Source organism: Neolamprologus brichardi, chromosome 17, assembly GCF_056152115.1.
Source record: "Neolamprologus brichardi isolate AB-2024 chromosome 17, ASM5615211v1, whole genome shotgun sequence".
Lineage (NCBI taxonomy): Eukaryota > Metazoa > Chordata > Actinopteri > Cichliformes > Cichlidae > Neolamprologus > Neolamprologus brichardi.
Window position 1 is genome coordinate 33,744,888 of NC_142120.1, and position 72,089 is coordinate 33,816,976.

Genomic DNA, 72,089 nt, shown 5'->3' on the forward strand with positions numbered 1-72,089 from the left:
CCCCAACACTGTATATAAAAAAGCCTCATCCTCTGGGTTCAGATCTGAAATTAGTGTGTGTTGATTAACCGAAAGTCATGCATTACTCATCTTTTTATTTAGTTTTCATTTCTGCATGCTGAGCTGCTGTGTGGTCATTCCTACAAAACATTATCCTCACTGTCCTCCTCCGATTGATCGACCAGTCACAGCTCAAATTGTCTCTCTATAAAAAACCCAAGCACCCTGTGCTAATGGATACTGGCTGGACATTTAAAAGTTTAGTTCTGGTTTAGTCCAAGATACTGACAGTGTTACAGGGGGGAATCTAAATTGATCCTATGATCGATTGTGGGACTTTAATTAAATATTTATTTTAGTATCACTGTTATAACCCCTAAGAACTCGACACTGCGACCTCATTAACCACGTGAAACAGCCACGCCTGCAGTCGTGCGTAAAGACTGCAACACTAACCGCTTACACGAGCCGAAAGAGGCTGACACGATGGAGCCGAGGTGAGTGCGGAGGACAGGTTAGAGTAGGTGGGGTTAATGATGTTTGAGGTACAGGACAAGTTGATGCCTCCTCATGCCGAACCCATGCGTAATAAGTGCGATCGTCGCCGGTGAGGAGGATGCTGGATCATGAGGCTGGAGCTGACATGCGACTGGTCCGTAAGATCAACACAGGCATGAAGATCCACGCCGGGGGTGAGCACATGGGCTGCAGCAAGGTGGAAGACAACCAGGACAACCAGGTCATCTGTTTGCAATGTCAAGATGAGGTGATGCGGGTTTGCCCGGGGAGTCCGCGCAGTCCTCGCCGCGCTATCGCGACGCGCCTCTCATCCGGATCCGCAGGTAACGGCAAGCAATGCAGCACACGAGGTTAGAAAGAAAGCGCGACGCATGCTGTCAGCTGCAAGCCTTAATAACAGTGTTTCTCCCGTTCATATCGTCAATTACTCCGATTTCAAGCTGAAATGTAGGTGTGGTGATCCACTGTGCTCAAAGTGAGTCCACGGGACGACCCAAGGCACACACTGTAGTGGAACACCTCGTAAATTCTCACAGAGCAGACAGCGAGAGCTGCACTACCACAACACATACTATTCCTTTTTTTATTTTAAATATAATTGCATGTTGTACAAGAGATACACTGCCTCAGAGTACGGGTGTTATTTTTTCAGTGAACATTTTGCTGTGGTGTAATTCATTCATCTGATGTTAAATTAATGATGTGGCTGGAAGCTGCTCAGAGGCTGATATGGTTTGTTCAGCGATGTGCTCACTCCAAAGCCCATAGCTTTGGAAATAAATGATACCTGCAGCTTTATCTCTACACCGGGACGGGAATGTGTGTGCTTAAAAATATTCCCAGTCGGTGATAAATGTCTACACTCTGCTGCATTTGCTCTTTTTTGATGCATCTGTAGGTGTTAGATAGGAAACTAAAGGAAATTAGAGTTTGTTTGTTTTTAAAGTTGACTTAGTGCTTAAATGAGAAAAAGCAGTTCAGGTGTTCATTTATCAGTCCCAGGCAAAAATGTTGGGTGGTATCTTTCAGGAGGTGACTGCAGTGCCAGAGAAAGTCTTCTGCACTGCTGAGGCAGATTAATGACTTAACCTCTGTCTCCCAGAGGAAAGTTGGTGTTCCACATCAGGCCTTCAGTTTCCACTGTCAGGTTTATCTTATTAATTGGAGCCTCGGTTAACAAAGCCCCTCAAAACGTCCTCCCACAAGTTTTTCAAACTACGCTAATCCAAATAAAGGCGCAGATAAGGTTGCTGAACTTTTTTTCTTTTCTTTTTTTTCCACTATCGCCAGTTTTGCTATTGCAGAGTTCTCCCATAGATTTAAATGACAGATTCTGTGAGTGCAAATTGTCTCTGTCTTGCAATATGGGTGGCTGTACCTCAGGCGGTAGAGCAGGTCATCTACTGATCGGAAGGTTGGTGGTTTGATTCCTGGCTTCCCCTAGTCTGCATGCCAAATATCCTTGGGTAACTTTGGGTAACCCAATTGGGTAATGATTTAATGATTTATGCTCTCCGATGCATCCATCGGTGTATGAATGTTACTTAGAAAGCACTTAGAACAGTGTGCTTGTGCGAATGGGTGAATGCCCAAGTTGTGTGAAGCGCTTTGAGTGCTCAGAAGAGTAGAAAAGCGCTATATAAGAACCAGTCCAATTACCATTTATGACAGTTACACTGTACTCTACTGGACTGAATTATTGTTGAATTTTGTATATTGTATGAAGAGAGTACTAAAAAATATAAAATGTGAGCACATCTATAACCTGCAAGAGTGGTTGGGTTAGGTTTGCCTTTTTATTACAACCAACCAATGTCTTAAATCATGTTACTGGTCACATGATGCTCAGTCACACAGAACATATACATTAAACTCATGGTGTTCATTTTGCCATGACGCAATTTGGCTGCGAGATCAAAACAGTAGGAAAACTTACTTCAAAAGAACATTTCTGTGGTAAACACTGAACAGCTAGCTGTTGGCTAGATAGCTGCCCTCTGGGAATTTGTCATTGTCGTTGCTGTTTGGATCCAGTTTGAATCAACACTTGATGTACTGAGTGCTTTTGTATTTTCTGTTTAACTGAATGTCCTCTTTAGTCTATTGTTTTGTTACCTTTTTGATGCAACTGATCCGATATTTTATTTATCGTATTGAACTCATCGTTTTACCTGTTTTGTATGCTATAATGCAGGAATTTCACAACATTTGGGATCAATAAAGTCCTTTTCATCTTATCATATCTTATTGTTACATAGCACCCCAACCTTTTGTAAATAGATACATAACTTAGCCAATAATTTTATTCTGCCTTGTTTACTTATATTGTATATTGTCAAATAAAATAGTATTTAGCAGTGTAAGTAGCTCATATGGTGATTTATGCTTTCTATTTAGCTAATTAATGAATAGCTAAAGGACTTAAAAACCATTCTGTTTTTTTCCATACTGAAAATGTTTTTTTTCCTTGGAATAATAGGATGAATGAAAGAGAGAATCAAATGAATCGTAAACTCTTGATTATTATTATTATTGGTATCAACAGAAGCTTTCACATTTAGTGCATCCCTAGATAGCATTTAACAGGCTTTCCATTATATATGTGGCTTTAATTGTATTAAATATTAATAATATTGTTTCAGATGTGCCACTTGGGTAAAACTTGTACTATTATAGCAGTTGCAGTTCAAAAAGAAACTGAAGTTAAATTAATGTAAAAGTTGTTAATCATTAATCTTTTTGGTCAGTGTCACAAAGATTGCAAAAAGTACTGAAAAATGCTTCACAGTTAAATCTTACTCCATTCAGTCTCGTATGAGTTTAATTATTTTCTCTTTGTTTTGCCCAGTCTGCCCTGCAGGGAAAAAAGGTGAAAATCACTTGCGGTATTCGAGGCATTATTTCTTAAACATTATCAGGCTCTTGGAGAGGTTTTCTCCCTGTAATCCACAGAGTTCTACCACAGTGAAAGCTTTTATTCCCTCTATATAAATTGGTAGACAAAGGCCATAAAGCTGTCAGGCTCATGCATTTTATTCCCCTACCTCTGCCAAGGTCAAGAGTTTCCTCCCCTTGTGTAGCTCAATGTGGATCAGGGCACTAACATTGCAGGATTATGGGTTTGATTCCTGTAACGCTGCTGGATCATGGATTTTCACAAGCCCCCAGGAAAAAGGGAAGCTCAAAAGCTTAGTGGGCACATTTGAAATTGCAAGATACATGTTTCTCTGGGACTCCATGGTACTGATGGTCACCTGTGCTAACAAAAAAAACCCTACCTTAGTTACACTGAATATTTGCCTTCACCTTCTACGTGATGTCTTCTCCATTCACAGATCGCGAACCCAGCAGTAGCAGCTACAATGTCTCCTCAGGAACCTTCTACAGTTGTGTCAGTCAGATCACCATCGGTGAGTGCACTGCTTTTGAGTTGTCTCATGGTTCCTTCAGCGTGAGGATTTGGTCAGGAGATTTGGTATGTCCTGCATGTAGTTAGTCTTGTCTCCATGTTTGTTTACATTCTGTCTCACCAGTCATGTCCCCGTGTCTGTGCAGTGCCTCTGTGCCCTTTTTCTGTAGTTTCTCATTTTTCTCTCTCAGTTGTGTCTCCATGTTTACTTTTTCTTTCGTCTATGTCAAGTTTTTATGTCTCTGCCTCTCAGTTTTACTTTTCTAACGTGTTCCCCAGGTGTGTCCTCTCTACCTTGATTCCTTCTTATTGTCTGAGTCTGAGTAGTAAAAAAAGTGAAGCGTCCATGTGGACAGTTTTATGTTTGTATCTAACATTTTCAGAAAACTGTAAGCACCCCGGGCAAAACCCATCCACAGAGCTATTTAATCTAAGCACTGGCTTTACACTAAAGGGAAGTTCATTTCCAAACTCTGCAAAACATCACTGGACTTTATTTAACTGGGAAAAGGCCAACACAACACTCTCCTTAATCAAACACAAATGTTTATATCAAGCTCGAACATTTTGCACTTAAGGGCCACTGACTGAATACATTCATAAAACCTGAATTCCAAAAAAAGTAAATATAAAAGAATGCAAAGATTTATTTACAAATACCCCAAAACTAGTATTTTATTAATAGAACTTAAAAAACATATCAAATGTTTAAACTGAGACATTTTACTTTTTCATGAAAAATATGATCTCATTCTGAATTTGATGACAGCAACATGTCTCTTAAAAGTTGGGGCAACAAAAGGCTGGAAAAGTAAGCCCTAAAAAGAAAAAGCTGCAGGAACATTTTGGTAATAATTAGGTTAATTGCCAACAGATCAATAGCATGCTTGGGTAAAAAAGAGCATCTTAGACAGGCAGAGTTTCACTTATCTGCAAAAAACAAGAGCTGTCTACAGATTGTGGAACAAATTCAGTGTTTTTAAGTATAAAATTCATTTTCTGTTTCATAATCTATACCATCAAACCCTAAAAAGATCCTGAAAGTGCTGTGCAAAAGAGATGAACACTGAATGCTGTCATCTTCATGTCCTCAGGTGGCGCTGCATTAAACACACGTACAGGCCTATCAAGGTCTGCCATCTTCTCTGCATCTCACACTAGAACAATCTCGATAATAATTTTTTTTTAAAAGGCAAAATTGACATGGGGAAATTTTTTTATCATCATAAATAAAAAAGGAAGACAGAATGCGCATATTTACTTTAAATGTTTTAGCAATATAACGGGTGTTATATTTTATTTTTATTATGTATCAGTGCAGTTTAGTCCCGTATGGATTGTTAGAGTTCTGACAGCAGAGGGCTTAGGGGAAATTTAACTTGGGATTTGCTAAGCAGTAAGAAAATTAAAGATTTCCGCTGACCGGGAAGTTTGTTTGTATGTCCAAGGTTCTTGATGGAAAATTGTACAATGGTGACAAAGCTGTTCAACATAATTTTCCTGTCTGTCACAAAACTGCAACTGCCTGCCATCTGGAATATTGAGGCCTTGGCTTTCGACATTTTTTCAATGAATATTAACACAGTGTGTGGTTGGCCTATAAGCTACTGTATAGGTTGTTGACAGCAAGGGGATTCAGACAGTGCTGCTGCTGCATGCAGGTGTTCCTCTCTTCTCTAGAAGCTAAATTTAAAAAAAAAACAAAAACCCAACTAACTAATGAACTGCTGAGGGGGAGCTTTGGACCGCTGAGACTCACTCTGTTGGTTTTCACAAAAGAAAGATCTATAGTCTTGTCCTACACTCTGACATCAAAAAGATTTACTGTGCTGCCTGTGATTTTAAAGCTCCGGCCTTTGTTTGAGAGGAAAATACAAGTCAGCATCACCGTAGGTTCTTAAAAGTTCTAATCGATTATAATCTCACATCAATTCCACCCTCCTTTATTGTTGTAGGAATCTACTGTGATAGTGCAGCTTATAGACAGAGCTAATATTCACCCTGAGGTAGGGATTCAGTGAAGGATGAAATAAAACATTAAATGCGTCATGCTGGAAATTTTAGAGCACTACTGCACTGAGGTTGGCTCTGCACTGGCCAGAACCAAAAACACAAGTTATCCTTTTTTTTTTTTACAGTTTGAAGTGTGAGATTTTGCCATCAGAGAGGATTCATGGTGTTTTGTAAAAATATCAGGTCATCACAAAATTCAAGTTCAGTACTTTGAGGAAAGATCCCCAGGTCTGCCATTCATCCCATCTCAGCCCTCTCTATAACTGATCGCTTTTCACCCTGACTTCAACTAAGCAGTGTGACACAGCTAAGAGCACTTTTCACTCGACACGTTGCAAGAATTAAGCTGATATAAAGCATATACAGTAAGTGGCCCAAAAAAAGTCTTTGTTGGCACTGAATAAAATCTGAGAAGAGAACCACATAAAGTGGCATTTTTAAAACCCAGCAGCCTACAAGAAGTCAGATAAAGGACAACAGAACAAAAAAATAAATAAATCAATGGATGGATTGATGAGGAGGGACAGGTATGTTTTTATACCACCAATGAAGTCCAGTGTTTTGACCAGTGAAGATGTTTATTGTCAGAGAAAGCAAGATGAACAGAGACAGTGCAGTCGGACGGACAGGGAGCGATGGTGATCAAGTGAGCTAGAAAGTGAATAAAGAGAAGAAATGGTGTTATGGTTTGTTCTAGATAAACAATTTAGGTTTGGGTAAAGACACAGGGTTGGGGTTCACGAAGGAAGCAGGAAGAATGAGTCAAGTAAAGTTTCACTTGTCTGACTCTTTTGTTTCACTTAATGCACCTAATAATCCGGTAAATACGGTTACTTCCGCCTTCCTTTAGTATGTCCAGAAGTCCAAAACATTTCGTCAACATTGTTGTGTTTGTTGGGGAGAAAACAGTACAGTGGTCCCTCATTTATCTTGGGAGTTTCGTTCTAAAATTAAGCCGCGATAGGTGAAATCCTCAAAGTAGTTAGCTTTATTTTTTACAACTATTATAGATGTTTTAAGGCTGTAGAACCCTTCACTACACACTTTATGCACTTTTCTCAGACAGGCATGAACATTTTCATACTTTTCTCTCCTGTTTAAACACTCTCAAAGTTCAAACCTTCGTAGAAAAATAAGTCCAGTATTATAGAACAAAACCAAAGATCAAACCCTGTTTTCGGGTCCAGAACATGGCAATAGAGCAGCTGCCAGACAATTCGACAATAATGAATCAATGGTACAGAAGTGGAGGAAGCAAGAAGAATGAGTTGAGTAAAGTTTTACTTATCTGTTTTGTTTCGCTTAAGGTGCCTAATAATCCAGAAAATATGGTAACTTCTACCTTCCTTTAGCATGTCCAGAAATCCAACTTTTTGAATGACGGTTAGCATCTTCCTCTGCCTTTTGGGTGCTACCGCAGGTGCCTTTGACGGTGCAAAAATTTTGTCGACATTGTTGTGTTTGTTTGGGAGAAAACTTACAAACATATAGTACAGTGCTTCAGAGTCACACTGCTAGCGATCAAAGATTTATGTAAATTATATAAATTTGATAAGTTGACAAATCATGCAAAATTGCATACAAAAAAATACGCGAAACAGCGGTGCTGTGAAAGGTGAGCCGGGTTATAGCGAGGGACCACTGTATTGCCAAAAGTCTCAGGTCACCAACTTTCTGCAGAGTCAGAATTTATGTGTTCAAACCTTTAGTGAAGGTTACAAATGATCTTCTTATGGCCTCTGACAGTGGACTCATCTCTGTGCTTGTCCTGCTAGACCTCAGTGCAGCGTTCGATACTGTTGACCATAATATTCTATTAGCGCAATTAGAGCACGGTGTAGGTATTACAGGTACTGCACTGCAGTGGTTTGTATCATATCTATCTAACAGACTCCCATTTGTGCATGTACATGGAGAGTCCTCTTCACACACTAAGGTCAATTATGATGTTCCACAGGGTTCAGTGCTAGGACCAATTCTGTTTACACTATACATGCTTCCCCTTGGCAGTATCATTAGAAGACATAGCATACATTTTCACTGCTATGCAGATGACACCCAGCTCTATCTGTCCATGAAGCCAGATAACACACACCAATTAGTTAAACTGCAGGAATGTCTTAAAGACATAAAGACCTGGATGGCCGCTAACTTTCTGCTTCTTAATTCAGATAAAACTGAGGTTATTGTACTCGGCCCTGAAAATCTTAGAAATATGGTATCTAACCAGATTCTTACTCTGGATGGCATTACCTTGGCCTCCAGTAACACTGTGAGGAACCTTGGAGTCATTTTTGACCAGGATATGTCCTTCAACGCACATATTAAACAAATATGTAAGACTGCTTTCTTCCATTTGTGCAACATCTCTAAAGTTAGAAATATCCTGTCTCAGAGTGACGCTGAAAAACTAGTTCATGCATTTATTACTTCCAGGCTGGACTACTGCAATTCATTATTATCAGGATGTCCAAAAAACTCGCTGAAAAGCCTTCAGCTAATCCAAAATGCTGCAGCAAGAGTCCTGACAGGGACTAGAAAGAGAGAGCAGATTTCTCCTGTTTTGGCTTCCCTTCATTGGCTTCCTGTTAAATCCAGAATTGAATTCAAAATCCTGCTCCTCACATACAAGGTCTTAAATAATCAGGCCCCATCTTATCTTAATGACCTTGTAGTACCATATCACCCTATTAGAGCACTTCGCTCCCGCTCTGCAGGCCTACTTGTTGTTCCTAGAGTATTTAAAAGTAGAATGGGAGGCAGAGCCTTCAGTTTTCAGGCCCCTCTTCTGTGGAACCAGCTTCCAGTTTGGATTCGGGAGACAGACACTATCTCTACTTTTAAGATTAGGCTTAAAACTTTCCTTTTTGCTAAAGCATATAGTTAGGGCTGGACCAGGTGACCCTGAATCCTCCCTTAGTTATGCTGCAATAGATGTAGGCTGCCGGGGGATTCCCATGATGCATTGAGTTTTTCCTTTCCAGTCACCTTTCTCACTCACTATGTGTTAATAGACCTCTCTGCATTGAATTGTACCTGCTATTAATCTCTGTCTTTATCCTGTTTTCCTTCTCTCACCCCAACCGGTCGCAGCAGATGGCCCCGCCCCTCCCTGAGCCTGGTTCTGCCGGAGGTTTCTTCCTGTTAAAAGGGAGTTTTTCCTTTCCACTGTCGCCAAAGTGCTTGCTCATAGGGGGTCATATCATTGTTGGTTTTTTCTCTGTATCTATTATTATACGATCTACCTCACAATATAAAGCACCTTGAGGCGCCTGTTGTTGTGATTTGGCGCTATATAAATAAAAATGAATTGAATTGAATTGAATGTGGCCTTCAGATTAGCTCAGGAACATATAGAGTGTATAGGACTATAGAGCTTCATTGAATGGGTTGCCATGGCTGAACAGCTGCAACCAAGTGCAATGGAAAGCATCCGGTTGAAACTACGCCACCACTGGACTCTAGGGCAGTGGAGATGTTTTCTCTGGAGTGATGAATGGCTTTGGCAGTTGTCAACGGCACCTGTCTGACACCACTGTGTCTCCAAGTGTCAAGTTTGGTGGATGGAGATTATGGTGTGGGGCTATTTTTCAGGAGTTGGGTGTGGCCCCTGAGTTCCAATGCAAGGAACTCAACTTAATGCTTCAACATATGAAGACATTTAATGCTCCCAACAGATCACCAGTCTTTTGCAGGTTGCAAAAAAACTTTTCTTTTTTTTAATGTTTATTTTATTTAACTTCCTTAAAGTTGGTACCTTGAAATAGTGTAAAAAGCAAAGAATGAACATTTTCATTCATTGTGTTTGACCCTGAATTGAATGTATGGATATTTTTTTACTATATGAAGATTTTTTAAAAGACAGCTAATGTTATCAAGAATAATACTGTACATAGATTTGCAAAGCTACAACTGTGTTTCTGACCTTTTACTTAGTTTTGTCCTTAAAATGATGAAAACCATTCATACAGTATTTAATATAACATATAACTTCAACTGTGCAGCACTTCTTAGGCTGTGTTGCTGCAGTTTCAGACACAGGCTCATTCACTGCTCAAATTAAAGCACCAGTAGTTTCCTGTAAACTCCAAGCTCAAACGTGTTAATGCATTGTGCCGCATGTGGCCCAGATAAATGCACCTGCATTTGTTTTCTTACCTCTGAGGGCATCAGGAAATGAGGGGGGGGGGGGGGGGGGGGGTGTATCTAGGGCTCTCTCTCCTCAGAGAGCCACAGGGGCACTTTTTTCTGATGACTGCGACATAGATAATGCTTAGAACACACTATGCCCGGGCAACATGAGTTTTGGAGGTCGTTCGGATACACGCCAGGTGTAGATTACAGCACCCACTCCACCCTTCCCATCATTGTGGGTGACTTTTATGAGATGATGGCATTGATGGCTCAAAGCACTTGTTAATATCAGTTTAAAATCCAGGAGCCACTTACAGATTATGGAGCACTGTACATTGACCACATAAATCATTCAGCAGGGATGTAAGCAGGTACAGGATACAAAAACTTCAAAGAACACTGTGTGCCTGTAAACAAATTCTAAAAGGCATTAATGGAGCCATACCTCCCCACATAAATCAATAGATTCCTTTTTAAGGCTTGAAGGCATCAACTAAACAAACGGTATAAGCTACAAGATTTTTGAAAAAATGTAAATTGGCAAAATTATACTAGTAGCAGTTTGTAAAGTAAAATTTACATTTAACACCCATCTTAAAGGCTAACCCACTTCTAAAGTTTAAAACAAAACTAGGCATATATAAACTGCTGAGGTGCTCTTTCTGTTTGTGGCCATCGAGTAGATGAGCTGCTCTGGAATATCTTAGAAAATTAGAGCAAACATGCTCCATATTATTTATTAAGTCCCTACAAGAAACAAAAGATTTAGTAGCCCAAATAACATATATAAAATAGTCTCCCTATGTCTTAGGGTCATTCTCACTGCCCTGCAGTGCGCATATGCCTGTGTCCACCTCACACTGTACATCAGTAACGGATACATCTCAGAGACTGCAGTGTAATTTATCCATCCATCCCTGCTATTTTCATCACCTTCAGTAATATGAGCTGCACATGACACATTGTTTCATATCTTCACTATCCCTTATTTCAAATCATACACTGAAATGAGATCAGGGGTAACAAATCCCTATAGTGTGAGGGCATGTCTGTTACACTGCAGTAGTGTTTGTAATGAGTTAACAAACACAGTGTATTTTAACAAGGTGTCTGTGCTTTAAAAAAGTTGAAAAAAATCAAGTTTTCATCATTATTACAGGCTGTCTCTTTAAAAAATTATAATTCCACACCTACGAAATCAACTATAAATCATCACTATATATATATATATATATATATATATATATATATATATATATATATATATATATATATATATATATATATATATATATATATATATATATATATATATATATATATATATATATATATATATATTTATATATATATATGGGTTCCAGTATTTGCTCTACATCCTAATTAATATCTCACTATGTCAAATTTTCACCTACCAAAGATTTGTCTTTCCAGAGGTAATGCACTTACAGTTTTCTCCCCCAGGGTGAATAAAGTCCTACTCACAGTTTTTGAAAGTGCTGACTTGAGCACATCATTTTGGGGGATGCCCAGCCTTACACTCTTACACTTCATTTGTGAAACCCCTCCTTTCATTCTCTCTGAAAACTGGAGGGTGTAAAAGATTAGATGAAATATAAAGTATGGCTTAGATTTATCCCGTCACTCCTCATCGCAGTTTATCCTCCAGCTGAATGTGCATTGCAAGGAGTGAGCCAGAGGGCCCGGAGACTGTGAGGCGTTCCACTTTTCTGCTATTGATTGGGGCTGCGTTTGTTCATTGCTGATGTACATCTGAAATCTGCTGGGCTTTGTGTTTTACAGGAAACCAGGAGGTGGCATGGGTGGAGGTGTTCCCTTATCCCACCTGCCAGTGAAAGATACCAGAAATATTAAATATACAAAACATTAAAAACACACTTTGCTGCTCTTTATATTTGGTACTATGTGTCTCATCTATTCAATTCAGTTCAATTTTATTTATACAGCGCCAAATCACAACAACAGTCACCACAAGGTACTTTATTTTGTAAATTGGACCCTACAGAGAAAAACCCAACAAACATATGACCATCTATGAGCAAGCACTTTGTCAACAGTGTGAAGGAAAAACTCCCTTTTAATCGGAAGAAACCACCAGCAGAACCAGTCCACTCATGTAAGCAAACGCAACATATCAGTTCAGTTTAAAAATGCAAAACAGGTAGTGATGCTGCTATTAAAAAAATAATATTGTGATTTAATTAATAATTTGTTTTTAAAATGAAATTTAAAAAAATTAAGGTTTGGTTTGTGAAGTGTAAAGAAATAGTTTTATCATTTTTCCTTCCTTAACGAGACTTATTTTGGAAAATAGGACATTTATTTGCCCGTTATTTTGTGTAGAGTAAAAAACATACATAACATTGGCATTATGGCATTGGCATATCAGAGATTTCTTTAGAATAGGCCTTGAATAAAGTCAAGGTTTATAAAACACAGTATAAAGTAAACAAAATAATCAAAAAGGCTTAATAAATTGAACACAATTAAATAGTAAATTGAAAAGAACACAGATTATTTACAACAGAGCTCATCTACTGCATCTGGATCTATTGGATCTCTGATTCCAAAGTTTAAGCCAGCATAGATCAAGTGTTCTAACAGCAGGTACAAGAATGTACATTGTGGTCCTAATTGAAGGGTAAAGTAGGGCACCATGACCTGGAAGACAAGCATAAAGCATTTCAATTGACTGCAGCATTCTGAAGGTCAGCATGGTCCCTGTAGCCCCCCAAACTGCACTTGATAATTCAATAATGGGGTCAGCAGCAGCTTATAGGATAGCTATGTACAATCAGATCTGTTGCATCTATAATGCCCTACTGAAGAATTATAGATAATAAAGGTTTGGGGGGGGCAGCTACATCTGGACCATCCAGCTCAGTCACTTGTCAGAGCTGAGCTGAAACAGGGAGGGAAGCCTGCTGAGGAGAAATCGAAGCGTGCCGAGCTGGTTCAGCAGAGGGCTGGTCCTCAGGAACTCTGGAGAGCAGCAAAAACTGACAGAAAAATGTGGAGGTTCTTCGTGGCCCTTCTCATTATTATTATATTTTCATTTAATATAAGTCAGAGGTGTTTGAAGTATTCCTATGTATTACCTTGTTGTTTTGCAACTTTTAGCTATTGGAGGAAATTGCAAAATTATGCTTAATAATCTATCTTTTAACTATATGCTTTTATGTCTATTTGTCTGTGTGGCTGTTACATTGTCATGAATTTTATCATAATTACTTTGCTGAACTAGAATCTCGTGCACTGAGAGTCATCTTTTGTGTGGTTGCTGCTGAGGACATGCCTGGCAACAATGAAAATTCAATGTTTTATTGAAGTTGACAGTTTCCACCACTAGGGGGCAACATTACAACATGTGTTTGCTGTTATGTTCAGCATACACAGTCCCAAATTGTACATGTAGCAATGCTCCCATAAGATGAATGTTAAAGTTTTCAGTGTCCTCTTCCCTTCTTGTTTAAAATCTCATTATCTGCCTCAATTGTTGTCACTCAACAGGGTTTGATCTCGGGGGTCAAGTGGCCATCGAGTTCTCACACTGGAACAGTCCTTTTCCAGAGAGCAGCCAGAACCTCCCGAGTCCAGACTGTGTTCACTCCGAGGCTTCCGCTGTCCCACCCATCAGCGAGCATCTTGAGCCAGTGTCCTGCCCGGCGTCGCTGTCCGTCACCCCGCTCCCCACGTGCAGTGCCAGCCAGGAGACGCTGTGTGACAGCAGCACGAGTACGCTGAGAGCTGTGACAGTACATTCTTTTCAATTATGATACCTTTTTTTTTTTTACAGCAAATCTACATTTCAGTTAGTAAAACACTGATCACAACAGGTCAGATGGTAACATCCTGTAGCTGTATTGATATCAGGAGTTATGATTGACCCTCTATGCAATCTCCATAATGCTGAAACTGGCACTCTGTGGGCCACACAACAACTGTTTACTCTTTTAGCTGAAGGCAGTTCTTAATGTCTTTGGTTGTACATATGAGCTGATTGTCATGCTGAAGAATTAATCTATAACCAGATAAACTGCACGGTGTCTGTACTTTTTTAGCACAAAGGAAACTCTGATCACATCTGAAGCTAAATAAGGAGAAACGTGGTCTCAACCTCGAAGTTTCCTCCACCATGCATTTCTGTTTCCTGCTGACATTCATCTTCATTGACATCAAATGTTATGGGAGCACCCTCACTGCTCAAGCTTGGCTTCAGACCAGGGACCCTCCGGTGTTCATGAATTCTCAGCTAATGGCAGTTTTAAAGTGGAGTCAGCTTACCCTGTCATCCATAAGTGCGGGTTTTGTTTTATTTGAACACCATCAGGTTTTCCCATTCAGTGTAATCAATGCTGAGTCAACACACATATGGACATGATTTACTCTTCTGCCCTCTTTTGTCTTTGGCTAGTACCAGTATCGATATCCGGTCACCCTTGAGCCTTTTGTTTGAAAAAATAGCCTCTTTAATGCAATAACTCAGGAACGTAGGAGTTTCAAACTGATACCATAGATGCAACTACTTAAAATCTTGGACAAATTCAAATCTCAGGACTTCGACCTTGAGGTCAGAGCACAAGTTTTCTGAAAATCTTGAAATGCGATAACTTGAGAACAAGGCGACGTAGGATTTTGACATATGTATCTACTAGGAGCCTGGTGGTCACCAGTATTTTGCCTTCTGACCTCTACAGTTTTAGACCAGAGAAGATGAGGCTGAGATAATGTTTATATCGGGGACTTCATTCATAAATATTGGTCAGAGTGTTCTGGCCCTTCGACCTCTGTGTTCACCTCACTTTACCACGCTGCAGGTTTTCCAATCGTCTGTTCTTATGTCTGTACACATCTGCAGAAGAGCTTGGGCAGCACATCTGCTACACCTCTATGACGTGGTGTAGTACACTATCACTTCTTCACCAGTGTCACCTTTTCAATATGGCTGTCCTTCACCCAGATTTGCCCCCCCCCCCCCCCCCCCCCGTGCAGCTGTTTCTGCTCCACTTACTTGTTTCGCTTAACGAACTGCAGATCTTTATATTGAAATCAATCGTTCTTATAGGGTTTTTATTATGACATGATAAACCTGCAATATCTGTCAATAGGTTAGATAGATTAATGGATATATTTATTCCCAGGTGTGTGTGTCTATGTGAGCGTGTGTGCCCTTGAGTCTCCATCAAAGGACCATGCTGACACTGTCATCAGTGCCAACTGTCATTGTTTTGGGCTGCAGCAACACTGACTAGCCGGCCCTTTTTTCTGATTGGCCGCTGTCAGAGCAGCTTGACCCCCGATTGGCTGCCAGAGAAGCCCGATTAAGAATGCCGATGAGTAGCTCTCCTTTCTCTCTCTCTCTCTTGCTCTCTCTCTCTCTGACACTGTAAACATCCTGCTCATGCTTGTTTTTTTTCCTTCAGTGAGGATCTGTGACAGCTTTTGCAGCTTTCCTGCTGCCAGATTTGAGCATCTTTCACTATGACAGATCCGATCCGCATGTGTGTGAATGTTACAGTGATTCTGGACCGACTGATGCAGGGATATGAGGAATAAGGAGTAAAAAAAAAAAAGTGGGGATGCTGGTTGCTCTCGCGGGACATCGCACTTGTTTGTCGCCCTCAGCGAGGGGCTGGAGGTGGAGGGTGGTGTGTGCATATGTCAGTGTGTGTATGTAGAGGAGTCATCGGGCTGTTTTGGCATTTGCTGCGGCTCAGCTGTGAAGCCTCTCCCCCCCTCCTCCTCCTCCTCCTGCCTTCTGAGGAGCGAAGCTGCCTCTCTGCCTCTGCCCACCTTCACATGGTGAGTGTCCTCAAGTTGTCTTGAAGCAAAGGCAGCTTGATCTCCAGAACGGATTCTCTTCTTTTTTTTCTGCAGTGCTCTCACTCATTTGTTACCGTGTCCTTCCCCCCGCCCTTACACTGCTTCATCTTTCACCCGCAGTTCCCTGAACAGTGTAAGCATTTGACCTTCATATGCACACACACACTCTTTCTTCCAGCTCCTCATAATCCCCTTTCTCTTGGTTGTAATTCTACATGTTTTTTCCCACACGCTCCACCAGCTCTTTCGCTGTGATTCATCAGCTGTAACGCACGGAAACTAGTCATGTCTCTGTGAGCAATGTCCGTGTATGAGTGTGTGTTTGCTGTGACTGTGGTGACTGGGCACCAGTAGCAGCTCGGCAGGTGCAAAAATTTCCATCCCTTGGCCGCTAGGGAGAAAATGCGCCCCTGGGTATGATTCGCGCATCTAGCTAGAACAAACAATCCCTCCTAACTGGTGACTGACACCTAATCCCCCTTGACAACACACACATCCCCCCCCTCCCATTTCCCATTAACCCCCCCCCCCCACACACACACACACACACACACACACCTTTCTTCTCCTCTCAGCGTGAGCTGTCATCTCCATGTTGTGTTGCGTTATAAATGGAGCCGCACTGTTGAGTGTTTTAAGCAACTAGAAGAGAAGAAGAAATCCTTTTTCACTGGAGAAAAATCTTTAAATATTCTTGTGTAATAGTAATGTTATGCTCTTTTTTAATATGACCACCACCCCAGTCTTCAATAGGTTCTAAACACACTGCGTTTTCCAGTGTATTTAAGACCAAGTTAAGATAAATTGTGTCCATTTACTGCTCTGCATGTAACATTTCAAAACAAATTCTCTAATCAACTGGGACTCAAGGTCAGGCACATAAAGTAAGAATAAGGTGAGTTTGCTTACTAAAAGACATTAGAAGTCTTGGTGTAAGTCTGAAAGAGATTATCTAAGCCAGTGAACGGGTCACAACAGTAATCTAAACACAATGGCACAAAAACATGGACGCTTAAATCTCGTGGTGTGTCCACAGATGTGACCATAAAGCACCCACAGCATTTCAACTTCAAACAGCTCATGCTTGGAAACCGTCAGGTTTGCTACATTCTAGATCAAAATAAGAACGGCTCATTAGCCTCAATCTGTAAACGTCAATAACCTTTATATATGCTTTTAGCTCTAGTTTATATATTGTATGATATTCATAGCCATGGGGCTATTATTAGGCTACTATTTTGAAGCCAATGGCATTTAGACATGATGATATTTTAACGGAAGGGCGACGCTAATCAGCTAGTGCTAGCTTGGTTAGCAAAGCAAATTACTAGAAAAACTGAAAAGCTTCTTTAAGCAGGACTGAACATTCAGCAGCTGTCAATGTGACTGAAAAACCAGTGACACTGCACCAAAGACTTGCCATCTAATAATGAAAGCTAAATCACAGTTTAAATATGGAAGCAGCAGTGAATGTTAAAACTGCGAAGACTGACATCGTGGAGAGTTGCTTTAAAGCAATTTTTTAATTCAGAAAACTTCAAATATTGTCTGCTAAAGTTATCTAGCAGTCACACTGACACCCATGCAAAACAATGTGCATAAGATTTTCATTCACCATTCTTGACTGACAAGGCAGGAGCAGTGGCTCGAAATGAGAGGAGCAGCTCAAGACATGTTGATTAAATATGTACCATATCTGACACTGAAATAACAAGCATGGCCTACTTCTCCTCACATTAATTATGATGACTTTCTTGCTTCAAATACCGGACATCTTGACTCCAAACTATTTAGCAGACAAGTTTAAATTATTGATACGACATCCTGTAAATGAAAAAAGTACTCGGGCTGCTCAAACTGACACAGTGGAATCATATTATGTTAACAGAGAAGGCTCACCACACTAAAAATGCAGAAAATAAAATACATAATCAAACCGAGGTTGTTTGAAGTTATTCAAACAGGCTACCCAGATTTATGTGTCACTTTTGCATCTTCAAAATCAATAAAGACCTGTTTGAGTGACCATGTGAAGCTCCAGTGTTACATCAGTTTACACAGTTTTATGAATTTTCTTCAGACGCAGACAATTTCTCGCTTAATGTTTTGCACCATTCCACTGCTGGCGTCTTTTTTTCAGCTTTTGTGATCAGCTATTTTTAGTTCAAGCTTGTGTGGTTGGAAAGTAGCAATCAGTTCGGAAAAATGACCTGCATTAGCATGAAACTATTGGTTTTGTTATAATGGTGGCTGGTCGTACTAAACATGGCTAAAGTTTCATATAATCAGGTCAGTGTATGTACAAGTAACCTTAAATGAACCAAACTAGCTTCAGCTCTGGCAGTGAGCACCAAAGCCCCTCCAACCTGATGCTTAAACCTTTTGTTTGCTACGGCAACCAATTGAAAGAAAGCTGGTTTGAAGTGAAGGAGGCCTTAAAGGAAGTGAAGCTAAAGCAGCATGGTTCAGGCAGAGGATGAACTGAGGTGCTGCACCAAAGCTGAGTCGGACAAATAAAGATTGTTTCATTTCAGATCTTCTTGGTGGACATTAAGGTATTTCCAGGCTATAGAAGATATATAATTTCTCCACAAGCGCTAACTTGCAATACCCAGAGTGACCACTTGGAAAACTTTCTAGCACATGTGAGTGAGATTAACCTGCTCTACATCTACAGTAAAGGAATAAAAAAGGTAATATCTAACAAAAACTCTTGTTCTGTTAGTCCAGTTAGCTGATCAGATGCTTCTGACTGTTTTCCACTTTAAATTGAAACTCAGAGAGCATTCTCCAGACTGTGGAACAGCATTCCCCTCCCAGTCAAATCTGCTCCATCCAGCCTGGACTGGACTTAAAACTCATTTTTACTCACTGGCATTTGAATCGGACTTGCTCATTGTGTCTTCACTCACTTTTTCAGCTTCATGTGTTTAGCACCTACTAAAATGTAAATGGTAAATGGCCTGTATTTGTATAGTGTGGATGACTGGTTGTGTAAAGCGCTTTGGGTCCCAAAGCGCTTTACACAACCAGTCATCCACCATTCACACACACATTCAAACACTGGTGAAGGCAAGCTACATTGTAGCCACAGCCACCCTGGGGCGCACTGACAGAGGCGAGTATGTATTTTAGTCATTTCTGATCCAAAGGAAAGGATTTCCACGTGCTTAAATTGCTTTATTTTAGCATTATGCAATTCTGTTGTTCCAACTTAATGTACTTGAGTTGAACCAACTTAATTCATTAATTGTGATTCAACTTATATGCTGCAGTTGAGTCCAATTTAATTAAATTGAGTTGATCCAACCTTTCCAAATTAGAGTAGTCCTGCAAAAGTACTTAATGCTAAGAGAAAGCCATTTATAAATGTCAAAATACCTTTCCGTGATTATTTTAAAGTTCATCTAAAGAGTTATTTCTTGGAGTGTTCAACAAAGTCTAGAGTCTGGTTAACATAAAACCTGTGTAGACATTGCTTTTTTAAATAACAAAATGTACATAGCTGTCCCTCCAGCCACTTGTCCTTATCAGGCTCACAGGGGGGTGAAGGGGGCTGGAGTCTATCCAAGGTGTTATAGGGCAAGGTATAAGCTGGACAGGGCTAACACAGCTCAGACAATTTAGAAAAATCAATTAACCTAACCCCACTAAGCACATGTTTGTTATGTGGGAGGAAGGCAGAGTACCCAGAGTGAACCCACAGGGAGAGCATGCAATCTCCACACAGTTGGTGGATTTGAACTCAGGACCTTGCTGTGAGGCAGCAATGGTAACCACCGTAATGTCATCCAGAAACAATATGACTGCAAGGCTTGATGCAGAATTTTCTTTACATTTTTGTCCTTCACAGGTTAAACCACAACAAAGAACAATAGCATACATGTGGTGTGTGTATGGTTTTCTGCCACATCCAACCCCAGTGATTTTCCTGATACAACTACTACGAGTTGACAAGTATTAAAACTACATTAAGAGTATGAATATAGTTTATAGTGTACAGTACTTACTTGTATACAGCAAGTAAGTGAGCACATGAGGCACAGGTACTTTATGAGAAAACTTGACACAACATATATTTTTTTTCTAATACAAAAAAACTGCATTATGCATACAAAACTAGTGAGAATGAAATAAATAATAAAGCAACAACTTGCAAGACTAGGCTGCATGTAATGGCATGTTATATAAAATCTTAAAATACAATTAACAAATTCTTCATCTGGTAATTGAAAGAATTTAAGAGGCATTTTTCTTGGATGAAATGAAAGAGGAAAAGGAAATAATCTACAGTGCCACTGCTGAAGTGTGTCTTTATTGAGTTTAAGGAAAACAGATGTGTGTACACCCAAAGCTTTAGTACCATGTGACCTCAGTTGTGGCTTGGGTTACAGAAGCACCATAAGGTTGTTAAAGATTGATGAATACATTGTTTGACTGGCCACTGCCTGGCAAGACAGCACGATGTAGGCTAATATCTGGTGTCTCAGTCCTCCGAGAGCCAATATTTATAGTAAGCAATTCTCCTTTCCATTAACGAGAGCAGCGTTGGAGTGCTGAGGGTGCTGAGGAAACGGGGTCGGGAAGTGTATGAGGTCATCACATACTGCCTGGGTTTAAGAGTTGAAAATAACATGCTAAAAAGCTTCTCATGTCAGAACTATGGAAGCTAATTTCCACCAGTAACAAAACAATAATAATAATAATTGGTTTTTTTTAACTGTGCATGTTACACAGTAGAAAAGTACACCGATTTAAACTGATGCAAAACTGGAATACTTTCAGGTATTGAACAAACTTTCAATTCTGTGGTGAGCAAAGCACAATCCATATGTTGCAACTGTTTCACTTCATTTTTATGCACGCCCTCCTGAATACAGATTATGTGTGCCCGACTCCTCCAAAGACACCCAGGCACAGTACAATATAAGTATGACATCAAAGGAAAAGAATAGTAAAATTAGGACTTTATTTCAGTTTTTCAATTTAAATGAAGCGTAAAAGGTCGTAAGTAGGGATGCACCGATACCGATACTGGTATCGGGTATCGGGGCCGATACTGTAAAATGTGTGTGTACTCATACTCGTAAAAGTTAACCGATACCATGAACCGATACTAACTTATTTCATTAGTCAGAGGGTGGCTGGTCATTTCTGTTGTAGTTTTTAGATTGGTCACTAGGGGGACATCTCGCGCTAAACAGGCACAGGGTTAGGCGAGTGAGACTGGCGGCTCCGGATAAAAAAGAGAAACTGGAGGCTGCTGTAGCTAGGCTAAACAAAATGTCAGCAGTGTGGACCGGAACAGCCAACTTTAACTCAGGTTTTGGAAAAGCGATGAAAAATGTCAAGAGAAAATCCATTGGCAGTTAAAATAAAAGAGGCTCTGACTCATTTTATTTCTCTGGATGACCAGCCAATGCCGGTCGTGGAAAGCATAGGATTGAACCGTCTTCTCAGCATACTCGAGCCGCGATATGAAATTGGACACTCTGCAATAATTCAAAAGTTTATTTTATTCTCAAACCTAATTTGTATTTATTTTATTCCAAACAGAAGTGTTTATTTATTATTCTGAAAGCTCGAGACAGTGCCAATAGTTCAGTGATATTTTGTTAAATTACAATGTGGAGACTCTGCAATAATTTAACAGAAGTGCTTATTTTTCACTTGAAATTTTTTTTGTGGTCATTTTTATTACGATTTTATTTTTTATCGGCAGAGAATAAAATAAAACCTGTCTTCCAAATAATTGCATTTGTGTGTGTGTGTGTGTGTGGTAGAAGTATCGGTTTTTGTACTCAGTATCGGCAAGTACTCAGATCCAAGTATCAGTATCGTATCGGTTTGAAAAAATTGGTATCGTTGCATCCCTAGTCGTAAGTATTCATACACTCTTTAAAGTTCGTGATTAATTTGATCTTTTTTCACTTACTGGCAGAAATGAGTTTCCATAGAAGAACTTCTAATCTCAAATCTTGAGATTAAACTTTATTCATCTTCTCTGAATAAATAAAGTGTTTTTTCAGTGTGCCCTCTCTGAAGGTTGCAGGTTGAGTTGGTCACCCTGTTTTTCACTAGTATCAGATTGATCATCTTTCCATTAGCCTCGTCAACGGAGTCCAATGTTCCAAAGCATCAACGGCTGATTAAAAGCCGGGACGCCTCCCCAACCTCTATATCTCTGACCCTCTTACCACGGCTCAGCAGAAAAATTTAGCTGAGTCACCTTTGCTTTCACAAACGTAAATTCAGCGTGCAGACCTTCAAGACAGCCAACCCCCTCTCTCGAAGTCTTCCCACTCTCCAGAGGGCTGAAAGTAAGAGACGCAGACCTGTTTAGATTGTTCGTTTTATGCTAAGCTTGGAATAATTTCTCCCTCCCAGACGGGCACAGTCTAGCTGACCAATAGCTCCAATTAGCATATGTGTTCCCATGTAGAGTGTCTATCCTTGGAGGGTCTTTCAAGGTTAATCTTTGCTAAGGAGATAGAAGTTACAGAGCTGTGCTTTTTCTTTTCCCCCCTCTAATTTTCACGCAGCTTCCTCTGCCATATTATCTGTCGCTGTACATCTGTTCCTGCTTTTTTTTGTCTTCCTTTTAAATTTTGCTGTTACACTTCAGCAAAAAAAAGTGTTTGTATAGTGGGAATCGCTGTCTACGTCTTCAGCATTTATTGCATTCTACCCATTGGCTTACACCTTGTATGATCTACAGCACGGCTGTTCATCAGCATTTCCTCTTAGGGACTGCTCCTTTCCACTCTACACTAAACTTTAGCTACCTTTGTAGGTGTCAAAACCTCCATGGATAAAAGATTTAGAAAAGACAGTCTCGATTGCCTGTGAAGCTTTAGTTTTAAAAATATTTCTTTTACAACAAAGTTTTATTTATTTTATTTGCAGAGGGGGCTTGTTGTTGTTGTTTTTGGAATACCCAGAGTGACCACTTGGAAAACTTTCTAGCATATGTGAGTGAGATTAATCTGCTTTACATCTACAGTAAAGGAATAGAAAAGGTAATCTTCTCTAACAAAAACTCGTCTGTTAGTCCAGTTAGCTGATCAGATGCTTCTGACTGTTTTCCGCTCTAAATTGAAACTCAGAGAGCATTCTCCAAACTGTGGAACAGCATTCCCCTCCCACTCAAATCTGCTCCATCCAGCCTGGACTGGACTTAAAACTCATTTTTACTCACTGGCATTTGAATCGGACTTGCTCATTGTGTCTTCACAGACACACTCTTAGCACCTACTAAAATGTATTTAAGTCATTTCGTATCTCTTCCCTTTTGTGATTTTTGCTTTTTGTTTGTTTGTTGTTTTTTTTTAAGAAATCCATTTTGTCTTTTGAACAGGGTTTTGGTCAGTGCCGGTTGTTAACAATGTGTTAAAAATGTGCTTTATAAATACATTAAGTTGAGTTTGAGTCGAGTAATCTAGCCTTAACTGTGAGTGAAATATACGTAGAAACATTTCATTTGTTTGAAGTTCAACATTAGTTAACTTAGCTAGCTGAGCAGCCTTGTGTGTGTCGAGCTCTACTGGCCATGATGTGATCGAGTCAAGTGCGCACAGGCAGAAGTCACAGTTGGGACACCAGCAGTTGACTTGTTAGCTTAGGAGTTAATAGTTAACATTTTATAACCAGTCAACTTGGGCATTGTTTGTGAGGTCAACATGGTCTCTGCCATTTCTAGAATAACTTTAACTGTGTTTTTGCAAGGCTGTCAGATGATGCTGGCCGGAGGGGCCCTTGTGACTGTTGTGTGTGTGTGTGTGTGTGTGTGTGTGCAGAGTAATTGCAAGTTTGCAAGTTTTGCCTGCCTGGCCCTGATTATTTTTGTTGATTTATTCCTTGGGATGACTCACATTTAGCTTCGGGTCTTTGGTGTTGATGTATTCTACTTGCATGGATGGCCACTACCGTGTAGTTAGTGGGAAAGCTTTACCTGGGGGACGTTCTGACAGAAAGTCTTCCCATGTTCACTGTCACAATAGTTCCAAGTCCAGATGACACGGTCAATACTCGACCAGTTGCTGGCAAGTTTATTACTAGACTTTCTGTTGTGTCTTAAGCGAGAGCAAGTAAATGGAAAAAGATAACAATAAGCACTAAAAGATTAATTGCTATCTCTTAAAAGGAAGCAAAAAAAATGACAGTAACGTGCTGTGTATCCTTGCAGGTGCAAGTTTATCTCTACATGGGTCTGAGCTCCAGCACCAGAGCCTCCGCCGACACAGAGTCCAGCTGCAGCCCTCGGCCTCTGGCTACCGGGCAGCAGACAGACCTCTCGCCTTCCCCACCTGCGGGGAAGAAGACATCATGGAGGAATCTTTGGCCACAGCCCCAGATTCCAGCACTCAAGATGATGTGCCTCCACTGGGTGAGCACCACCAGCAGCAACTACATTTATGTCGACTTCACTCAGCTTATTTAGCTGACAGCATTGTGGTCTTTCTAATGAATACCTTTGCATCAGCTAATAAAAGGCCATCACTGTTCAGAGAAACTTTTTCAGACTTGCGTGCAGGTTGTTGGCATTTTCAATTACCGTATTTAGAGTCTTTCCCCTATACCTGATATAAAAATATTAAAATACGATAGTCCTCTCTGCTGAAGCCAACATGCTTTTTGTGACAACACAGATTAATTAAAGGAGTTAGATACAGTACAGAGCATCGTGAAAGAATCAAAAGCCATTTGAATTGGAATTTAATTTAAAGTCCCTTTCCTCTCATACAAGCTCTTGAATAATCAGCTCCTGTTGTGTCTGAAGATGCCACTTGTGGTTTCTATAGTTCTTAAAAGTAGAATTTGAAGCAGAGCTGATTCTATCCCGGAGTAAATCTTCTAACACTAAGATCGTGTTGATGTTTTTGAGCTTTTTAGCTCATTGTTTTGGATTTTTATAGCTAAAAATAATAAGGGATGAAAAGGTTTTCTTTAGCTGTCTTATGATTAGGGATGGGTATCGTTTAGGTTTTATCCGATACCGGTGCCAATCCGGTACTTTTGAAATGGTGCCGGTGCTTAAAGAATGGAGAACACAAACTTTGTCCAAAAACCTCTCATGTTCAGCTGTTTTTTTGTAAAAAGATAACAATGTTAGCCTTTTCTGCAGCTATGGGGCATATATGGTATCACTCTTGGCTGGAAGCAGTGCTTAAACAATGGAAAAAAACACAAACTTTGTCCAAAAACCTCTCATGTTTAGCTGTTTTCCTCTTTTTCTTTGGTCATTTTAGCCTTTTTGGCCAGGGTGAAGGGAGTATCTGCCATCAAACAAGAAGACAGCCGCATGTAGCTATGATGGTGTTTGCTGGTTCACCTTACATGCATTAATGTAATAACGTGGTTAGCCTACTCAACGTAAATTACACACGAACAACATTAAGCTACTCACGCCGAGAAGAACGGCTGCTGCTGCATCATCATCCTCATCATTTCTGCTACACTGGCAGGGCTAGGGGCCAGGACTCTACTCTTCGGGTTTTTGGGGGATGTTGCAAACTCCGGGTCCGATAACAGGCAACCCACCCCCAGTAGATGTGCACGGATACGGCGCATTTCTCGGCTTTAAAAAACCCCGCTATGCGTCGCCAGGTGTTTCATCAGATTCGAGGTGTTACCTCCTTTGACAGTATCACCTTAAAGCACTTGTTGCAGCTGCTGAGTTTGCATCTTTTGCTGTGAAGTACAGCCAGACTTTTTCCCGCTTCGCCTTGGGCATATTTAATCTGTAGCTCTGCTCTAAAAGAAAGTACGCACCTGGGCCCGCCTACTATCCTCGGAAACGTAAAATGATTGGCTAGAATCTAAAGTGTTAGTGATGGGATTTCCGGCTCTTTTTAGAGATCCGGCTCTTTCGGCTCGGCTCACTAAAAAGAGCCGGCTCTTTCGGCTCCGAACCGGATCTTCAGGTTGTTTTGTTGCTTTAATTATTTAATCATTAACAATAATATAAAATTATGCAGAAAAGGAATTACTAATGTAAAAAAGGTGGTTTTATTTATATATGTTTATATATGGCCACTAGAGACAAAGCACGTACAAACTCTAAAGCATATACAAACTCCAAAACACATTTCTAGCGTTAACTGAACTTCCAAAACAGAGTTACCTAGATCACTTAAATTACACAATTGAAAGCATGTGTGTATTGTTTGTGTATTTATAGACAAGCACTCATATTTATTCAAATAATTTAAAAAAAAATCATTTACCTGTTACTACCACACACCAAATCCGGTTGTTGATACTTCCTGGCTTGTGTAGCCACTAGGTAACAAAAGCTCAACACTGCGCCCTGCAACCTGGAGCACTTCTGTTGTCTTTTGTACGTGCTTCTGAGTTTTTACGTGTTTTGTAGTTTTTACGTGTTTTATAGTTTGTAGTTTGTACATGCTTCTGAGTTTTTACGTGTTTTGGAGTTTGTACGTGCTTCTGAGTTTGTACGTGCGTCTGAGTTTTTACACGTTTTGGAGTTTGTACATGCTTAGGAGTTTGCACGTGTTTTGGAGTTTGTACGTGCTTTGTCCCTAAGGGCCACCATAAATATACTTTATTTATTCACTCCACATAAAATGTAAAACATAAATCATATAATACAAAAAACAACTATTTACATTTTAAACTTTTAACTATTTAAATTTTCAGCTTTTTCCTTTTAAACAAATTTAACGTGAAACAACACAAAACACTGCAAACCACAACACAATTAAATATAAATTCAGTTCAGTTCAGTTCAGTTCATTTTTATTTCAAACATTTCAAACATGAGCCTTCACAATCATTACAATATATTATTCCATTATTTGTTTGAAAAGGAGTAGGTAGAAGTATTTACTTATTTGTCCCTACCCCCTCAAGTTTTACCTCTCATTCATAAATTTTCTTAAATTAAAACAAACAACATATAAAACATATTAACATATTAAATTAAAATATTAAAACAAAAAGAAGATGCACATTCTCTGTCATATGGGCCTGCATGATTTCTGAATCCTTTATCATCTGCAACTGAAAATAGTGGATGATTACCAGTGTTGGGTAAGTTACTTTAAATTAGTAACTTAGTTACATTACTAGTTACTTCTATCAAAAGTAACTCAGTTACTTCAAGTTACTCGTTACTTTCAAAGTAACTAGTTACTAGGGAAAGTAACTTTGGTTTTACTCAGAATTCTCTTGTTAATGTGTTGCTTCCGTAACTGGATACCCAGCAAGATTGCCAGTCTTCTAGCTTGCTTACTTGCCACAAGTGCACTGTGCCACCTACCAATAGAAAGGAAAAAATAATGTGCACATTTCCACGAGAGAAATCCCACGCCTGATTCTATCCTAGCCTGCTTTTTACATCCAACATAAAAACTGCAGTCATGGTGCTTTCGATTGTACTCAGAACTCGGAAATTCTGCCTTCTGAATAGGAAGATGTAGGTAACACCAGACTGCAGATGAGCTGCATACAGGGCTGGACTGGGACAAAAAAATCGTCCCGGGCATTTTGACTAGAGACCGGCCCACCATTATAGGAAAAATCATAAAGCCTTTGAATGAAAATAAACACTGTTGTGACAGTGATGTACACTGTTCTGATGGTATATATGTATCAATCTATCAATCGTTTGTTGTAAGACTCAGATAATTATTTTTTTAAAAGTGAGACATTTTAAATGAGAATAAGAAAAGTATTTCCTTGTGCCCCCATTTCCCTTTTAATGCCCTACATGGAACCCTGGCAACACTTTGCTAGACCCGCCCCTGCACAGTTACCAGCTGTCATCTCCTGGTTTCATCTTCATGTTTTCCTCTCACCACATATTCAAACCGATATCATGACCAGCAGGTTTACAGCTGTGGATCCAGCAAACATCAGCTGATACTTAATTAATATTAAATAAATTCTAACAACAGCTGATCAAGCTTAAAAGTGCTGCTTTTGTTTACCGCGACATCCGCTGGTTTCCTCTTTCTGGCGCAAAGTGGGCGATAAATAAACAAGAGAGAAAAGTCGATCAGCTGATCATTGATCAGTTTCATGATTGAAGTAGAAACAGGAGAGGGAGGGTAAGAGGATGAGAGAAGAGGCAGCTGTGCAGCGTAAACTTTTTCATTGTAGCTGAAGTCCGGAACAAACTGTTCCTTTTCACCTCAATACGAAACGCGTGATATTTTCTCTGAATACGAGACGATTCCGTTTTTTACAGGACGGTTGGCAACTTTACTAACTAACCTTATGAACAAAAATAAAGTTCAACATCAGTAACATAGCACCCGCCCAGCTGTATAGAAACTCCGTCATGCTAGCTAGCACGCAGTACGAAAAAGTCAGCATAACGAAAATAAACTCCACCTAATCTTGGTTCATATCTGACCCAGATAGACTGCAGGTTATAACTTCTTACCTGAAGTTCAGTTCACCTGACACTCTCGGACCAGCGGCCGCCTCGGGTCTCTCCTCTTGCCTCCCTTTTCCTTCATCCACCTGCTGGCTTCCACCACTTGCTAATGTTATTGAATCTGTGGAAGCTCCGCGATAGCCACCACACGAAGTAACGAATAACAAGCCTATTTAAATCCCAGTAACGAGTAACACGTTCCTGGTTTTGGCAAAATAACTAGTTACCGTGCTCGTTACCACAATAATAACGTAGTTACTGTAACGCGTTACTTAATAACGCGTTAGTCCCAACACTGATGATTACTATATCTTTCTAATGTGACATTGTTGTCCCTGCTCTCTTTCTCTCTGGCTCTCTTCCTGTGCTACTGAGAGTGTAACTAACGCCCCTCCCCCCTCTGCCCAGTGCAAAGTAATAGGCCGCGCGTGTGGAGTTTAGCGGAAAAAAGGGCGAGAGAGAGGGTGAGAGAAAGAAAAAAAAAACCTCACGACTCCCAATAAGGAGCCGGCTCGCGTCATTCACTTCAAAAACCCGGCTCTAAGAGCCATTTCGTTCGCGAACGACCCATCACTATAAAGTGTATCACAGCTCAGGGGAAAAAAAGCACCGAAATGAAGCACCGAAATGTGCGCTGCTTTTCGGTCTGGTTACTACCGTTTGTGACAGAACCGGTACCGATACTGGTACCCATCCCTACTTATGATTGCTCAGTTATTGAATAAGAACAGATGAAGAGTCAGCATTTTTACTGGATTAAAAGTTAGTCAGCTTGGATTCTATTCTCTTTTCCATTTACTCTCCAGTTGTGAAGGATGTTAAGGTGCTTCTTGAACGAGAAAGGTCAGGTGGCATCAGCAGCCCGTCCAGAGACGACGACTCCACTCTGCAGAACCAGGGCACCCACAGCAGCATCCTTGATGACAACACAAAGTCCAGTGCAGGTCTCCCAGAGGTCAGCGGTGAAAATAAAAAATCACGACAGCCAAATGTTTGCTTATTCATCCATCCATCGTCAATAATAGACGATAACTGAGTCAAAACAGCGGAGATAACGTTTCCTCTAAATGGCCAGTTCTTTGCTGACTCTCTTTATCTGCGTGTCCTCAGGGGAGGAGTAAGTCCAGTGGCCTTTGCTTCAGTGATGGAAAGAGCCGCATCGATTACATCCTGGTCTACAGGAAATCCAGTTCACAGTCAGAGAAAAGGGAAGTATTTGAACGGAACATCCGTGCAGAGGGCCTGCACATGGAAAAGGAGGTAAAATAGCTGGCTTGCACAGTGTTTGTTAGCCATTCACTAATCCTTTCTAGTATTTTGCGCTTTGCAGGTAAAACAGTTTCTAAGAGTTTTTCCTTTTCTTTTTTTGACGGCAATAATAAAAGCAATGTGACCTAAATTATTCTGAAGCATCTCTTTGTGGTTTGCAAAATCCAAACAATAGACTCAGTCAATGAACGAGGCAAACTTTGGATTATAAATCATTTATGATATACCGTATTTTTAATTTTGTTTTGGAGGTCAGCAGTGTAGCACTCAATTCGTTCTTTGGCCATATATATATTGCTCAAGAGCAATTCTTATAATCACAGGACATTAGCAAAGCAAACGTAGTCCAGTTCTTTAAAAAGCGATGACTCCAAAGTAAACGAGAAGCTCGATAGTTTCCGGTGCTGACAGAGAACCGGCTTCTTCAGCCAACCTGCAGCTGCATTTATTGTGAGCCTCGCTCAACAGCGATACCATTTTGTGTGAGGAAGTTATTTAATGCACAGCCCTATTATGCATGTAATCTAAATGGCCGAAGTGCTGAATTTTAAAATGCTCAAAGCCTTTGAGCCAGGTCTGACAGCTGGGGGCTGTCGAGACGTTCAGCACTCGTAGAGCAAAATCAAATGTGCTGATCGCAATTTTCTCTGCCGCTACTTCTCACTGAGCAAAAGTGTCACTTGATAGAATGGAGAAGGTGGATGTTGTGATGCTGTGTGTTAACCTCAGCTCTGTTTGCTGATGCTGTACCGCCAAGGTCGTCATTATCTAGAGTGCGCAGCGGAAGGCGACGGTTGTTGTCTCCTTCAACCTTCAGCCCACTTGTGTGTATTTCTTGCATGGAGTCATTTAGTTATTTTTAGGACTCTGCAGTTAGCTTCTGATTCATGTACCCTTAGACAGACTCCTACACAGTCAGGAAGTACAAACAGGTGAGGAAAAGAGCAGATGCTTAACAGCCTGCAGTGAGATATTTTGTTCCTCTTCCCTTTAAAAAATAAATTCTGCTTCATATATATACATATTATAAAACGGTATAGTATATTTATGTGTGTTTGACTTCATTACAGGCCTCGTTAACAAACAGTGATGTGATCTTCCTGAAGCTTCATGCACCGTGGGATGTTCTCTGTCGCTATGCAGAGCTCATGAACATTCGCATGCCTTTCAGGTTAGACAAAACTTCTAATGATGCTAATGTGAAAATAATTAAAGCTGCCCTGTCGAATTTTCTTGTACACAAACAGAAGTTATTTGCATGTAGTGTAATGTAACCCCAACAGATCACTGAGCCTGATTCTTCCAGGGGTTTCTTCCTGTAAAAATTTAGTTTTTCCTTCCCAGTTTCACCAAGTGCTCCCTCATTTAGGGTCTTTACTCTACAATATAAAGCACCCTGAGGTGACTGTGCACTCTATAAATATAATATTTAATAATTACTATTCAAACATACATGAAAATACAGTATAAAAAGTAAAAAAGCTCTTCGTTTTATGTTGGCTGCCCTGTTCCATTTCTGTCTAGATGATGCCCCCCCTGTTTTAACACGGTAATATAAAATCACTAATAAAAACAACACTTAACACTTAATGAGATCCATTAGCTGAAAGTTGTAGCTTATTTCTATAAAAACATCTTAAAACCCAGTGCACACAGTAATTTTAAGCTCTGTGGCATTTATTGCACTGTTGAATAGATGGAAGCCCAAATTGGTTGTAAGGTTGTATTTATTTATTTAATGAATTAATTATCAAGTGATAGCATCCTGAATGAATTTCTTCTTCTATTCTCATCAACATTCCGTTTTCCAGGAGGAAAATCTTCTACATGCACCGACGGCACAAGTTTATGAGCAGGTGAGTGTCCATGGCAACGTGTAAGTGGACTAAGCAAACCCCCACTGCTGCAGCTTCAACAGAAGCTTCTCTTGCAGGATGGAGAAGCGCATCAACAAATTCCGCGGCTGGCTTCCCCGCAAGCCCATGAAGTTCGACAATGACAGGCTGCCCGACCTGGAGGAGAACGAGAGCTTTACCGCCCCCTTCAGTCGATCGAGGATCCATCAGTGAGTTGTTGAGGAGAGAGACTTTTTGAACTTAATCTTACACCGCCAGCTGGTGCATTTCCATTCCCTCTTTTGTAGTTTAGCCTCTTATATGCAAATTAGTGCACAGGGTAAAACACACTTTTGCACCTACATATGTGCACGCATATACAAACAACCTGTCAGTCAGAGCAGACAGACTTGTTCTAACCAGTTTGTTTCACTCCAGTTTCATCATCCACAACAAAGATACGTTTTTCAACAACGCCACCAGAAGTCGCATCGTTCACCACATCCTCCAGCGGGTCAAATATGAGGAGGGGAAAACTAAGATGGGTAAGATTCTGTAGAATTAATGAAAATGACCAAAAAATAAATTTAAAAAAATACATATCAATGCACAAAATGCACCAGAATATTATTGTATATAAGCACTGTATATTTGACTAAGAAATCCATTTGGTTTCCATTCTTTGTTACACTTTAAGCTTATGTGTAAGTTTTCAGACTCTAAATATGGTTTTATCGCATTTTAATATTACTATTTCCTGTTTATCAATGCCTTTATATAAAAAAAACAAAACAAAAAAAAAAACAACAAAAAGTCCTATCTGATGCATATTAATCCAAGGCCCATAAAAATGGCAGCTCATGCTGTCTCTAAAACTCCGGATGAATTCTCAAAATCCTTTTATGACAGACTTACAGGCATTTCTCCTGATTTTGTCCCAGTGGTTAGTTGTGGCATTTGATCAACAACAATGAAAAACTCCTCTTTAGCTCAAACGGTGTTTCTGCAGGGACCAGAATTTCAGCCAATATCTGTAAAACACCCCCAGCTGCAAAATTTTGACTCAATTTTTATGAGGTTTTTCACTAATGTGTTTGCATGAAACCCCGTCTTCTCATGCAAGGCTTGATCTGATTATGCATATGTAAATTCTAAATGTGAACACTGAAACGGTATGGCTCCACCTGACTTTAATGATTCTCTTTCTTTCTTTCTTTTATTTATTTATTAATTTTTTTGCAGGGCTTAATCGTCTTTTGAGCAATAATTCATACGAGGCAGCTTTCCCCCTTCATGAGGTAATTTGGCTGCTAGAAACCTTTCACTCATTCATTTCCACCACCTGTTTTGAAGTAATCATCGTTTGCTCTCACTTGCGCTACATGAGGCCAGTAGTGATTCTTTGCTGTGATATTATACCACACACAGAGATCATGTCTATGTGTACATAAACATATATATGCATGCTTTAACAGGGGAGCTACCACAGCAAAAACTCCATCAGAACGCACGGAGCAGAAAACCATCGGCACCTCCTGTACGAGTGCTGGGCTTGGTGGGGGGTTTGGTACAAGTACCAGCCGCTGGATCTAGTCAGGTAACTACATGCACATAATTAGATCTGAAACTATATTGAAATGAAAACATCATCATCATCATCATCATCATCATCAGGTAGCGATAGTTGAAATATCTTTACATAGTTAAGACATCATGATGTGTTGTGTAGATTTTACCACATACAGGTGTAGTTTCAAGGCCATTCTGAGAGAACAAACTTGTTTTTTCTCATTCCTCTTGCGCTCGGCTGTTGTTCCAGGAGGTATTTTGGAGAGAAGATCGGACTGTACTTCGCCTGGCTCGGCTGGTACACGGGGATGCTGTTTCCTGCAGCTCTAGTTGGCCTGCTGGTATTTCTGTATGGGCTTTTCACTCTGGAGCACTGCCAGGTCAGGTAAAGATGTAGCCGCTAAACTGGTGGACCTAAATCTTAACCACCACGTCCGTATATATACACAAGCGGAAAGGGAGTGAGTGGGTCACCTCACAGGTGCCTACAATTGTCCGCTTAATACACAGTGGAATAAAAATACTATACAACACCAAACACACACTCTAAATATGGGGATAAAATCATGCAATAGGAATATCAATAAAAAAAACATGCAATATCACTATTACAATAAAAACATGCAAATAAAATCGACACTATGTACCAACACACAGTCTAATCCCAAAACAAAATATAAAAACACAATTTTCCACTGTGTGACAAAGACACCTCCTCTCTGTAGTGATAAACATGTGTGTCCTGCTATTCTTTATTCTGAGCATCTCCAGAAGAAGATGCATTATTTTCTTCAAACTCCTGCATCTTTCCACGAATCCTCGTGTGCAGAGCAGACTAAACGTTAAATTATTTTTACATACATTTGGATACATTTAGCTCTATAATGTGTTGAAAATGTTTCTATTTCTATAATATATATATATATATATATATATATATATATATATATATATATATATATAAATTTCTATAATTTAATGTTTGCTTGATTCATGAAGATTAAAACTAACAAGTTTTAAAAAGAGACTTTTTCATTTCATTCAAGTTTATGTGATGGATTATGCAGAAAAAATAGAATTGGGCTGAAAGGTCTGTTGCTTTATTACGTATTCAGGTTGTGTAGCATGTAAATAAGTAATAAGTAACTAATTACTTTTGAAAACAAGTCACCAGTAAAGTAACAGGATTTCTTTCTTGGAAAAGTAATCAGTAATTAATAACTAATTGCTTTTTTCAAGTAGCTTGACCAACACTGCTCCTAAGGTATTTGCTGTCTCTCTCAGTCAGTTCTAAAATGAATTTTGAGCCTCTTTGTTTAAACTATATATATGTTTATGTTTACAAAAACTTCAATCATATCCTGGCTGTTTGATTTAAAATCCACTGCAGTGATAATACGGAGGCAAAACTACAAAAAATGTGTGTTTGTCCAACAGTTTATGGAGCTAACTGTAATTTGAAATTTGAGATGAGGCAACAGAGTGTGAAATTGTCCCCTGTACGTGATTATACTGGATGCTGCTTAACTGAAACAGAAAATCAAACGTGCGCAGGCTTCTCTGGCTGAAAGATCCCACACAGAAGCAAATGTTCTCTGTAATGACTTTTCTTAAGAACATAACTTCATTTACCTGAACAGAGCAGAGATCACACACACTTACATTTTGCACTTGTATTTTTTAAGAGAACTCAGACTTGCGTTAGTCTGGGTTTTTCTGTGACTTTGTCTCTTGCTGGATGTTATAATTCTTGTCCTACTTGAATGCTTTGGTCGTTTGTTTGTCGTCCTCCAGCAAAGAAATCTGCCAGGCCAACGACATCATCATGTGCCCCATCTGTGACCAGTACTGCCCCTACCTGAGACTGTCAGACAGCTGCATCTATGCCAAGGTACACGAAAAGGGGGACGAAATGTTCCCAGCAGCTGATACTTGTGATAGTAGCCGATCTCAGTGTTAGTTAAATAAATATGTGTTAAGATGCTGTCTATCACTAAATGAGTCCAGTAGGATTGAAATATTTGTATATTTGAAGTATCATCAAAAAGAGATTAATGAGGGTATGCTTTGGGGTAGCCCTATGTTTTGATTCACAAGCTAGCAGTTTATGAATGAATGTGCAGTGTCCTCAGTTTCTCACCCTTCAATCAACTCATCCTACTTGGAAACACTGTGATGAAAATGACATTTTTATCATCCAAAAGTATTCTTAGGAACATACTAATTGCACATAAACCGGCACTAAAATCTTTGACATTTATGCATCTCATTGAATCAGGTGTGTAGATTTTTCCTAAATTTGCTTTTTGACATAAAAATGTGTGATCTTGTCTTCGTTTTAAGGTCACCCATCTATTCGACAACGGGGCGACTGTTTTCTTTGCTGTGTTCATGGCTGTTTGGGGTAAGTTGACGTTGAACTTTGGAAAAGTGCAGCAGGGAAACACATAACAATGTTCGTACAGTGCTGTGCTGCTGCACTGTCTGATAACCTCTTCTGATGTTTTCTAAAAGATAGAGATTACTGTGCAAAAGTCTTGAGCCATCCCTCATTTATTTGTATTTTGCAGGGAACGTGAAAATTAGGCTTCTTGAACTATATTCAGGTTGGCTGTCTTTTGTTCCATTCAGCCTCAGGATTAAATAAACGTGCACTTGTTTGTTCCCACTCCTGTTTGATATGTAAAGCAGATCAAAATAGGTGGACAGATATTGGAGAGTGTTTCTGCTTTAATTTTTTTTTTCCTAAATGACTCTCTGTATATTGTTTACATGACAAAATTAACTGAAAAACAACAACAGAAACAAAAAAAAAAGATAATTCCCCTAAAAATCATCACGTACAAGGAATGGACTGAAAATGAATGAAGCAGCAGCCAATAGCTGAAGACACTAAAACATTTCAACACAGAGCTATTTCAGCTATTCTATACATTATCAAAGATTTTCACATTACACAGTAACATCAGTTGTTTGTATTTCTTTTTCAATTAGTATTAATACTCTAAAAACAAAACATTTCCAAATTTTATATATTTAAAAGATTAAACAGACATTTACAGTTTCATTAACACTGTTTAAAAGCCTGGTTGAACTGTTAGACACGTGACTATTGAACAAGGTCCCAGTATATGTGCGGTGCACTTAAGGAACCTGTGGGCTGTTCATAACTTTCCTCCACTGCTGACACGGCAGGTGATGAAGAACCAGCAGCATCATAAAGGTGATCCCTGGACTCTTTATAAATGCCTTAGAGACAGAAAAATGGAGCACAAAAAATGCACAAAATAAAGAAAAATTACTCAAAAGTCACATTTCTAACAGCTTAAACTCAAAATGATACATATCAAAAAATGTTGATGTTTAAAAATAACTACCATCTTTAACTGGTGTTCCTGCACATTGATCTTCACATATATAATCAGAAATGTTGTTGAACTGTGTTTAATTTGAGTACCTATGTAAAGGAAGAACAAAAAATAGAGTAGCAACAGATGCTCACCAAGGATTATTTTAACAGCGGTCGGCTGTTTGAGAGCCTCTCGTATTCTGTTGTCATACCTAAAAAATCTCAGCATGAAGAACAGAGCTAAACACAGCTGGAGGATGAAGATCAACACACACAGCACGATGACAATGTTGTTTACTGTTGAGGGTAAAAAGGAGGGAAGAGGTACAAAAAGGCTTTAACAAATCAGACTGACAGAACAGGAATAAAACTTGGACCTTTGTTTCTTTATAATTATTATGGGTTAGGGTAATTATGAAGGTAATTATGAATTACCATTGATTACTTTCATAAATACAATGTACAGACAAATGAGGCGTAGCTTCATTCAACGTGAACTAATTATTGGATAAATTAAAAGATAATGCCTACATTTAGTCTTCAAAGAGGCACAGAGTCATTATTGATACTTTCATAGTTTTCTAGGGCGGGCCTAAGAGTACAAATGCACGGTTGAATAAAACAGTGCAAACAAAATCTCATTTTTCTATTTGTTTTCTGAAGTTGTAGTTGTACAGAATCAGGACCCTTTTGCATTGGAAATATTATAGTACCAGCTGATTGTTGTGCTGTGGACTCCAAGTGGATGACCTCTGGTTGAGAAAAGACCAGAGACTGGTTCTGGTTCTGGAGGAGCCCCATCAGGCAGATCTTATTGCTCCAGGAGATTTGCTGTGAAGGCAAAACGACAGACATTTGGATTTTGATCAGCTGGGCTTGGAATTTTATTCCAGCTTGTCATTGAAAAGAAGTTAAATTAAAAGCTCCGGTGGACGAGTTACTTGTGTTTGTGAGCTGTGTATAACTAAATAAAGTAAAGCTGAGTATCCGTTCATATAGAAGTTAAATTTGCCAGAAGAAAACAAATACTCTACAGCTTGTAAAAGCTCAGACCAGCGTTACAGCAAGCTACCACGTCCTTTCAACTAATCGCTGGCTTTTTAACTTTTCAAAATGCAATTTAAAACTTGCTTGGGAAGGCACAATGTGATCAAAAATGATTCCTTTGATTTTCTTTAATACAGATTTTTCCCGTTTTTATAGATGTCATTTGCATACTTTGTTACCAACTGAATCATGGCTTATGGCATTGTCTATTGTCTACTCTGCATGATGAAACAAAAAAAAAAAGTTAAGAAACAACCTGAGCATATGGAGTTCTTATGAAAAGACATCCTAGTAAACTACAACTTCAGTGAAAAAACTTATTGTCTATCGATCAACCATTTCCTGATTTTTATAGTGCTGATGATGTCGTGTCTGATGTCATTGGGCTAGTCTGTTTTTATGTAGGAATGTCTTTTTTGCTTTTATTAGGAATTCAGATGTTATTTACTAAGATCATTTACCCTCATAGAGAGCCACTGAGGCACGTAAAAGAGCTCATCATGGTTCAGTCGATGTTTGATAATCTGATAATGATTTGTTGTAGGTCTAGCAGTTAGTTACTAGTTAGTTAGGTTTGAAGCAAACACAATTTGAGCGTTGCTTCAGATGAGCACAATTTGGTTTAGTGGTATGCAATACTGCAAAATTTGGTATTGATCCATTACCACGTAATTACAGGACCATTATCACAGATGTTTAGTGTTTTCAGAGGGAAAAACATTTTGTCACTAATCAAAGTGACTTCTTCAGTCTCAGCTGACTGCAGGTTTCCCCAATCTTATAAACAGTACATTTGCACAATGACTGAAACCAGCCCACTGAATGAACTTTGGGCTGTGAGGTCATTTCCTTGATCATTAATATGCAAATTGTCATGACCATTGATCAACAACCACTGATCAAAGACCATTGGTCATTGATCAGTGGCCATGAGTACCATTCACAGAGAATTGGGAAATGGCTGCAGTCACAGCATTGTGAGATGGTGACAGATGTACCCTTAGGCCCCCTCCTTCTTGACTCCCCACATCAGACCAATCCTATATCCCTGTCCAGGATTAAAAGAGTGTCCATTGGCCTGTAGGTGTGAGTAGATAGTAGAGTCCCGGCCTGACGAGGTAGCTCTTCTGTGTTGTGCCATCCGGTTAGTCAGAGGTTCTTTGGTTTCCCCGATGTATAAATCCTGGCAATCCTCCTGGCACTTAACAGCGTACACTATGTTACTCTGTTTGTGTCGGGGGACCCAATCCTTGGGGTGGACCAATTTTTGGCGCAGCGCAATTTGGGGTTTAAAAGCTTCAGAGACGCTGTGTTTTCGAGAAACTTCGTCTCAACTGTTCCGATACTCCTGAGACATCAAACGTTTCTCCCACTGAAAATGCAACGCCCAGATAAACTGAATCAACTTTTTGGGATAACAGCAGCTTATTTGTTATAAGTTTTGAAGTATCTATCCTCAATATGCTTCTGCTGAATACACCTAGATGTCTTTAATTCCACTATTAGTGTATTTTGTTGTGTTACTTAATAAAACCAAACACAGCTTTCACAGTTTTTACACAAATTTTCACAGACCTACAATGTAACGACTTGACTTCAGAGTCAACACAAAAGTATCCTTGTATCCAGACATTTTCATTCATGATTGAGCAAATTAATGAACCTAGAGGAGAAAATCAAACTAAAGCATTGATCCTGTCTCGCTAGTATCGAGCCGATAACAATACCAACATTGGTATCAATACTATGGATATTTAAACTGAGCAGCCCACACCTGGTGGGGCTGCGCTGTCTAGAAAATATGCCTGTAAATCAAATGCTCCTCTCTGGGAAAACAAAAGGCCTGATGACATATGCATGTGGCTATGATCCTAGGTGCACCTTCTAATGCTGCTGAACTGAGAAGTAATAATGTGATAGTCCAACACAGCGGTTAAAATGAGGTTTAAAGTCTTACTTTAACATGTTAAAGTGTTGCTGAAGATTATATGGTACAGCACAGGCAGCGACAGTCTTGACAGCAAGGTGCTAAACATCACTGCTGATTATCTTTTGGCTGCTTTAATTTGCATATTTAATCTGTGCTGCGGGAAGAAAGGGGCAGCTTTGATTGTGTAGCTTCGCACAGGCAAAAAATGTACAAACTGCAGCACTTTAAATAATTCACTTTTCAGTAGAGTATATAATAATAGTCACCCAGTTAGCATATATATATATATTTATAGAGAGAGAGAGAGAGGGCATTCCCTGCTACTAAAGATGTTTAAGTTTAATATACTTCTGCAGACAACCTCTATAAACAACTTACTAAAACTAAAACTGTTAGTACTATGGTGTTGTACAGGGCACTGGGATCTTGATAGGGAGCTACAACATTTTTACTCTACAATGAAATCTGCAATCCTAGTCCCTTATCTTATCAACTAACAAAGTTAACCAGCTCTTACGTAATTAACAAATAAGCACTCAACTGAACTCTAAATAGTACAAAGTTAAACTCCACATAATAGTTTTTTTATTTCTGTATAATAATTGATAATTTCTGAATACACATAGTTGCATTTATTAGACATTGAACTACACATATAGAAACACCAGCCAAGTTTAACAACCAGTGTAGAATGCTAAAGCTGTTTTCACAGCTGCGCTGGCATGTCAGAGCACTGTTTGAAGTCTGTAAATACAGCAAAAACATTCCCAGTTTTCTATTTTTATTTAAAGAAAAGTTTAAAAGAAAGCACATTAATGTACTGACCTTACATCCACTGCTTCTCGCCGCTTGTCCGAATTAATTTTTGGGTTTGATTGCAGCACAGAATCCACTGAAATCTCCTCATTAAGGTTCCTCAGAAGTTCACTCCCCTGCTGTTTGCTCATACAGCTGAGTGTTCGCTCTGAAAATACCTTTCTCTTATGCAGCTTCAGACGGCATGTGGACATGACAGAGAAAATAAATGAAAAGCTTGTGTTTGAAACACTGAGGATTAAGGCCTCTGATCTGAGCAGCATCTGCAATAAGTAAGCTATCTGGAGGACTTTGTTCAGCAGGATCTAACTTCCATGGCTCAGCACTGTTTCTGAGTTGTCATGCATTGTAAGCACTGGATCAGAAAGCACTTTGACACGTGACATTTTCAACACAGTTGGATAACACGGGCATCATATCAACCTCTCACTATTTACCACTCTGCAGTTAGGATTAACTTAATAGTACACAATATAAAGATCCAGAAGACCAGTAGGCATTTCCCTACACAGTGCAAGATCAACTCGGAAGCAATAATAAAGATTAACTCACCAGTGTTGGCAGTTTGTGTCAGTAATTTAAACTTCATTGAGATCTGTGGTGTAGAACAGCGGTCCCCAACCTTTTTTGCGCCATGGACCGGTTTATGCCCGACAATATTTTCACGGACCGGCCTTTAAGGTGTCGCGGATAAATACAACAAAATAAAACTAGTACCGGTACCGAAAAAAAGAAAATTTATTCATAACACACGTGAAAAGACCCAGGAAAACCAAGTAAACGATAAAAACGCTAACAAAATGACGCTGAAAACTGATAACAGCCCTGAAAACTATACATTTCACACCTGAGCCTCAACTCTCGCGGGCCGGTACCAAACGACTCACGGACCGGTCCGAGGCCCGGGGGTTGGGGACCGCTGGCGTAGAAAATAATGGCCAAAACACTATTCTCTTACCCAGAGAGTGATGCAAGTTATTTTTATTTAGTTGGTTTTTAAAATTTAAACAAATAAAAGCTGAAATGTTTCATCTTTTGTGCCTATTTTATATAAAGAGTTGGTCAAATTACATATATATGGCACGGTGGTTAGCACTGTTGCCGCACAGCAAGAAAGTCCTGAGTTCAATTCCAACATTCCAACATCAGGCCGGGGTCTTTCTGTGTGGAGTTTGCATGTTCTCCCCATGTTTGTGTGGGTTCCCTCCGGGTACTCCGGCTTCCTCCCACCGTCCAAAGACATGCAGCTTGTGGGGATAGGTTAATTGGAAAATCCAAATTGTCACTAGGTGTGAATGTGCGAATGAATGTGAGCGCGAATGGTTGTCTGTCCCTGTGTGTTGGCCCTGTGACAGACTGGCGATCTGTCCAGGGTGTACCCCACCTCTCGCCCTATGACAGCTGGGATAGGCTCCAGCGCCCCCCGCGACCCTGAAAAGGATAAGCGGAAGCGAATGGATGGATGGACAGTGGTCCCTCGCTATAATGCGGTTCACCTTTCGCGACCTTGCTGTTTTGCGGATTTTTTTGTGCAATATTCCATGATTTTTTTTGTTTGCTAGTTTAGTTTTTTTTTGTTTTGGTTCTTTTACATCCTGATTGGCTATAGACCATTGTCAATCAATCTCATGCCGTGTCTCCTGTACAGTACAGAATGTGTTCAGCTTGTTAAATTTACGTAAATCTTTCGCTAGCAGTGTGACTCTGAAGTGCTGCTCTGTATGTTTGTAGGTTTTCTCCCCAACAAACACAACAATGTCGATGAAACGTTTTGCACCGTCAAAAGCAACCGCGGGTGCCTTTGGTTTCATTCTACAGTATAGTACTGGACTTATTTGAAGGTTTGAGCTCTGAGAGTGTTTAAAAAAGAGAGAAAGGTGTGAAAATGTTTATGCATGTCTGAGAAAAGTGTATAAAATGTGCAATAAGGAGGTTTACAGCCTGAAAACATCTATAATAATTGTAAAAAAATTAAGTTGGCTACTTCACGGATTTCACCTACCACGGGTTATTTTTAGAACATAACCCCCACGATAAACGAGGGACCACTGTATTGTAAAAAGGCATAATTTGTAGAAGCTACCCTAATGCAGACTTACCTGCGCTTTCTTATTTTTCTATTACGAGTTTGAGCATCTGTAGGCTAACTGGTCAGGTTTGTTGTTTTGGTTTACTTTTATCAACCTGGTTCTTTGCAACAGCCAGCAAGAACAGCTTTTGCTCTTGCGTCCTTCTACAGTTTGTCACAGTCTGGCTGAGAAGCTGACTGTGTGGAGTGAAACACGTGCAAACACGCAAAACAAATCTTATCTAAGGACAAGCCGTTTATTCAAGGCCGGAAAACATTACAAAAGGCAGAGGCGAAACTAAACAATAACCTAAACTTGGTGACCTAAGATTAAAACATAAAAACAAACCTAGAAACATGACATAGCATGAACATAGCAAACGACCCAAAGAAATGAATGAAAACATACAGACTAAATGCACACAGGAAGTGATCAGGGGAAGTGGAAACACATGGGGAAACAGCTGATTAGAAAGAACATAATGACATCAGAGGGAAAAGTAAACTTAAACCTCACTGAATATAGAAACACAAGACTTCCAAAATAAAACAGGAAACATGGAGAGACAGGACAGCACAAGCTTGACAATGACATGACAGACTAGACAAGAAACAAGACACAAAAACCAAGGAGACAGATGATAGTAATGGCTAAACTAAAACTCCACTAGACCCCAAATAAGACTAACACAATAACTTATAATCACAAACCTTACATAAGAAACTCAAAAATACAGAATAAACTCAAAACGCCGGGTCAGAAACATGACTACAAGACTACAAGATGAATCTGAGGGGTGTACTACACTAATGGGTTGAGCCATCTCTGTGTCTTGAAAGTGGTGCTTTACTGGCCAAGTATGTGTACGCATGCAAGAAACTGGGGTCCAGACAATAACCACATATGGAGCATATTATTGGAATAATATGTGCAGATATGAAATCACCACAGAACAATCAGTTCTCTGGAAAATAACACTACTAATCCTGTTGGTCTTCTAAGGACGGATGGTAGGAGGGTCTAAAGTTTTCCTGATCATCAATTTTAGGGTAAGTGAATCCAGATACAGGAAAACTGCCCTCAGTATACTGAACTTGCTTCGTAGTACAAAGTCTGGGCTATGTGTTTAACAGAAAACTCAGACTTTAAGCTTGACTTTGCTTTCTGACCCATGCACTTTGATTTTTATTACAAGTATCTGTCTTGTTGATTAATATCAGGCCAAATATTTAAAGATTGTGACGATTTCTTCATTATTCAGACTTGTACGTCTAAATTTGAAGCATGTTATCTGCAAAAATATGACGGGCTCATCAATAATGTATTGTTTACATAATGACAGAAGAAGCATCTAACAGAAGAAATTTAATAGAAAGTTGATTAGTGCTTGGTAGGAGCCATATAATCCCATCCTGGGGACTGTTTAGGACGCAATGCAAACTTTTTTGTTCATGTCTTCCAGCAACGGTCTTCCTGGAGTTCTGGAAGAGACGCAGAGCTGTCCTCGCATATGACTGGGACCTCATTGACTGGGAAGAAGAGGAGGTAAAAGTCCTGTAGCTTATCTGCTCCCTTTAACATAAATAAATAGTATGAAAAGAAATTAGGAGGGAAAAGATAGTCAATTATATTTCTAGTTATTTCTTTTTTTCTTGAACAAGCACTTCTTCCCTGAAGAAATGTTGGCCTACTCATACCCTTTTCAGTCCATGTCAATCTCAAAGCATATATTTAAAAAGGTGGAGATGGTGTACTAAGAGCCTGTGTCAAGTCTGTCTCAGTTCATTTTATGAGTCACTGAAAATCTGCAGCTCTACAATGAAAGCTCGAACAAACTAAAGACCCACACAGCTGTCATAATGTAATTTCTGTGGGTTTTTATGTTCTCTCCTGTCTTGTGTATCAACCTCCAACCATCATCTGTCAATCACATAATAGATAGTGAATGTGTTCTTTGAAGGCTGCTCTTCTTTTGATGTAAATGTGATTCAGAATTTCAATCTGCTTTGTACGTAACGTGAGAAGACAGGCTTTTGGTCAGAGCTTGAGGATATAAGGGTGGTTTGCAGCCACTTGGTTGTGCCTCTACACTGTCCCAGCTTGGCTATTATATCCTGTTGCTATGTGTCAGGCACCTTTGGACACAGCCTGCAGTTTGAGTCCTGTTGGCTGTGCTAGACTCTTGCCCAAATAGATCTGGTGCTTAGGGCCAGTTTTTGTGCTGCCATAATCAGAACCTCTGTGGCCTTTTCTAGCCACTGGTAGGATTTCTTGACGTCAGAGACTTCCCCTATCTGTTGGTGGTACATGCCATGATACCCATGATCTGTGCTTTACACAGTTCGTATTAAATATTTGTGCTGATACCCTGAAGAAGAAGCTTTCTCCGTGGTAACCCTTTTAAAAAAAGTAGTACTTGTTCAGTCTTTTTCTAATTGCATTGACACGTCATGTCATTTATCCCACTACCTGAAGTCTGTTGAGTTCTTACGCTTTCCACTTCTGTGAAGATTGTGTTAATACGTACCTCAATGCTATAGTTACTTTATCTGTGAACTGCCTGTGACTTGCACCCTCAACTATGCAATCCTGTGAAAAACTTCTCAGCAGAAATGGCTGCTAACCAGTAGCTAAATGTGCGCTTTCTTACTGCAGTTTATGCTCATATGTGTAGTCTGTTATCTTTCAGGAAGAAATACGCCCGCAGTTTGAGGCCAAATACTCAAAGAAGGAGAGGATGAACCCTATATCTGGAAAACCTGAACCTTACCAGGCCTTCTCTGACAAATACAGTCGCCTCATCGTTTCCACATCTGGAATATTCTTTATGGTGAGTTTCTGGAGCAAGTGAGCATTAAGTAAAAGATGTGTTACTAAATGTGCCAACTGCTTTTTGTCTGCAATTACAATTTCCATTGTTCCATCTAAAACTAGACCTCTCAGTTTATAGACTGAAGTATTCAGTTATCATATATACATTCATATGTATATACAGTTGAAATGTTCTCTTTTTCTTGTCACTGTCACGTCACAGATATTGGTGGTGATTGCTGCCGTGTTTGGCATCGTCATTTACCGAGTTATCACTGTCAGTACCTTCGCTGCCTTCGGCTGGGCTCTCATCAGGAACAACTCTCAGGTGGCGACCACGGGCACGGCAGTCTGCATCAACTTTTGCATCATCATGCTCCTTAACGTGGTAAGTTTCTGCTCTTTTTTTCGACTGCACTGTGCAGAAGTAGAGCAATGACGAAATAGTTAATGCATTTATTTCAGGTTGCAGTAATGATAAATACTGTTTTAAATGTAACGGCTAATTCATGCATTGTATGAATAGTTACACAGATACATATCATTATCATTATTTTGATAGCTTTCTAACGCTTTTAACAGCATTTTTAGACAATAAATTTACTGTATGGAATTTAAATGTAAAGCCTTGAGAAATACATTTAATTTCACCTTTTTTTACAGCTTTATGAAAAAGTTGCTCTGCTTCTTACCAATTTAGGTAAGCTGGTGACACACAATTTTTCAATTTCTTTTTGTATGCATAATGTTACGATATTCTTAAAATGAACTCCTCCTTTATGTTTAACCACAGAGCAACCGAGGACAGAGTCCGAGTGGGAGAACAGCTTTACTTTCAAGATGTTCCTTTTTCAGTTTGTCAATCTTAACAGTTCAACTTTCTACATCGCCTTCTTTTTGGGAAGGTGAGTAAGTCACAGGCAATTCACGAATACAGGACAGGACCAGTATTAGTTGAATCATGTAACCAGTTTCACACAAATATATGTAGCTGAGTTCCTATTACTTATTCTTACACTGGCTAGTTGCCTTGTTTAGCAAGGGGCCTGTATATTTTACTGTGATATTAAAGTCATACATAATTTGGGAATATCCAAAAGTCTTAAACAAAATATACTGAATCCTTTAGTACAGCTGACCTATAAGAAAGACAAAAAAGCAATCATCTGTCATGGTTTGCCTCCACCGGTGTGTGAATGTGAGAGTGAATGAATAGTGGAATTGTAAAGTGCTTTGAGTGTCTAGAAAAGCGCTATATAAATGCAATCCATTATTATCTCTGGGCTTAACGTAGCTTATAGTGACGCTAAACATGTAGCTCTAATTGTGTGCTCTTTTACTTATTCCTTACTCCTGTTGTTTTTTTCGACCCTTGGTCTACAGATTCACAGGTCGACCTGGTGCATATCTGCGTCTCATAAATCGCTGGAAACTGGAAGAAGTGAGTAATGACTTCCCTTTTCCCAGTGGGGAATAATCTCAAGGCATTATGGATTGACATATTTCTAAATTGGGCATTAAGCTATTACTGTATGGCTAACCACCAGGCATTTAACCCCCATCATTAGTAAGTGGTACTTCTGGGAACATGCAGGGAAATAATACAGTGGAGTGGTCTAAGGGGACAAAAGGCCTGAGCCGACACTTTTAGGTGCTGAGCTAATGTTTTCCCTCAGCAGCAGAAATGGAAAAAGTCTCTATAATGTGACATGTACAGTACAAGTGTAGCCTCAGTCAGCCTTTCATTCCCATGCAGAACCATTATTGTCCTTAAAGACATTACTGCCTCGGCTGCACATTTAAAAAGCTGCTAAAGGTTGCAGGCATAAATCATAATCGTAAGTGTATGAAAAATAATTACAGGTTGTGACTATAGCCTTTCCAAAATAAACTGCACTTGCATTGCTGCAGTGGGTGTTTTCCAGCAAGTGATGCTTGCAAATCCTGTTAGGCTCATGCTTATAACAGTGACTAGTTCTAGCTATCCTGGATTCCTTCTTGAAAATGAAACTCTTTTGTTTACACTTTAAAACACCATGTTGGCAAAGGCTAAAGTTTGATTTCATGCTATCTCCTTCTTGTCTCCTCAGTGCCATCCTAGTGGCTGTCTCATTGACCTCTGTATGCAGATGGGAATCATCATGGTGCTAAAACAGACGTGGAACAACTTTATGGAGCTCGGCTACCCGTGAGTTCCATTTGCCGCTGTAACCTTAAAATAATATAAACCTGTTATGTGTTTAGACAAAAAGCAGCATCTGGTGTAAAAATTAAAATATATGGAGCTAGTTACTATGGCGACCTCTTACGTGTATGTATATGGAGTAACTACAAAAATATATAATTCTAGCCCATTACTAGTCCATTTTATTTAATGCTGAATTGCAAATGCATCTTGCTATCCAAGCTAGCTAGCCAGTGTTAGCATTAGCTGGCAACTCTCTAACTCTAAAAAACAAAAAAAAAAAAACCACAGTTATGGCAAAATTGTCAAACTGTTGTTCACAGCTGGGTACATCACAGTGGGTACATCCGTCGTTTATATACAGTCTATGTTGGTCAAGAAACGGTAGTGTCAGACTGAAAAGGTGCTGAACGTATCTGAATCTATTGCCATGGTAAACATTCATGATCCCCAGGCAATGAATCCTGCTTTTCTAACCTTGTGATTCATCATCTACTGCAAAACTGGTCTCACTCCCATTTTGTTTTTTGTTGTTTGATAAAGTGTTTTTCTCTTTCGGGCTTTTTATAAATGTATTTATTTATTTATTTATTTTTAAATCAATCATTTGGCCAGTACTTACTTATGGTCATTTACCTAGCTAATAACATTCCCATATTACTCAACTGTGCTTGTGTGCAGCTCCAGTTACCATATGGTTACATGTACTGTGTTTAAGAACAGATCCGGAGAGCTTTTAAACTTGAAAACAGCAGTCTCTCGTGTTCTGAAGCACCTGGACTTAGTGTAGTTACACAAGAAGATCATGCCCAGTTGTTGTTGTTTTTTTACTCAGACTGATGCAGAACTGGTGGACGCGGCGGAGGCTGAGGAGAGAACACGGCCAAAATGCAAAGGCCGGCTTCCCACAGTGGGAGAGGGATTTTAATCTGCAGCCAATGAATGCCTATGGACTGTTTGATGAATACCTGGAGATGAGTATGTTGGATGCAAGCACAATATGAATGAAATACGCTTTGCTGGTAGCCTTTGATATCAGTTTTGTATTTTAAGGTTATCCTAAAATGCACTCTACAGTTTAATCTTCAGAATTTATCTAAACAGTTTTTTTTTACCTTGGTCCCAGCAGCTTCAATCCATGTTATGTAATTCTGACACTGCACTATATTGAATTAGAGCTAGAAGCTTTTCCACATGCTTTAAGGAGCTTTAAGGTGCATTTGATGTTTTTGATCATTGTTTTGGATTTTCATCCTACAGTTTTTAAGTTCACCCATTCCCAGATTTGAAATCGCTCAAATAAATCCACTATACGCTTTAGTCATAAAGAGCTGAACAGGACAGAAACTACTGCCTTACATTCATGCAGCAGCCAATAACATGACTCTAAATGCTTGCATTCCAGTCTAAAAAAAACAGTTTGAAAGCATGATGAACATCTAAAGGAGATGTTGTTCAAGGTAGCTAGCTTACCTTTATACAGTCTGGCTTCATTAAACCTAATAACCACAATCAGGCCAAACTTTCTCACAACACTGGTTTTCAACTCGATAAATAAAGGTCAGGGTCAACAGTATCATTCCTTCATATTTGTGCATGAGTAGATATGATTGTAAAGCCCTTAAATGTATCCCTATTCTTTATGATCCAGCCATGGTGATGTCAAACAGCCAAAAACCTACAGCCAGTAGTAAACAAACAGAGCCTTTTTCAATATCTGTGCACTGAGGTCTGCTCGATCTTTGAGTAGTCAATAGACAGAGATTTTATAAATGTAGCTTGCTCAGGGTAGCAGGCTACTGTGCAGAATAAATGTCTGGATTTACCATTGTCAATAGAAAATTGTATTTGTTTAGTCAGCATAAGCTTTTAATGATATAAGTTTATTTGTGATAGAATGCTGCATGATGATCTTTTCCTTGCTTAGAACTGATCGTTCTTTATGAAACGTGTTCTTCCCACAAGCAATAGTAAGAAGTTGAACAAGCAGTTCTGACCTTACACACACACACACACACACACACACACACAATCACATATGCACATGCTTATGTCACTGAACGAATGTTTTCATTTCTCTTGTATAAATAAAGAAAGCAGGACGGTGACAGACCACAAGTCCGTGAGTGTCTCTTACGTGTACGAGCGCTCTGTCACTTGTCCTTGCGAGTAAAGACAACTGCAGTGTTTGTGTTTTCTAACTCAAGTGTCTCAGCTGAAGAATTGCGGGGTGATTTTAAGAAATCCCCTCTCAACCATGGCAACCACAAATCCTGCTTGTAATTAAATTGAGTAAAAATCACAACAACCGTCGCCTCAATGTGCTTCTTATTGTAAGGTAAAGACCCAACAATAATGCAGACAAAACCCCGTCAATCAGACAGCGTTCTATGAGCAAGCACTTGGCGACAGTGGGAAGGAAAACCCCCCCTTTAACAGGAAGAAACCTCAAACAGAACCAGGCATCTGCCGTGGCCGGCTGTAGTGCAGGCCTCTGAAGTCTTGCACTGTTTGTTTCAGTTTTACAGTTTGGCTTTACCACCATCTTCGTGGCAGCTTTCCCTCTGGCCCCTCTCTTGGCGCTGATCAACAACATCATCGAGATCCGTTTAGACGCTTACAAGTTTGTCACACAGTGGCGACGCCCTCTGCCATCACAAGCCAAAGACATAGGTAAAGAGTAAAATGCAGTACGTTCCTTTATTACAGAAACACTTTCCTGTTTGTGGGGTGTCTTTGAAATCATTCTTTATTGGCAGGGATCTGGTATGGCATTTTGGAGGGCATCGGCATCTTGTCCGTCATCACCAACGCCTTTGTGATCGCCGTTACCTCGGACTTCATCCCCCGCCTTGTTTACGCCTACAAATACGGACCCTGCGCTGGTCAGGGCCGAGCAGGGGAGGGGTGAGGGATGATTTTACAGTTTTTGCTTTAATTCTGTGTTGCTGCACGCTGCAGTTGGTAAAATCATTTCCCATATGTGCCGCAGGTGCATGATGGGTTACGTCAACGCCAGTCTCTCAGTTTTCCGGGTGTCAGATTTTGAGAGGAGGTCGCACCCCAGGACGAATGGCTCGGAGCTGTTTGGAGAAGCCGTGAAGTACTGCAGGTGGTGTGAGAAGTGAAAAGCTGTTATTTTGAGGCAGCTGTATGTAGAAAACAGAAACACTGTGGAAAGAGACGTTGTTTATTTTAAAAAGGCTTCAGCTTAAAGCACAGGGTCAACTATAAGATAATCCACTACTTTATTCACAATTCTGGTAACTGAGTGATCTTACTGAGATCCACATTGAACTGAAGTTACAGAACATCATTTTGGAAACGCCCCATTTGCTGCCAGTATCCCAATTTTCCTGCTCACTAATATGAGTAAATGAGTCATCAGTGTTTCTGTAGGATGAACTTTGACCTTTCTCTTTTTCCCCTCTCCTTTTAGGTATCGTGACTACAGGGAGCCTCCAGATTCTGCCGAGCCTTACTCTTACACTCTGCAGTTCTGGCACGTCCTGGCAGCCCGGCTGGCCTTCATCATTGTTTTTGAGGTCAGTCTTTTGTAGTCACTGACAAATGACAGCAGGCTGCCTTTGGAATTGGATTCCTTCTTATTATTTTGTCAACAGGTTTTCACCTTTCTCTCTTATTTATCAGGACCAACCAGCAGTGCTGTGAAAAAGTACTTGACTCCCTTCCTTCCCCCTTCAAACTAATTCTAATTTTATAGAAAGATAAAAATAGTAAATGCAAATTTCAGTTTTTAAATGATGATTTCATCGATCAAAAAAGCTATCTTACCTCGACCTTAGTCTAGGTGAATTAGTTGTTGTGAAACATATTTTTTTTTTTTAAATTAGTTTTAGATTACGAGCCACACCCAGGAAGACCTGTTGAATCAAGAATTCACTTAAATAGAACCTGTCTGAGAAGCTGAAGAGGTCTAAGAGATCTCAAAAAGAGGAACATCATGACACGATCTGAAGAAACTCAAGAAGATCTAAGAGAACAGATGAGAGACAAAGTCATCGACACCGGGGTGGAAGGGTTACAAAGGCATTTCTAAGGCTGGGGGATCGTTATTCACAAATGGAGTAAACTTGGAGCATTCACAGGAAAGTCCACCCTTCCAAAATTTCTCTAAGAGTGCATCAGCAACTCATCAAGGAGGTTACAAAAGAAATGCAGGTGAAAATTGTCCCTAAAGGTCAAAGGTCATGGCTCAAAAATAAGAAAGACACTGGGCAACAATGACACCATGGGAGAGTTGGTGGAGACAGCCACAGCTGACCAAAAAGAACATAAAGGCTCATTTCACAATTGCCAGAAACTATCTCACATCTGCCATAAAACTAACACAACATCATACAAGCAGGCAGACATGGTGGTAACAGTGTGGTGATCTGGGCCTACCTTGCTGCTTCAGGACTTGGACAACTTGCTGTAATTGGTGGAGCCATGAATTATGCTCTCTACCAGAAAATCCTGAAGGCCATCAGGTCATGCCCTGAAGCACAAGCTCACTTCTGCAGCAGGACAATGATCCCAAATACACCAGAGAGTCCACCTCTGAATGGCTAAAAATAACAAAACTTCAGGTTTTGGAGTGACTAGTCAAAGTCTGAACTTAAATCTTTGACCTTAAAAGGCCGTTCATGTCTGAAAACTCTCCAGTGTTGCTAAATTAAAATAGTTTTGCAAAGAGAATGCCTCAATTTCTCCACAAAGAATTGAAAAACTCATTGCCAGTTGGCACACTTGATTGCAGTTCTTGCTACCAAGGGCGGCACAACCAGTCATGTTTAGATGGATTGTTTTCCCCTTAAAAATAATTTAAAAATTGCATTTTGCATTTACTGGGGTTACTTTTGAATAATAATAAAAGTGTTCAATGATCTGAAACATGCAAGTGTTACAAATATGCAAAAAAAGTAAGAAATCATGAAGGGGTTAAATACATTTTCATAGAACTGTATTTTTCTCAATATTTTTCTCTAATCTAAAAAAGCCTAATAGAGACATGGCTCTAGTGAATATTTTTAACCATGACCCATCAACTCAAATCATTTGGAGACTAAAGATTTGATGAATTGCAGAAAAGTGCAGCCTCAGAAGCCCAGTCATGTTCTAACGTTGCTGTGACCAAAATAGAGTCATGCAATTTAAAAAAGCATGTTCTGCTTCTTGTGTTTGGCATTCTGATCGACCTGTTCCTGCTTTCAGCGGCTGGATGAGTGCACTCTTCTATTTTAGCTCGCACGCTCTAAGTAACATTGCAACTAATCCAGATTTAGGAGGTGTAAAAAAAGCATTTTATAAATCCAGATTAGAGCTGCTCGGGTACAGTGTATTTATCAGAGAAGAGGCTCAAATAAACGTGTCACTCGGAAATTTTTTTACCATCTTTCAAATGTGATGCATTTAACTGATAAAGAGCCAGTCTTTCCTATTAGGACATAACAATCAAAGAAGAAAAGCATTACTGCATCTTATCACTTCAAAGTTCTTAGCATAGCATAGCTCTGGGATTTCTGATAAAGTTCTTTGTTTTTGTAGCATATGGTGTTTGCCATCAAGACTCTGATCGCGTACCTGATCCCCGACCTTCCCAAGGACCTGCGAGACAGAATGCGCAGGGAGAAATACCTGATCCAGGAGATGATGTATGAGGCTGAGCTGGAGAGACTGCAAAAGGAAAAAAACGAGAAGAAGAAGAAAGACAGGGTCCACCATAAGGAATGGCCCTGAACACACCAACAGGTACATGTAGAGAGATTTTCTTCAGCTCTATAAGGCTGTGTATCAAAAATGACTACCATGATGTCATTTATTTGTTTGTGAAGACCAGCGTTGGGGTTGTTATTTAGGAAAAGTATTGCTTTATTACTTTTATTAAATGTAAGTATGTTACTGAATTACTCGCCAGAAAGAGTAAAAAGTTTTTACGCTACTCGTTACATTACTTTCCAGTTACTCTGTAAAATGACCTGAAACACAGTGTCATGTAAATACTATTTAACAAACCTCAGGCTGCAGTCCCACACATCAGCCCAAATCCCTATCCTAATGAGGACAGGCCTATAATCTTTCTTTTAGTATTTGCATATGAACACAAAGCAAAGAAACCTCAAAGGGGCTGCTGCAGTGATTCTGCTTAAGTGGCATGAACAGGTGGAAACAGAGGCTTCAAGTCTGATGACTCATCATTCAACTAAGTGAAGATCAAGCCTATTAAAGATCAGCGTTTGGTTGCTGGGTTGGGGTCGGCATATACTCTGGGTTTTTGGCTAGCTTTGCCTTAGCATGCTGTCTGTGCAGACATGTGCAAAAAATAAAGTTGCTTTATCAGTAAAATGTGGCTATTTCTTATCTACATGCAGTTTCCTCTTTTCTCATTCTCATCCTTTTGTGAAATTAAAATAAAAGTGATGCACATAACTCAACTCCTCAAAGCTGATGCCACTCCACCATTTTACTCCACCCAAATTCAGTTGATTGTAGTGCAAGTACACAAGACGAAAAAAAAGTGTTTGATGTGGGGTGTTTTTTTCATTTCTGTTGCTGATAACTGAAGAACCTTTGTAAAAGAAGTAAAGAGATAATTGTAAATGCAATATAATTGCTGAATTTAGTATCATATTAACATATTACATTACAGTATTATGGACAAATGTAATGTGATGAATCATATTACTTTGCATGCGTCGTATTAGTTACTGGTGTAATGTTTACTTTGTAATGCGTTACACCAGTACACTGGTGAAGACCCATGTTGATGGTTTAAAGTTATTAATTTGACCACTGCTGTTCTTTTAGCCGGTATTTAGTGCCTAAAATTAGAATACCATAAAGTGGATGGGCGACATATGCAGACGTAAGTGTCTGCTAAGTCACACAGAGAGGTTACACTGATTTGTAGTGGCATTTACCGCTTTACTCACCACGTTCTCATCCCAACGCATAACATACCGGCGCATGTGACAGATCGTCGGTATGTTACGCATTCTGAGGCATGAGAGCCGAAAGGAATGAATCTATACATGTAAATGTGTTTTATGTTCTGATCATGAATCACTCTGGAAAACACTACGTGATAGGTTTAAGCTTATGGTTAAGGTTCTGGTTCAGGCTGGAAGGGAGGGCTGGAGCCTCTGCTCGAAGCGTGTGTTCCCACCACGAGCGGCATTCTGTTGGATTCAATTGAGAATCTTCCATTTTCAGCTCTGGTAGTTGCCATTTACTCACAACTAACATCTTCTTATGGGGATGTCAAGAGATTTATTCTAAAGACACTTCTTCAGCTAAGAATCTAAAGGTAGAAACACACAGACGCTGCAGCTTTTACTTGCAAGGGCATGATCACAGAACGCTCACACCAGAGTGGGGGCCCTGTGATGTGCGCTTTGTTCCTGCACTTGCCTTTATTTATATACAAAAGTAATACAACAGTGAATACGTCTATTCATTAACAGAGGAATGTTAGTATGTAGGGAGTGAAGATAAAAGTGGTTCAGGTGTATGTGTGTGTGTGTGTTATTCTGAAGGACGTGGCCCCTCTTCTTGAAGATAAGAGCATCCAGCTCCCCTCTTCCTGGCAGGAGTGAAATGATAACAGCTTGCTCAGCTATTATCACTGTGAGAAAGAATTTATAAAGCAAGTCTTGATTCCAACAACAGTCTAAGTCATAAAAGGGTCATCATGCAGTATTCTATAATATGCAAACTTATATCACTAAAAGATTATACTGACTACTAAGTACAATTTTATATTGACAGGGGACTACAAATTTCAGTCCACCAGAACAGCTGTTGCAGTCTTGTATTTACTCTAGCTAACTAGCAAATTGTGCTAAGGTTTAGCTCTGACTGAAAATGTGAACTGATTGAAAGCCTGGTTTAGGTTTATTTATCTATATCCAGTCTATCCACAGAAATTCAAAAGCCCATCTAATATCGACTTAATAAATGTACAGTTGTATGACCAGGAAATGAAGGTTCTTGTGTTTAATAAGTGTTATAGTCACTTTTAATTGGCATTTTCTGTTACTGGACTAAAACCCAGACATTTAAATTCATTACAGAGTAAAGTTACTAAGCTACAGTTCAAGTTATTGCTCAAAAGATGACATTAAAAGCAGTTTTCTGCTGCCATGGATGAAAGCCGTGTATATTCAGTACAAAGTGTATTCAAACTGCGATCCAAAAAAATGTAAATAAAGCTGTTTGTTTGAAATGTTTCTCGGTGTTTGCAAGCTTTACACGAGTGTCTCTTATTTCCAGGTAGTCAGCAGGTCTTTGGTTTTCACAGCACAGTAGAGGGAGAGTGCCGGGTTTCCTGCATGTACTGGACTCTCATCCCTTCCTCCTGCTACGTTGGACCAGCCCCTCCTGTTGGACAGTTTCTGAACTGCATCTAGCTCACCGTAACAGTGACTTTGGAGCCTATGTCTGCAAAACTAAGAGAAGTGCTCTGGAACATTTGGCAGTGGGATTTGCTACTTTTTCCCCTCCAGTTTGGGCTCTCAGCAGGGTACATCTTCAGATCCTGAATGTAGATTTTAAGCAAGATGAAACTTTTCCACATTTTCTGTTTTAGATGAGAGGACCTACTCTCCTGAGCTTACTAGGTAACAAACCCTGTTTACATTTCTTCTTGCTAAGGGAGTTCACATTTTGCTTTACTGTAAATAAATGTATTTAAATGAATGTCAGGCTTATATGCTCTGCTATAGTGTAGTGCAAGAAAAATAAAGTAATGTAAAGACCTATTCTATCAAAGCTATGGCACTGTCCACAGTTTGCCTATATTGGAAATGCTTTCCACTTGAATTTAGATTGATAACTGCAGTAATAAATATTATTTATTGTAAAGACATTTGACTTTCCCTTTCTTGATTATATCTTGAGTCAGTAGATGTTTGTTTATTTAGACATTATAGTCATTAACACTGAAAAAAAAAACGTCATGGTAAGTTTAATGCAAGGTTTAAAAGTATAGGGAAACAACTGTAAAAATTGAATATGGAAAATTCTTTCACTGCATCCAGCTTTTTTTTTTATTTACATATTTTTACTTTTTTTTTCATTGTAGGTAAGTCAGCACTCACTAAAAAGTGAAAAAGGTGTATTTATTTAATTGAGTTCCTACTACAAGGAAACAGACTCATATATATTTCTAGTTAATTAATTCCACAGTAAAACCACAGAGGCAAAAATGTCAACTTTGTTTAGAGGTGCAAACCAATACGAACCAATGGGATAAAAACAGTCAGCAATAATCAAATGGATAATAACTTTATTATATTTACTCTCATACTTCTTCTACAATTGGTTCATTATTTTGTTAAAATATATTTCCCAATAAAAAGGTTAAAATAAAAGTGAACATGGTAAAGTAACTATTTTTTGCTACTTCATAGAGTACTTTTATTACCCCGCATTTTAGAGGAAGATATCAGACTTCAAGTTACTTTTTTATTTTAACAGGAAGTAGAACTCTTGAAATTAACAGTCTCTTTTCGAGAGTGCTCTGAGCCAAGACAAACAACATGAGGTCCACAACCCTGATTTTGACCCAGGGCTCTCTTCCCGTGTGGAAAAGCACTGGGCCACATTAACACACTGAGGTCAAAGTCATCACTGAGAGCTACTTCTGGCTGCTCCCCCACCACCGCAGGTAGCTCCACATGTTTGTTTTGACAGTTCCTGATGCATCACCAAAGGGGATTATTGTCCCCGGCTAGAAATGAAGTAACATTTCACTTTCGAGGCAAGTGTAAAAACCAGTACTTTTCTACTAACAGTACACAATCAGAAAATGTAATTTTTGGTTTTATTGAATCGTTCTCCTGAGTCTTGGTAACCAGGGAACAAAGAAAATAATAACTAACATGTTTGGCTAAAAGGGAAACCAATGGCTGTAACTTTTTTGATTGGTTACTCTTTACAAAACTGTCACTGACTTTTCCAAAGTCTGCCATCTCAACCTGATATCGTTAAAATGGTGCCAGATCCAAGTAAATTTAACACAGAGTCTTCTTTTTTATTCATTCTTTCTTGTATTAAGAAGAGAAACTTTATCTGTAATGGACTCTGTTTTGTAGGGTTGTATTGCTGTTTTTTAACATCACTTTCACTGCTCAAATCTTTCATGACACCACCAGGTATTGAGTTCAGAGGTGCGAATTGTTGCGCATTTGAAATACTCTAATCCTGAGTAACGCCAGCATTTATCATCCCACACCAACAGAGGGAGTCAGAGCCTTAATTTGCAGTTCACATTTTGTTAACTGACCAACCTCTTGCAATATTAATAATACCCCGATGAAGACAGAGCCATAGCTCAAAGCAAATTAATGAATTCCTATAAATTCTACGACAGACTCTAGATTTGCACTCTTTTGTAGTTCATACACAAAAATGAAGGAATCATTGCTATCAATAAGATGTTTTTCTATGCCCAAACACATCTGTTTGTCAAAGGTCTGTCACTATCTGGTCATTTTGAACATGCAAATAATCATAGATTAAAGAGCAGAGGATTGTCCTCCAGCATGGATTACTTTGGTGTGGTGGCCTTTGCGCAAGCTGCAATTTGATTATTAAAAGCAGGGGACAGAGGAGGCAAACTGTTTTGTTTCCTATTAAGGGGAGTTTTCTACCCTGTAAGAGGATTACCCCTGACACACGCTCAGGAGTTACATAAGGCCGTCAGAGGATAACATCTGACATTTCCTCATATCCTGTATTTTGGCAGTTCGGCACTCTGTGAAATCACTATAGTTAAAAGGTACGCATGCAGTGTACCTTTCAAAACCTCAGCGTTTTCTCCTCTCACTGACAACATTTAAAAGAATCTCTGTGGTTTTCAGGTTATGTTGTTTTAAAGCTCTGTATTCTGTGGATCTCAAATGGATCAAATGACTAAGTCTAACATGAAAGGTGCTGCTTATTGTTTAGTGAAACCACAGAAAGTTGGTTGAAACCCTAAAGTTCCATTCACTCCTGCTCATTTAAGTGCCATTTTTAAATGCAGAATGCTGCTGTTTTGCTGGGTTTTTTTTAGCCAATAAACCCCCTGAGAGGAGGTCTCTGTGGCAAAACAGCCAGATATTTGTCTGCAAAGGCGGTGGAGGAGACCAAAACAAAGATAAAAGGAGAGTTCACTCACTGGGCCCACGTCCTCATTTGAGGTTTGACAGCGTTTTAGTAGATAGAGGTGAATGGCTTAAACATGAATTGCTGAAGGCCTTGAAGGGGGCTGGCGGTGGCTCCCGGACCCCATCTCCAAAAAGTATTCTACTTACATTAACCAAGCAGACAGAAACATAAATGCTTGTCAACACTGTGATTGTTGTGTGTGATGAATTTAATTGTTGGTAACGTGAAGGTCTTAGTCTCCTCATAGCTGCTTTAACAAGAGTCACTGGGCTGTATTATAAGACAAGGTAGCTTGGCTGATAAAAAAAAAAAAAATACAGAACATTGCAAACTTTGTTTAAGCATCTCACAGAGAGCTGACTTCAGATATTAAATGCTAGGAGTTGTATTCCCCCTAGCATTAAAGTAAATCAACAATTAGGAAAGCCAGACTTTGAAATGAATGCATTCATTATTGTGGCATCATGCCAGCTTCTGTGAGTAGCTGCATCAGCACCTAAACGTTTGTGGATAATTTTATTTTACTGTTGGCTCTAATTTGGTGGACTTGCACAGTGATTTACATACAAATTTAGAGGAAGAGGAAAAGACAGTCATTTGTTATAATGGCTAGTCAGTTTCCTGTTCTATTTAAGCACTGTGGTGTGTAACCACAACCGGTGGGCAGCCTGCTGAAACATTGCTACATCTAGTTCACAGCCCCCCTGCTACCTCCTCCACTACATACCCTGGTCTCCACATATCCTCACTGCTTCAGTGATTTTGACTTCTTCCCCACAAAATGAATTCTCTCGCTCTCTCTCTCTTTTTCTCTATCTCTCTCTCTCACACACACATACACACACACCCAAGGTTCTGAGGACCTGCAGCTAGCCAGGAGTCTGTGATCCTAAGTCAGCATGAAGCCATTGCTGTGTGGTGGAAAATATCTTGCCTGGATCCTGTACCAAAGTTGACACCATAAGTATCAGGCGGTTGCCTTCACATCATATATGATGCAAACATTTGATTATCTGCAGAGATCCCGAAGGAACAGCTGCACGTTGAGGATGGCCTTCTTTGATTTCTTAAGTGCATTTAATACAATTCAGCTGCTGCTGCGGAAAGAGAAGCAACAGGAAATGTCAAGGAACATGCCCACCATCCCATGGATCATTGACTACCAGACAGACAGGCGGGCGATGTGTTGTAGAGGAGCTCTTCAGGGAACTGTGCTTGCTCCATTCCTGTTCACCTGGTTGAATTACTGAGTGATGGACAGGAGGACGAGTGCAGGGCACTAGTAGAGCATTTTGTGTAGTGGTCTGGAAGAAATCAACTTCAGAAGGAAAAGGATGAGGGCTACACGGTCCATGTCTGGGTTCTGTTTCTTAAGTAAACTGAGATGCTTCAGTGTCTGCAGTGATGGAGATTTTCTATCAGTAGTGCTGGTGAGTAAAGTGTGCTTTGCTGTGGTCTGCCAGGGGGAGCAGCATTGGACATAGTGACACTAAAGACTAAAGACTGAAATTCAATATTTTTGATTCTTGGTAGAGAGGTCCCTGAACTGTTATCTCTCATGGATCGTCCTGACCACCCTGTGCACCATTTACAGGCGAGAACACCTCATTAATGAATTATTAATGAGAAAGTATTATATAAAATATGTAATACATTAGTATTATTAATAATAAATATTTTTTAAATCTTTTATAAAACTTTATAAAAGTTAATTTATACAGTTAATTGTTGTTGTTGTTACAAAATAATTTCTGAAATATGGGATAAATAACATATTTCTTATTCTTCTTATTATGAAACTTGCGTGATGAAATCAAATGCACATACAAAATAAAGCTCACAGCTTCATCATGGCTTCAGGTACAGATTCCTTTACAAATTCTTTCTCATGTGTAATATTTGCATCGATCAGTGGCTTAAGCAGAAGGCCAGGTGGCTGGCAGCACATGTTTTCTCCCCCTCATAATGTAGACAAATCTCGCCGTGTGCCAGTAACCCGCCTTCTTTAAATGTCAAGGCTCCAGCTGTTTACTCTGTACACTGTTAACGAGCACCTCTTGGAAGCTGCCTGGCAGACTGTTTGCACACACTCAAGCCTTAGACAGCAAGTCCCTGAAGTGACATCCCAGATCATCACAGCAAATACCAGGAAACCAAAAGAAAAGAAAAGGTAACTGAACACTCCTCACTCCTGCTGCTTTGCGGTGTGGTTGCCACAGCGACGCAGCTGACATGTCCATCTCTATTTTCCTCCATCTACTATTCTTCACTCTGTTTCTCCTCCACTCTTCTTAGGACTAGCACAGACACACACACAAACTCACATTCTCATATTCTTGGAGTCTACTACTGACTACATAGTAAAACACTGAAAGTAGAGCTTTTATTTCTCTTTGAAAACACGGGCACATGTCCGAGGCATTTTAGTCAACATCTTCCTTTTGGTTTGGGCCATGCTGGTAACAGTGCAAAATCAGTGTGAATGTCACTTCAGTTTCAACTAACAGCAGCATTTCAGACAAGCTGGAGACAGGAAATAGAAGACTGACTGAGACTATTGTAAAGTGAAGTGCAGTAGCTCAAGCAGGAGGACATTAGAGCATGAATAACAATCTCTCACAGAAAGGAAATGCTTAATTTTCGATATGAAGTAGAGATGATGCATTGAGTATTTATTCTTTAGTCACCTTTCTTACTCAAATATGTTGGTAAACATCTCTGCACTGAATCATACCTGTTATTAATCTCTTTCTCTCTTCCACAGCATGTCTTTAATCCTGTCTTCCTTCTCTGACCCCAACCGGTCGCAGCAGATGGCCCCGCCCCTCCCTGAGCCTGATTCTGCTGCAGGCTTCTTCCTGTTAAAAGGGAGTTTTTCCTTCCCACTGTCACCAAAGTGCTTGCTCATTAGGGGGTCATATTGTTGGGTTTTTCTCTGTATGTATTATTGTAGGGTCTACCTTTGAGGTGACTATTGTTGTGATTTGGCGATATATAAATAAAATTGAATTGAATTGAATAGAAAAACAGTTTTTAACCACTGAGTCAATTTACTAGTCGAACTTAAAGCCAGAGCCAAATATTACACAAAAGGGCTTCAAATGGGTGGAGAGAGGATGGCTTTGAAGGCTTCACAAAAATTGTTAGCAGTGAAGGAATTAATATAACACGATCAGTTGAAAGGCGGCTCGTTACAGGAAAGACATAGCAGCGCTTGAAAAATGAAAACTATCAAAAGTGAACTGTTCATGCCCACTGACACTAACTGCAGTTCAAAACTGACAAAGTGAAATGCTGATGTAAACTGAAGACACCTTTGTTTTCTCAGCTTGTTTTCTCGCCTGACTGAGACGGCTGAATGCTTCCTGGCTTTTTGGATTGTTGTCTCTGGGGTTAGCCCAGGGCCCTTTAGGTGTACTAATGATTAGAGAGCGGAGAGGGCATTTCTGATAAAAAAAAAAAACGAGGAGGATGGGAGTTCATAAGAGTCAGGCAAGTTTGGTGTGACAGCTAAAGTTTGGCTGAAACTGGCTCATGCAACAGACAAAATTCCCAAATAAAACAGAAAATTCACTAAAGAATGAGCAGAAAAAGAAAAGAATGAAGGCGTTGCTATCAAAGTCAAAGTCCAGACCTTAAACCTGATTGAAATTCTTTAGCAAGATCTTGACAAAACTGTTCATACCCTTAATTAACTGGAAGTCATGAAGAACAGTGTGCTGACATTCCTCAAGTTATTGCTGCTGAAGGTGGTTCTCTAAGATACTGAGTGAATGAGCTTCCCAGGCCTCAACAGAGTGCTGTGAAAACTTTCACATGACTATAGGAATGGGACAAATGTGAAATGGCCTTACCAATGTGCCTGTTAGAAACAGTTCAACAAGCACTGGATCATTTTCAGGTGAGCAAGCAGTTTCCCATTTTCCACATTAAAGCGCTCTTACTCTTTCACTGCCATGTGAAAGAGAGAGAAAAACAGGACTACCCTTTCAAAAATAGTGTAAGATCACATCACTGATGTGAGAAGCTGTTTGTGACTCAGCAGGTGTTAAAATTATCTGGATGGAAAATAACATCATTGTAGTAATAAAATCAAGAACTCTGTTGAAAATGAAGATATGTGACTGAGAGGGAAAAACACTGAACGCAACAATCATTATCTAAAACATGACAATACAGCTGCAGAGCTATTGTCACAGTTAAGAGAGATCAAACACATGACACAACTGAGTGGCTTAATGAAAAAACTTTAGATTATTTCACAATACCAGGAGTTCACTAGAGGTCAAAAGCAGAATCTCAGGTCGGTAAGTCATGTCTGTGATTGTTAGAAGAGTCTTTCCTGTTATTTCTCTGCTTTCTGTCTTCCTTTCTTAAAAATGGGTCAGCTCCTACACTCCAGATTTCCAAGACAGGGTTTCTTTTCCAGAAAACACATGAGAGACAGAGTCAGGTAAGAACATCCAGCAGGCACAGCTAATGGGAAGAGGAGGTGGAGACAAGCAGGCAAGTCCATCAAAAAGTAGAACTGAAAACAGCAAAAGCGACACATGAGTAATGTTCTGGTGAAAGCCTGACTGAAATGGTACCACTGAATGGTAAACAGGTGCACCTGCCTGGGATGCAAACTGATGGGAGAGAGAAAAGGAGATCAAAAGAGGAGGAAAGGGAGACTGAAAGCAGGTCTGCAATGGAGGACATGGAGACCATGATAATTGCCTTGATATAAAAATATTTATTATCGTTTTCCCGCTAAATGTCGAGATCTGGGCACAGGTAGGGCTCCAAGTCAAAGTACAACAGTTGTGATGGTCCCAGACTCCGCTAGGACACTCCACAGTTTCCAAACTCTCTCTCAAATCCAAACAAAGACTGCTCACCACTCTCCCGTCCGCAGGCAGACCTGAGCACAGGGAAACAGCTCTTTCACAGGTAAGTGGAAACATTAACTTAAGGCTTGGAGCCTGGCTGCACTAACTGATGCAAAACAATGATCCAGTGAGGACTGAACAGGACATCAGGAACAGGTCTGTGATTAAACCAGGTGTTTGGAGGAAAAAGGAGAGTCCTGCTTTTGCTAAACACACATCTACATACAAATGAGTTGGAGAGAGAGAACGTCACAAGAGGAGAGAGGGACTGTGACACAAAATGCTTTAACTTTGACTTTGGTCAGGTGAAATAAGACACCTTTACATATAAATATTATGATTAAGCCCAGGTCTGTCTCTTTATATTGTGATTGGTTGGCAGCCAGAACTGAAGAGATGGGCAAATAGGGACAGAGACTGAGAAAACTAAACCAAGTTCAAGTACAGCAGAACTTATAGTATACAGACCTAGGAAGCATCCCAGAGAAGTTTCTGATACTAAAAAAAATGTAGTTAATTTTTAGAAATCCTTTAAAAGTCCTTCAAGCTGAGAACATCTCATTTATTTTACTCTTGTGAAGCCATTTGGCTGTGATAGTCTTTAGTAACAGAGACACTCGCACATCTGCAGTGTGCACCACTGGACAGATAATGAGAATTAATAACATGCCTTAGCAGATCACATCTTCTCCAGACACCGACCCTACATTCAGACTGAAATATTTGATCAGACAATTTTAAGGACAAAGCAGCCAGTGTTTTTCTCACAGAGGAAATTACTTTGTAGATGAGACTCTCTTCTTGCCTTCTTCCCACAGAATCTGGGTCAGCTTCATCTGCTGTATCAGTGGCCCCTCGATTGAGTGTCTACAGTCTCTTACTGTCTCATCGCATGCTGCACCTCAAACTGGCTGTCTTAGAACGAGTAATTGCCTTTTGAAGGGCAATGTGCTAGCCCAGGAGAATATGTGAGCCAAGTTGAAACCTCAGATTGCACATACAGATGTAATATAACAGACATTTAAGCAGACAGCAACAGCAAAAGAGGAGCAGCTACCACCCAAAGTGTTTGGCTTTATGGAGGTGGCAGAGAGCACTTTCTGTAGCATAAAATACAACTCATACACTAGGTCTCAATGGCATCAGATACAAAAACAAATTCTTATTAAATACTTTATTTAAACAGGTATATTCACTGGGTTTGATATCTCTTTCTCAAGATAAACAGCTATCACCATATATAATAAAATTACGTATTCCACACAATCAAAAATTGAGAAAAACAACGTTAAAAAAAAGCAGGTTGTACATTTGCAATAGCCAGATCAAAGGAAGAGCCACTGGCATATAAAACTGTGTCATCTGCATAAAAATATATAAAACTGTTTTGAAGGCTTTTTCAGGCTTTGTGCATGTTGACAGAAAAGAAAGCATTTATACGTCATTTGATTTTTTTGGGGAGATTCAGTTGAACAGCACCTACTCAAATCAGAGACATTATCAAAGTCAAAGTCAAAGTTAGCTTTATTGTCAAAGACCATATTTGCAATCACACACAGGAATTTGAAACTGCAATGCTCCCATGGCCCTCAGTGTACACTAAAACAATAAAAAGATAAAAAATTAAATGGGAGCCTTATGTGCAACACAATACTATACAATCTTATTTAAACAGCAGTGTCCAACACAATCATAGTGATTGTGGCCAAGTTCGTGTGTGAGTGGGGTGGGGCAGTCAGTGAAAAGGCAATGGTGGCAGTTCAGAGTTTTGTATGTTTCAGAGGGAAGAAGTGAACGCAGGTCTGGAGTTCGTGTGTGAGAGCAGGGAGTGAATTCAGCATCCTGACAGCCTGATGGTCGGAGCTGTCTCTCAGTCTGCTGGTTCTGGCCAAGAGGCTCTTCAGTCTCCTTCCTGAGCAAACTGAAGAAGCTGATGAGGTGGGTGCAGTAGATGTACTGGAGAGAGGAAAGAGAGGTACCTACGATCCTGTCCGCTGCTCTTACTACCCATTGTAACTATGGCAGGAGACATACCACACAGTGATGCAGCTGGTGTGGATACTCTCAACGGTGCTCATAGTTGGGGTTGAGGCTCTTGCTCTCCCCAGTTTGTGGAGGAAGTAGAGTCACTGTTGGGCTTTACTGACCAGCAATGCTGTGTTTTTTGACTAGGAGAGATCTTCTGAGATGTGCACACCCAGGAACTTGGTGCTGCGTACCTTCTCCATAGCAGCACCATTGACAGTGCAACATGTTCAAGATCTATTAAAAAAAACATTAAAATGTATCAGTAAAATGAATTGGTTACATTTTAATTGAAATAAAATTTACTTGATTAGTAAATGTTCAGTTTATATTGGCCATATTTTTCTTAATGATTAATTGAATATATAAGCCCTTGATTTTCTATATTTCATTTGTATTTTACTCACATTTATTGCTTCATATTCATGAGGATCAAGAACCATTTACTTGTGTTATACATTTTCTGTGTCACATTTTCAGTGTGTGTGATTTCCAGTGACAATGCACAGTTAGAACTGCTGTAACTTCACACTTGAGCGACACTTTTTTTAATTTTTAATTTTTTTAGTTTTATTAATATATGACTAAATATTGGCTGCTTATATGAAACATATTCATACAGCAGAGATTGTTAGAGCACTTAAAACATTCTATACAACAAAAAATTCAAATGTGGCACTTCTCAAACTCTAAACATAAACGGATTGGTATGTCACTAAGGGTTTTCCAAACAGCTAGATTACTTTGCTGTTAGGTGGCTTGACTAAACCTACAACCCCAGTTAGAGTGATAATGACTATCAGGACAGTGGTTATTAACTTTGTCTGTTTCTGTGATTTCAGCTTCAGGCTCTGTGCATGCTCCAATCATGGATGTTTTCAGATAATATATATATATATATATATATACACACATATATATATATATATACACATATATATATATATATATATATATAGTGGTGGTAGACAAACAGAAGAAGACGGCCGTAGTGATCGATGTAGCGGTTCTGAATGACAGCAATATCAGGAAGAAGGAACACAAGAAGCTGGAGAAATACCAAGGGCTCAGAGAAAAGCTCAAGAGGATGTGGAGGGTGAAGGTAACCCGTGGTAATCGGAGCACTAGGTGCGGTGACTCCCAAGCTAGGCGAGTGGCTCCAGCAGTTCCCGGGAATAACATCGGAGATCTCTGTCCAAAAGAGCGCAGTCCTGGGAACAGCTAAGACACTGCGCAGGACCCTCAAGCTCCCAGGCCTCTGGTAGAGGACCCGAGCTTGAAGGATAAACCGCCCGCAGGGGCGTACTGGGTGTTTTTTATATATATATATATATATATATATATATATATATATATATATAAAATATAAGATTTTACCAGTACATTGACACACTTTTGCAAATAAGACATGAAATTGATGCTGCAGAAAACTGTTATTGTTGGGCTTTAGCGCACATAGTGGTAAAATTTACATTTTCATTTTAATGAAATATTTTAATGCTCAGTGTGCTCTCATTGCTTTATTTTCATGCACATTAGAAACCTCAACAGGCCTGCCTGAAGTCCAGACCAAAAACATTTGGAGTATAGTGAAACTAAAAATACAACACAGAAGCCCACAGCTGGACTGTTAAGCAGCTGGAATCCTGTATGAGACAGGAATGACATGACATTCTTCTCCCAAAAGTCCAGCAAATGATGTCATCAGTCCCAATTTGTGTATTGAAGTTAAAAGAAGAAGGGATGTTACGTGGCCAATTTTCTTGAGACGTGTTGCTATCATTAACTTTAAAGTGAGCAAATATTTTACGTTTATATTTCTTTGTATTAGAATGGTGCAAACATTTGACATAACTGTGTAATCTATTGCTCCTGTAAGTAAGCATTAAAAGACATCCATGCACTCTTGCTAATGTATATGTTGCACTGCAATTGTCATTAATTCTGAAGGAAACTTTGGTGACTGTCATGTAATGCACATGAATTATTGATGGCTCTTCTTTGTTCTGTGACATTTAATTCTAGCCTTTCCATTTGCTTCTCCTGCCCATTTCCCCATGTCCTTGTTTCTCTCTTTGTATCCCATTTGTCTGTGTTAGCTGCTTTATAGTCACGTCCAGTTTTATTTTAGTAGTAATGTGTGTCTGTGTGTGGGGGGAGCTGCTTTGCCTCCTTCTTTGTGATTGTGTGCCTTGCCCTCATAGTCCTTTGTCAGTTGTCAGTGTGCATTTGCTGTCCGCCTGTCATGTGATGGCCCAGTATCCCTCTTGTCTCCATGTTAATCCCTCTGAGTTTATGCTTTCTTTTCTGGTCCTAGTTGTTAGCTGGGCTTTCTGTTAGACTCTGGGCTTGTTGACTATCCAGCTCAACCTGTTTTGTTAAAGTGACCTTTTTACATCCACCAGCCTGTTGTCTTCAAGTCTGCCTTTGAATTTTACCCTAACACACAGGATAACGTTTCCTAGCATTTCTATGTGGGAGAGTCCTTTTGCAAGTGCTAAGGACACACACATCCAGAACATAAAAGTCACATTCTCACACAATCTATTTGCTATATGATATAGTAGATGTCTGCACCATAGTTTAGGGTGCATGTGTACTCAATCAAGTATGACAGGTCCCTCATTTAAACTACTCTCTGAAAGTCAGGTTTCAGTGTCTGAGGGGCATTAACAGCAGTACATAGAGCAGCTAGAGTAGATGATGATGTGTAAGATGAATCACTGAAGGCCAGGGAAATTTTAATACATGGTATTAAGACACTATTTATATCCCTCTGTTTGATGTCTTATGTCAGGGAAATGACACAACCTGATCCTTTCAGTGGTTTTAAATCCGGAGCTGCGGTTTTGCATGGTGAATAAATTTTAATTTGTGCATTTATTCATTCTCACCTGGTGTTTAAAACCACAGTTCAGGTTTGGATACTCAGTCCTTGAAGTTTGAGTGCTGCAAATGGAGACCATTAATGATACCTGACAGCTACGATCTACAACAGTTACTTGAAATGCAAAATTTGCACATTTGAAAATCCTTTGGCAGTTTATAAGTGCTAAAAAAAATAATTGCCCCTCATTTCTGCAATTAAGTCCTGTGCTGTTATGTCTTTTTTTCAGATGAGGTACTCTTACTGGTTTTATCTCTAAAATAGGAATGTGTTTCTTGCTGGTGTTTCAGTGAAACTTCAAGGCATTTGACATTTCTGTCCAACCTAGAGACACTTGCTTATTCAGTTGCTTGCAGCATAGGAGTGTGCAATACCAGTCAACTAAGGTCAACAAATGACTGGCTCATAGCCAGCATGATCCTCCAACATTATACGGAAATACAAAAATCCTTTTGACTATAATGTTAAGTACAAGTATTTCATTGAGCAAACGCTATGCTGCCTTCACCAGCATATGAATTTGATGACATCACATTCTTAATCTATAGGTTTAATATAATGTTGACCCACACTTTGCAGCCATAATCACTTCAGCTCCTCTAGGAAGGCTTTCCACAAGATAATAGGAGTGTAGGAGAAGAGCATTTGTCAGGTCAGACACTGATGTTGGATGAAAAGGCCTGGCTCACAGTCTCTGCACTAATTCATCCCAAAGGTGTTCTGTTGGGTTGCGGTCAGGAACCTGCAGCCCAGTCTCGTTCTTCCTCACCTAATTTGCTTTGTGTATTTATGGATCTTGCTTTGTGCAGTCATGCATAGTCTTGTTGGAACAGGAAGGGGCCATTCCCAAATTGTTCCCACAAAGTTAGTTCACCAGAACTAAGGGGCTAAGCCCAGCTCCTGAAAAAACAACCCCACATCATAATTTCCCCTTCACCAGACTTTAAACTTGGCACAGTGCGGTCAGACAAGTATCGTTCCCCTGGAAACCACCAAACTCAGACTCGTCCATCGAATTGCTAAATGGAGAAACACGATTCGTCACTTCAGCAATCACATCGCCACTGCTCTAGAGTCCAGAGGCGGTGTGCTTCACACCACTGCATCCGATGCTTTGCATTGAACTTGATGATGTAAGGCTTGGATGCATGGAAACCGATTCCCACTCATCTGAAGTCCACAAGTTTGGAGATCTGTTGTGATTGACTCCAGAAAGTTGGCAACCTTTCTTTGATTTGACATGGCTTCATGGCTGAGTTGCTGTTGTGCAACCAGTAGAGTCAGCTCTATTGGTTGCACAACAGCTCTACTCTCTCTCTGTTGATATAAGTCAATGTAGCTCACCCAACAGTCTCTTTTTTTTGCTGTCATAGATAAGACACCTTATTTCATTAAACTTGGTCCTGATCTTCACAATGCACAGCACGTATAATGCTTATAATAAATCGAAGCAGCAGTATTGAAAACTTTATCCTCTGTAATTACAAGGCCCATGATTTCTTCAGTGTGTCCTGAGTGTCCACATGCCTGAAACATCTCACCTACCTACAAGGTAACTAGGAGGCATCTTAGTCAGATGCCTGGAAAATGTGTGCAAACCACAGTCCCCAACCCAAATGCACAGGGACCCAATCATCTGGCCCACTTGGGGAAACTCACAGGTACGGCTCTGAGCCTGTGGGATACAATCATACTCACCATTCCAAATTGGAAAAACGTCCAGCCCCTCTCCAGGTAACTGTTTCTAGAGATTGTTTCAAGTGTTTAACAGTTGCAGATATGCAAACTCTTCATCACCACCATCTAAGGTGGTTAATCATGGAGGAGATATAAATATTAAATATGCAGTATAACAGCACCGAAGTATATAAGTTGGTCTCTCAGTAACAACTTGCATTACATTCAGGAGTTGCTGAAGTTCCCTTTTTTTGGCTGACGCTCACTACACTGCATACCTGCAGACACAAGAAACACATGGTCATGTGATTACAGCTCATAAAATCACGACTGTCATAAATAACCACATTACTGATAACAACACAATCTCTGTAACATCCCGTAAACCTTTTAGAAAAATACATTTTTAGGCATTCCTACTTGGACTTACAACAGTGGTCTGACAAACCTGCCTGCCTTCAGCCTATCTTAAGCAAGAGTCTTCCCATATTTCCTGATTCAGTAAATTCAGTAAAAGGACTAGATGTTATAGTCCCTGATATTGCATTGCTTTAAATGGGGAAATTTTTGAGGGATGGCTATTATGAGGAAAGGCAGCCCAGAAACTTTACCAGCAGCACACATTGTTGTGTGCCTCATCTATTTACCCAAGCTAATCTGCCATTTTTGGGGGATTAGAGATCTGATCTAGCTTGTCATATTAAGATTTGGGACACATCGTCAGTAGTGGACCTTGGATTCATTGGGTGTTTCGGCCATTATTACTAGACACCCTCATCCAAGGAGGCCCTGCCAGGGTTGATCAGGCCCCAGACTGTGTCACTGGTTCATGTTAAATTTTATTTCTCTTCTTCTGTTTAGTTTTCTACAGTTTATTTTCTCCTATCTATTCACTGCAACTGAGAAATAATACTTAGCTCTTTAGCATTTATGGAGCCTCACTTCTTCAAAGGGATAGATAAGGTGATAGAGAGAAGTAAGACTAAAGGGACAAGATAGGAGAGAGCAGAGAGGAGAGCCAGAAGGGGGGTGCCTGATCTGGCTTCCCACACCTCCCCGCCGGATCGGGCTGTACGCTCTACCTTCCCACTGCCTCCCAGAAAACAGAAGTAGAGCAGAACATTTTCTTTTCTCTCGCGGTTAGCTGACTGCCTTAGCTGCCCAAGTGATGTTAGCCCTTTTTAACCATAGCCAGCGACTGGTCCTCTCAGCAGTGTTAGCTAATAGATTAGCTAGATTAGATTGAAACATATATTCTGCATTCAACATATTTTCCAAAATGATTAAAAACCCTTTTATAAGACACGTCCTGTAACCTGCAGAACATCAGACACTGACTTATTCTCAGTGCCCACTGGAAGTGTGCCATGTTCTTCTCATCACCCTTGAGAGTAATAAGTGGTTAGAGCCCTGAGTGGACAGATGGCTTGTTGAACTCTAGCTAAACTAAAACCCATCTAGACCAGTACTCTTCAAAGCTTGGCTTCAGCCAGCAGTCAGAACCCAGCTGGTGTTGGTTCTAACCGTGTAATCAGAGGCTAATTTACATCAAAGATGCAAAATGGATCCAATGACAAATATTTAACAGCCAGGCGAGATTAAACACCTGCAGGCATTGGCTGAGTGTTTGATTGATTTCAAACATTTATATATAAGTAAAAACAAACAAAATTTGTTGTAAACAGAAAAAAACAAAGTAGAAGACATCGAGTTGCCATGATTATCTCTATACACCACACAATCTACATTGTGTGGCGTATAGAGTAGGATGCAGTTCCTGGCCCGCTTTAATACTGTTTAATAAACAGACTGGTTAAAGCTACAAACCACCTGTTTCTGATTAGACAAAAAACCAAAAGAGATTTATGATGAATATGCTTCATATCCTGTGCATCTTTAACAGCAAGTTATCTGGACATGAATAAGTAATTGGAAAACTGTTGGACCATCCGTCCCATGCATATCAACAACCTACGTAAGTGATCGCAGAGCAAAGATGGACACTTTGGCAAAATCCCCAGAAGCCATCCCCTTTGATGATCGGCACCATGGAAACATACAGTGATTTATCTCCCACTGAGTCCCGGGTGGAAAGCTCATAATTACCAGTGCATTGTGATTAGGCTGAAGTTGGGATTGTAAGAGCCCTCACTCTCACGTCTCTTTCAGCTAATCGAATTGACTCATCTTCAGAAATGAGAATTCCATTGATTTCTTTTCCTCTTTCATGTTGCCAGATATTGAGCTGGACGTCTACTTCTTCATTCAGGAAA

General features: G+C 39.8%; 2 protein-coding genes across 5 annotated transcripts; one reads left to right on the forward strand and one right to left on the reverse strand.

The window, feature by feature from the left end:
• Positions 1 to 502: 502 nt before the first annotated feature.
• LOC102780176 (anoctamin-4-like) lies at positions 503 to 56,062 on the forward strand. 3 transcript variants are annotated; one of them, XM_087830557.1, is made up of 29 exons: positions 503 to 842; positions 3,855 to 3,929; positions 13,607 to 13,831; positions 24,105 to 24,305; positions 29,129 to 29,277; positions 29,433 to 29,582; positions 30,662 to 30,762; positions 31,403 to 31,447; positions 31,525 to 31,656; positions 31,865 to 31,971; positions 32,669 to 32,724; positions 32,902 to 33,023; positions 33,246 to 33,380; positions 34,790 to 34,886; positions 35,339 to 35,399; positions 43,669 to 43,751; positions 44,896 to 45,036; positions 45,241 to 45,405; positions 45,681 to 45,717; positions 45,811 to 45,922; positions 46,401 to 46,458; positions 47,108 to 47,205; positions 48,038 to 48,180; positions 49,723 to 49,875; positions 49,962 to 50,109; positions 50,195 to 50,314; positions 50,642 to 50,747; positions 52,753 to 52,956; positions 55,477 to 56,062. In XM_087830557.1, the coding sequence occupies exons 1-28, from the start codon at positions 617 to 619 to the stop codon at positions 52,942 to 52,944; spliced, it is 3,438 nt and encodes a 1,145-aa protein (XP_087686683.1). In that variant the 5' UTR covers positions 503 to 616; the 3' UTR covers positions 52,945 to 52,956; positions 55,477 to 56,062. The 3 variants fall into 3 exon arrangements, with proteins under 3 accessions (XP_087686683.1, XP_087686684.1, XP_087686685.1); XM_087830559.1 differs by lacking the exons at positions 503 to 842; positions 3,855 to 3,929; positions 13,607 to 13,831 and adding an exon at positions 15,481 to 15,898; XM_087830558.1 differs by lacking the exons at positions 50,642 to 50,747; positions 52,753 to 52,956; positions 55,477 to 56,062 and having other exon boundaries at positions 49,962 to 50,087; positions 50,195 to 50,268.
• LOC148097997 (uncharacterized) lies at positions 35,265 to 40,473 on the reverse strand. Of its 2 annotated transcripts, none has more exons than XM_087830560.1 (3): positions 37,058 to 37,199; positions 36,498 to 36,641; positions 35,265 to 36,244 (listed from the first exon to the last, which is right to left on the reverse strand). In XM_087830560.1, exons 1-3 carry the CDS (start codon positions 37,197 to 37,199, stop codon positions 36,105 to 36,107), a joined length of 426 nt encoding a protein of 141 aa, XP_087686686.1. In that variant the 3' UTR covers positions 35,265 to 36,104. The 2 variants fall into 2 exon arrangements, 1 of the variants encoding a protein (XP_087686686.1); XR_015716641.1 differs by lacking the exon at positions 35,265 to 36,244 and adding an exon at positions 40,147 to 40,473 and having other exon boundaries at positions 36,621 to 36,641; positions 37,058 to 37,175.
• Positions 56,063 to 72,089: the final 16,027 nt, after the last annotated feature.

What these genes read in the sequence shown, in the direction of transcription:
- LOC102780176 (XM_087830557.1), top strand. Translation starts at nt 617, where the DNA reads ATGCTGGATCATGAGGCTGGAGCTGACATGCGACTGGTCCGTAAGATC. An exon ending in TGTCAGTCAGATCACCATCG is followed by an intron (nt 3,930 to 13,606) that starts GTGAGTGCACTG and finishes GTCACTCAACAG; the next exon opens with GGTTTGATCTCGGGGGTCAA. An exon ending in CAGCCGCTGGATCTAGTCAG is followed by an intron (nt 33,024 to 33,245) that starts GTAACTACATGC and finishes CTGTTGTTCCAG; the next exon opens with GAGGTATTTTGGAGAGAAGA.
- LOC148097997 (XM_087830560.1), bottom strand. Translation starts at nt 37,199, where the DNA reads ATGTCTGTCGTTTTGCCTTCACAGCAAATCTCCTGGAGCAATAAGATC. An exon ending in CACAGCACAACAATCAGCTG is followed by an intron (nt 36,642 to 37,057) that starts GTACTATAATAT and finishes TACCCTCAACAG; the next exon opens with TAAACAACATTGTCATCGTG. An exon ending in CGCTGTTAAAATAATCCTTG is followed by an intron (nt 36,245 to 36,497) that starts GTGAGCATCTGT and finishes TCTGTCTCTAAG; the next exon opens with GCATTTATAAAGAGTCCAGG.